The 59,824-nt window shown below is 46.5% G+C and overlaps 3 protein-coding genes and 2 pseudogenes across 7 annotated transcripts; 2 read left to right on the top strand and 3 right to left on the bottom strand.

Annotated features, from left to right (window-relative positions):
- The first annotated feature begins 6,030 nt into the window (after positions 1 to 6,030).
- LOC143002170 (leucine zipper putative tumor suppressor 2 homolog) lies at positions 6,031 to 27,246 on the top strand. 5 transcript variants are annotated; one of them, XM_076152143.1, is made up of 7 exons: positions 6,031 to 6,249; positions 15,621 to 15,743; positions 22,983 to 23,523; positions 23,704 to 24,297; positions 24,674 to 24,796; positions 24,942 to 25,088; positions 25,582 to 27,246. In XM_076152143.1, the coding sequence occupies exons 3-7, from the start codon at positions 23,011 to 23,013 to the stop codon at positions 26,287 to 26,289; spliced, it is 2,085 nt and encodes a 694-aa protein (XP_076008258.1). In that variant the 5' UTR covers positions 6,031 to 6,249; positions 15,621 to 15,743; positions 22,983 to 23,010; the 3' UTR covers positions 26,290 to 27,246. The 5 variants fall into 5 exon arrangements, with proteins under 5 accessions (XP_076008258.1, XP_076008254.1, XP_076008255.1 ...); XM_076152139.1 differs by having other exon boundaries at positions 24,674 to 24,826; XM_076152140.1 differs by lacking the exon at positions 15,621 to 15,743 and having other exon boundaries at positions 24,674 to 24,826.
- Positions 27,247 to 28,837: 1,591 nt separating this feature from the next.
- LOC143002287 (PDZ domain-containing protein 7-like) lies at positions 28,838 to 35,289 on the bottom strand. The gene is made up of 18 exons (XM_076152322.1): positions 35,188 to 35,289; positions 34,469 to 34,570; positions 34,076 to 34,301; positions 33,615 to 33,752; positions 33,324 to 33,498; positions 33,052 to 33,228; positions 32,778 to 32,925; positions 31,812 to 31,872; positions 31,487 to 31,658; positions 31,173 to 31,396; positions 30,924 to 31,088; positions 30,716 to 30,828; positions 30,521 to 30,612; positions 30,286 to 30,377; positions 30,129 to 30,200; positions 29,419 to 30,015; positions 29,143 to 29,243; positions 28,838 to 29,056 (listed from the first exon to the last, which is right to left on the bottom strand). The coding sequence occupies exons 3-18, from the start codon at positions 34,236 to 34,238 to the stop codon at positions 28,913 to 28,915; spliced, it is 2,634 nt and encodes an 877-aa protein (XP_076008437.1). The 5' UTR covers positions 34,239 to 34,301; positions 34,469 to 34,570; positions 35,188 to 35,289; the 3' UTR covers positions 28,838 to 28,912.
- A 405-nt stretch (positions 35,290 to 35,694) lies between these two features.
- Positions 35,695 to 37,853, bottom strand: LOC143002288 (peroxiredoxin-like 2A; annotated as a pseudogene).
- A 231-nt stretch (positions 37,854 to 38,084) lies between these two features.
- On the bottom strand, positions 38,085 to 40,140 carry LOC143002063 (peroxiredoxin-like 2A; annotated as a pseudogene).
- An 8,329-nt stretch (positions 40,141 to 48,469) lies between these two features.
- scn4aa (sodium channel, voltage-gated, type IV, alpha, a) lies at positions 48,470 to 59,425 on the top strand. Its single transcript, XM_076151770.1, has 25 exons — positions 48,470 to 48,724; positions 48,820 to 48,938; positions 49,057 to 49,146; positions 49,233 to 49,361; positions 49,479 to 49,570; positions 49,711 to 50,001; positions 50,103 to 50,166; positions 50,259 to 50,400; positions 50,521 to 50,718; positions 50,807 to 50,971; positions 51,129 to 51,282; positions 51,884 to 52,122; positions 52,201 to 52,374; positions 52,506 to 52,862; positions 54,507 to 55,016; positions 55,052 to 55,181; positions 55,280 to 55,434; positions 55,518 to 55,691; positions 55,801 to 55,923; positions 56,365 to 56,646; positions 56,754 to 56,807; positions 56,956 to 57,095; positions 57,190 to 57,292; positions 57,610 to 57,880; positions 58,021 to 59,425. The coding sequence occupies exons 1-25, from the start codon at positions 48,470 to 48,472 to the stop codon at positions 59,322 to 59,324; spliced, it is 5,715 nt and encodes a 1,904-aa protein (XP_076007885.1). The 3' UTR covers positions 59,325 to 59,425.
- Positions 59,426 to 59,824: the final 399 nt, after the last annotated feature.

Genomic DNA, 59,824 nt, shown 5'->3' with positions numbered 1-59,824 from the left:
TAGCTTTGTTCCGTTCTGGAGGAGTGATTGCTCTCCTTTGTTTTTGAATGATCAGAGCTTCACATGCCTATTCAAATAGCTGCCATCTGGAGAGGGGAGGAGATGAAACGAGTTGAGTTTCGCGGCTCGTAATCATGTACGAAACAAATCGGGCAGGGACCAAAAGGAATTCCACTTCATCCGAATACCACAGGATCTGAGGGAAATGAGGTCTAGAAAGGAGGATTCATTGATTTCAGCTGCTGATAAAGCCTCAATTAAAATGAATTTCAGCATCCACAAGCTTTTTCCATCTAAAATTTACAAAACATACCACTCGTGTAAGGGGATGTATTGGTCTCTGCTGATCGTGTAATGAGGAATAAACATAACAAGGTCACTATTACCTCACAGCAAGAAGGTCCAAGGTTCAAATCCCTGTGCAGGCCCCAGGTCCATGTCTGTTGAGTTTGCATATTGATTGTAATGCTTGTCGTCTGAGTACTCTGGTGTGTTAGATTAATACTAATTAATACTTGATAATACTAATAAGGCACTAGGCTGTAGACCAGGAACTTGTCCCTGTGTGACACAATAAACTAAATCTTAACTTAACCTTGATGAATACTGATACTGACAATCAACTCATACACCAGTTTTAATTTAGCCATCAGGTAAAGTCTAGAGCTTTGTTACTTTTTTTTCTGCCAAGTAAAAAGGCTTGATTTCCTCCTCCACTACAACTTACAGATAAATAAAAAGTAAAACTCCTGGCGTCTGAACTTGCGGCCCCTGCTGATGGGATGCATGGATACATGACATGCATGCACAGCTCTCTGCCCCATTAGTGACCCTTCATTAAGGCAACAATTTCACCAAATCTGGAGGTAATTTCAGAGCCTTCAATCAGAGCTAAACAGCCCAGCGGCTTTGGCACTGCAGAGGAACTCATATTTGCTGTTTTATTCTCAGCTGACCATGATTTGTAACGGTGGGTTTTGTACATAGGCTGATTGATAAGTTGCGAGCCAAGTGTGGAACGCACTCATTTAAATACAGTATGTATCTTTCAACATAACCCTCAGCTGTTGTTCCTTGTTTCATTTCTATTTCCTGAGCTTTTCCGACGCTGACATCATCATATGAACACCCATGATGTATTGTCCCATTTCCCGTGTCCCTGAGTGCATTTCTAATTAGCACGTGTGTTTAAATGTGCCACGCAGAGGACAGCGTCTGCTCACAGCTCCAAGGCCGGGCTGTCATGTGGCATTAGCAACGGGCCTTTAGCTGACCGTCCACCCCCACCGACAGAGCTGAACTGTAAACACCTGTTCTCTCTCTGTGTGCTCGGCCGGCCACGTCCTGCCTGTTGAACACCCCGGGGGCAGCCTTTGAAAAACATTCTTCACTGTGAATACTCATAGTTGACATTTGCTCAAATAAAATTGCTGCCGTGGAGCCTTGTCCATTTTGAGTTTGCTACTTTGACTTAACTAAAGGATTTAACTACTTTTTGCAGCATTGAGGAAGCAGCAGGTGGGTTGACACCGAGAGCGTTATTACACGAGTAGAGAGATGAGAGTGGTGGGGAATGGGGAGGTTGAGGGAATAGATGAGGAAACTGTTAAGTGGGGCTGTGAAAAGCTGAGTGGAGGGCCTCATACCTCTTCAGTGAGTGGTCAGAATTAGCGTCCTGCACACAGGATAAGTGAGGCTCTTGGCGGGACTCCAGCACCTCACACCAGGCTTTTCTTTTCTTTTTTTAAATTCTGATTGAGAGCGAGCAAGAGAAAGGCTTAGGGAGAAAAGCTTTGCTCAGCCAACCAAGCATATTCCACAGGCAGTCCAAAGAAAATGTCCATTCACTCTCAAAATAGCTGTCTGCACGGCCGGCATCAAACGAGGCCCCTTTGTCCCTAATCTTCTCCGAGTGTGTGCACACACTGACCGTCTGCTTCATAAAAGCCTGTGCGCCGCAATCCAGAGCCAATGGAAAGCCAGTGCATCAGTTAATTGAAGTATTATCTGCGTAAAATAGATCAGATAAGCTGATTATCAAACAGCAGAGTATCTCAAAATCAAAATACATATAAAATATACCCCAGATCATTTCCAGGCAATCAGCTTTGATATTATGCAACAAATACATGAAATGAATGCGTACTTTAAATCTGCTCTTCATTTACAAAATGAAAAGATAGAGATCAAAGTGAGTGCATAGTTCGCATCAATGTTGACACTTTAATTAGATAGCACAGGGAGTCTTTGGCTCCGGTCAACAACAGTAAAATAATTTTGGTTTGCAGGAAATAAACAGAGCCAACATGGAGCCGTGCCAGAACAAGAGTGTTTATATAAAGTGATATGTTCGGACTTGTTCCCTGCAGAACATGTGAAGCTGTTCCTGGATGGCAGTCAGAAAAAGAGAACTTGATGACAGAACAGAGCCACTTTGTCATCAAGTACAAAATGTAATAAGGCTGAATGATTTACTGAACGACTCTGCACTTAATTTAACTTTAAAACAGCTTGAACAGGCAGAAATAATGTGGTAAACAAACAAATAGCACGCAAACACATCTGAGTCTGACAGCTTGATGGCATTAACACGAAAGGCCACATGTGTACAACGTTACCCCTTGTAGATGGCAGATGGAAGTATGAGTCATAATCAACTTGTCCCCCATCAGGATAAACATAAAAACACATGCTGCAGCCTTTTGAAGGACAAACTCGTAAATGTGTGCAACTCAAAAACAACAATACTCCAGGAGATGACGCTGCAACTTCTATGCTAATACTGTTTATAGCTTCACGCCAGCTGCCGTCCTTCAAAATCCCAATTTAGGGAGAAACGCCACGATGTGCGCTCCCCTTGTGCTCCGTAATTTTTCCCGAAAGAGCTTTCGCACTTTCAAACATCGAAATGAAATAATTTAAAAGACAGTAAATTATGTTGGATAAGTGCCAAACCCCTCTGAGCGGGAGTAGCGAGCCGTCTTCATTAAACTGAGCCATCTGATCCTAATGTTCATTGTACCTTTGTGAGTTTGCGGTTTTTTTTCAGGAAGCACAGTAATTGGAAAGGCAGATCCCATAATTCCTTGTGCACCATGTGTTCCTGATCGCTTTCACAGACAAGACAAGGCAAGCGAGATCAGAGGAAAGCAACAAAATGTTTGATTCATACACACACATAATACTCCTTTATAAGCCAGACTCACGAATCCATCAATCAATAGCCTATGTTACATTTGATTTTGAAAACTTTAAATGCATGCAAGATTATTTATATCCCAGATTGTTCCATTTCCTGCAAAGATCAAATGTTTTTTCCGAAAAACAAGTAGGAAAATGGCCGACTTGGCACGAGTCAACATGATCACCAACTGCTATTAATCATCCTGTCTAGTCAAATATTTCCTAGTGTAGCTTTTGAGAAGGAAAATAAGAACCAAATTCAAAGAAAAGTAAAAATTTCAAAATGACTTGACACTCTGGAGGGTTAAACCACTTCCCCTTCTTTTTCTATCATCAGTTCCCATTCAGATTCTTTTATGCTCAGGATGTTTATGCTCTCCACTTTGTTTAAAGCGTGTTTCCTCCTAAGTCTAAGGTTTTTAAAGGCCTTTTTTTAATTATCTCCCTGGCGATCTTTCCCCTGTTTTATCTTTATCTGCAAATGTATAAAAATGCAGACAAGAAGAGAGCAGTTGCACAACTAATGGACAAGGTCGAGGGACGAAGCACGTACCGTTCACACGGCTACTTCATATGTAAGCAGAAGGAACTTGCTAGAACAAACACTAATGTAAATCAAATGCAAAATACACAAAGGGGAACATTAAGGAAGTGTAAGAATAGCGTTAATGTACACCTGGCAAAACTTCAATAAAGCTGTTTCCTTACTTCCTCTGCACATGCCTGATGTATCTGCAGTTTCACGACCAGGAAACGGACTCTCAAATTACAGAGATGTTAGAGGCCATTCCTTTGTGAAATGAGCTGCAACCTCATAGACCAATTACTTTTCACCAATGATCTCCATCTCCCATGTTTATGAAAAAAAATGAACTCATGGTGGACACAGAGGAGGTCATTATCAGTCAACACAACATAATTGCAGATGGTTTTGGGTAACGATAAACATCTCGGGCATGCACACACACGCACACACACACACACACACACACACATGCACACACACAACAGCTGAGAGCGGCCGGAGCACGATGTCTCCATGCTCAAGTGACATGGAGCAGATACTACGGTTTGATTGAGGGAGTCATTATCTAACAGACACACTGCATTCAACCCACACACAATTATCAATTACTGTAACAACCCTTCCGGAATTCTCTAGTGGCCACATAAGTATGGGACAATTTTCCCCCCATTCTCATCAGGCCCTGATTTGCTCGCCAGATTTGCAGAGCATCTCAATGGTAAATCCAATTTTCTCACAAATCGGCTTCAGCTCTTTGAAAATAAAGGAAGGTTAGGAAAAGGTACGCATGAAGTGATCAAGCAAAGTGAAGCAGGTGTGTGTGTCTGTGTCTATTGGGACTATTTTAGCTTGTTTACTCATTCAGTCACGTGTTCGGTAAGTTTTCAGTTCATGCTGCATATGAAAGCACCTTCTTTTGTAACACGCTTCAAATGCATATAGGGTTAAATCTAAAAATGACTATGAAATTCAAGAGAGAGACAAGAGGAGGAGGGACTGTAGCCATCATTATGCTTCTTAATCTAATTTTCTTGCCTATGTGAGATGACATTGACAGCAGAGAATGAACTTGACTCGCGTTGGGACTATGTATAGCCTTGCTTTACTCCACTGGTGCAGAAAGGCTTGTCTGAGAGGGTTGGGGTTAGTCAGGTATGACCTGGTTTTACATATTTAGAATACAGAGCAGAGAACCGGTTGTACTGGAACAGGCTTGGAATCTAGGATACTTTATCACCATCACAAACAATTGCAGGACTCTGTAATCCCTTTACAACTCAACCGTTTCTTTTTATGCAACCTCACTGCACAGGGGGGGGGGGGGTAATGTTCCTGGAGGGAGTTTAATGTCTACTCTGCCCATTTCAGCAGTGACTTTATAGTGAACTTTGGAAGGCCAATGGCACAGTAACTCCTCCATATTCCTGCAGGGTGTTTCTCTCTTTCTTGGATCATATTTGTAGTGTTTTGTAGTTTTTTAGTTGAAGTTATCACACCATCTTTTTTCTATTTACTGATATGATAATGCGATACATTGTCTATGTTGAGAGAAAAGGTGGACCAGGAGGATTTTGATCTTAATCTGAACATAATCTTTAAAAAAATCTGCAAGAATTTATACAAGGTACTTTAGAAGTACTGTACAAAGGTTTATATTTTCTCTATGAAAACAATACAACACACACGCACGCACACATACAGTGAGTGAGTGAATGAGAGAGAGAGAGAGAGAGAGAGAGAGAGAGAGAGAGAGAGAGAGAGAGAGAGAGAGAGAGAGAGAGAGAGAGAGAGAGAGAGAGAGAGAGACTGTATTTTTGAGTCAAGTTGAGGGTGGAACAAAACCGGAAACGCAGCAACTGGACATTCACAATAACAGCATTTTGCAAAACAATAATATGCGCAATAGATAATGAATACTCTAGTAGCCTTTACTTCCTTGGGTGACGAGTTTTATGAGTGAGTCTTTCTTTGTGGATTTAGTTTGAAGCTCCCTGATCTATTATGATGACTATTCAAAGTAATCATAATGAATGCAGATGTTGAGTCATGTGCGTGGAGTGCACTGGGTTCCAACGAGCCAGATTAAGAACAACTGTCTGCCATATATACATATAAACAAACATACAGTCCATATCAGTGGCCTATACATGTGAAATCTGTAAAACTGCAAAATTAAGGAAAATTGGGCGATTTAAATCTAAATGAATTCATCTTCATTCAGTTTTTCAAAAATGAATAATACTCCATTAATGAGAAAAAGCTGGAATAGCAAAGCGGAAGTAGTCACTATAAATATGGCTAGCTTGACTCTGGTCTGTAAAACTAGCAACGTCTGTCCGGTTCCGCGCACTGCAAACTCCTTTCTCTGACAGGAAGAGAGGAAAGAGAGAGAGAAGAAGAGAGAAAGAGGGAGAAATTAAACCCGTTTTGTCGCTGGAGACTTTGTAAAAGTTGTGGATAAGAAGGTTTGAAGAGGACAGAGGAACCGTCCCGTCCAGGTTTTACCTTCTGTGCATGACTTCTTTCCACTCTACTACATGGTAAGCTTTTACACTAACTATGACATGTCACGTCAAAGCGTGTACTGCAGTACTTCTATCGACGTTCCTGCTGTAAAAGTACTCTGTTGTCTTTGTGCTAGTATATATAAAAGTATATTTGACTCCCTCCGTCTTCGTGCTCAGGTGTGGGAAGGTTTGAATCACTGTTCAGGTTGATTGATAAGTCCTGAGCCTGGAATAGAATAGGTGAGGGCAGATTGTAATATTTCTGTGCAAGTAATATCATTCTGAGTTTGTCTTTGTTTACTACTACCAATGTGTTCTGTCTGGTTGCTAAAAAGAAATGTGTTCGGTGTGAAAACACAATCAAACATAAGAAGTTGCCCGAATCTGTTTGAGTGGAGCGCTGATTGATAAATTGTGAGCCTGACACATAGTCCAGTGAACAAAGAAATACTTTTTTGTGTAAGTAATGAAGTACATGAAGTGTTTTGGCGCATCGTCAGCATTAATTATCATTGTCATTATAAACACGTTATGTACGCATGAGTTATGAGTACTGGATCTTGAAAGGAGACTGACCATGAAACACAAAGTGAACATTTCTATGCTGGGCTCTCAACTTATCATTCAACCATCACACAGTGCTATGTCCAAGGGGAAACCTACCATCAGCTGAGATGAACACTGTGACCACCATCCCATCTTGATCAGTCCCTTCACTGTCACTGTTTCTATGCCAGGCTCAGAACATATCAATCAACATGTTAATTCTGCATGTAAATAAAGTAGGAAATTGGCTTCGGTACATCGTGAAATGACTCCACATGAACCCCTGTAGGTCCCTCTGTGAAACCACAGCTCCCTTTATCGTGGTCTGCATCAGACATGACAGGTTGAGTGGGTTTAGACATAACAAAGAACTTTCTGCCTCCTGTGGTACATGCAGACTCATTTCCTGCTTCAGTCCTGATCATGAAATAACTATTTTCCTTATCAGGGGCCCTTCATCTTCAATGTTACTCCATCACCTCAAAGCAAATCTTCCTGCTTATAGTAATAATACAGGCGTGTGTTTGTTGATGTCGTCTTTGTTGACACTACTGAAGGTACTGTGTGTGTGTGTGTGTGTGTGTGTGTCTGCGTATGATTGGGTTAGAAAACTAGAATACTTACGCTGTCTAATTTTCAGAGTATACATGGTGTTGTTTATTCTGCTTCAGGGTAGGTTGGGAACATATAGTGCTATAGTTCCAGTGCAAAATTAGAATTGACCATCTTTGGGGTGCAGGAGCTCCTAAATTGTCCAATTCGTCTTCTCTATACAGGCCAGTGCTATATTTTAAATCCCATGACCTCACAAATTCACAGAATCCTTCTCCGGCTTGTGGTTTTTAAGAAGGACGGAGGGTTGAAGTGCCCTGGGGCGAAGCAATAACATATGTGAATTTGTAGAATGAGTGGCGTTCCCCCTCCTTTTTTTGCAGTTGCTTTTGGCTCCGTTTGTCAGAGTTTGAGACCGAGACGGCATAAGTCTTCTTTTTACCAGAGGTAGAAGTGCGTGACTGGTGTTTAGCACACAAAAAGGTTTCTTGTTGGTGAATTGGATTCCCAGTAAGTGAGATTTATGGTCCATACGTGTGTGTGTGTGAGTCTGTTGCCCTAAGCAGCATTACAGCGTGCACCTATATTCCCAGGAGTGCTAATTTAAATAATGAGGTTAAAATAAAAGCGTCTATTTTTGCACTGAGGCTGCCGAGGCTTGTAAACAAAGGCACAAAACTCGGGAGGGGAAAGGAGAGTCGTGTTGTCTTTCCCAGTGATGATTTAGTCGACCAGCATCCAAACTCTCCCAGATGTTGCCGCTCGGTCAGGCTGAAGACGCTCACCTCAGCAGGCTTGAGACGGACAAACTGTGGGGAGTCTGGCCAATGGGAGGCCGCCGTTCATTTGCATTGATAATTCATTTTGCCTGATGTGAATGTTTTCAGTCTCTCTGCTCCGATATTCTCTAATATATTCCCTCTTGGCTTTCTTCGGCGTGGCTTGCGGCAAGTCTTGTTCTTTTGAGATGATTCATCGTTCACTGTTTCCATGTTTGTACACTGAAAAACCTACTGACTGCTATTTGGTTGCTATTTTTATGACCGCCGCCAAGGCAATAAAGGACAGGCAAAATCAGGGAAACTGTTCATTCCTGTTGTCATTTCAGACGTAAAAACAAAAGGGGAATGCCGAGGTCGTGTGTGTGATTAAAACTTCATTCTCCTCTAACACAAATACCTGTTGGGGGGTGGGGGAGGCTCAAGAACAGGAAGTAACACTTGTGATGTCAACGGCTTCCCTGACTTTGCCAAGCTTCCTCAGTTGCCCAATAGTGCTCCCCCGCGACCGATAAAGTGAATTTGATGTGGCAAATTGTATGAATGGCCCTTTAACAACTCTGAGGCCAGGTACTGTGGCAGCATTTTTCGGATGCTTGTTACAGTTTTAATAAGTATTGAATTTCAGCTGATTAAGCGGCGTGGAGTTGTGTGTGTGTGTGTGTGTGTGTGTGTGTGTGTGTGTGTGTGTGTGTGTGTGTGTGTGTGTTTGTTTGTCTGACCTTGAGGCTCTAATGCAGCCGTATGCACACACACGCCTCTCTGAAGTAGCACCTGCCACACCTTTTCCCGTGATAGCCGCAGGTTTTTTTGAATAAGTTCCACTTTACCGAAAAAAGCAGCTCTGCGAGAAAAAGGGACAGAAGAGGAGCGCCGTCGCGATCGCAGAGTATACGCCAGTGTGTGCACATGTGCCCTTCTGGGTGTGTGACACGCGGTCACGCCTTTGTTGTGTATTTGCAGAAACACGTCTGGTCCTCCGTTGAACATACGGTGAGGCGAGGCTTGAGTTGTATTTCTTAGTCTGCCACGCGGTATTTCATTCTGGATCATTTGCTTTTCTGTAAGTGATCCGTCTCTGTCGTGCTGCTCTGAACGTTCCCCCCGGAGAGGTATACCCTGAGGTCAAGTCGCTCCATTCTTTACGTCGGCGGCGGAACAAGCTCCCTCCTCGACGAGCGAACAACGAGAGAGAAACTGTAGAAGCCAAGGCAACAATGGGAGCGTAGTGGGAGTCGTCCCGCTTAACGGCCGACACGAAGACTGTATTGTGTTTTGGGTTTTCCTGGGGGCTGAACAGAAACGCTCGTACTGTATTCTTTGTTTTTGGATCACCCCATTGTGTCGGATGCAATCTGCCGGTTGCTCACTGTGATTAGTGATGCCATGCAGTTTCCCGGTGTTTGGCCTCGGCGTGACAGAAGTAGGAAAACAAACAAGTTAGAGGCCCACATTTTTTTTTTGGTTCATGGGCTGAAAAAAAGGGAGATCTGGCCAAATAAATCTAAGGGTTTCTGCTGAATTCCACACGCCGAGCACAGTCCTGTCATGCATTGCTCCAATACTTCATATCATTTCTATTGTCTCTTTAAGCCAGTCGGGCTTGAGGTGAAAGTTGAGGTTACGGCTACGGGCCAATTCAGATCAGATCAGGCTTGATAAGTCGCAAATCATCCAAAACAAGCCTTTCCGATTGGACTTGCTAATACTTCTCGCGGAGCATTATGGGACATTCCCGGCCGAGTCAAATGCGCACAACACGATTGTTCGCGAACGCTCTACACACTCATTTGTGTCTCTTTATTTCTTGTCAACGCAAGAAACCCTCCCTCCCTCCCTCCCTCCCTCCCGTTTGTTTGTGTGTGTGTGTGTGTGTGTGTGTGTGTGTGTGTGTGTGTGTGTGTGTGTGTGTGTGTGTGTGTGTGTGTGTGTGTGTGTGTGTGTGTGTGTGTGTGTGTGTGTGTGTGTGTGTGTGTGTGTGTGTGTGTGTGTGTGTGTGTGTGTGTGTGTGTGTGTGTGTGTGTGCGTGCGTGCGTGCGTGCGTGCGTGCGTGTGTGTCTCATTTGCTTTTTATTCACAGTTACCTCCAGGCTCGTTCATTATTCACTGGGTGGCTGAAGCAGCTGGTTGCTTAGGCCACATTCATCAGTGACCAATAGGGGCTCAATGTTATTGCTTATTACAAAAGCCATATATGGTCATAGAGGGATTAAATCAATCATGATGGTCAAGCAAAGGGAAAAGACGACAAGGGGATGAACAGTATTGATTGATTGAATTCAGATCCCAGATGATGCGTCGTCTCATCAGTATCATCTGTGATCCCCCGCTCGGATCTAATCCTTATTTGTCCTGCAGCACACTCTATCCGCTTTTTGACCTCCTTTGGAGACGGAATAAGCGAGGCTGCCTCTTCCTCCTCCTCCTCCTCGTCCTCGAGATGGGTTCGGTATTCATAGCCTGGTAGCCAGCTCGGAGTCCTGCGAACAGCTGGACCGCACAGCTGTCCCGAGGGCTCCGGGTTTGACGCGGCCCAGATCCCCGAGCCTGGGAGACGGGGTCTGGACTCTGCTGCCCGCCTGTCTGTCTGTCCTTACCTGTGCAGGTAACAGCCCCCTGATCACCAACAGGCGCTGTCAGTCACGCAATATAGAGCATTGCGTGTGTTTAGAGGATTTATTAACACACACACACACACACCCTAGCATTCACTCTGGTCTCAGTAGTGGAACCTTGTGTGATTTTTGCTTTGTCCCAGTTTTTGAGGTGAAGCACAGGGGCCATTAATCTGTAGACGCCGACAGTTCCTACCTCCCAAATTGCCATATTTTGTCACCTCCTTTCCAGGCGGTTTGACTAATGGCACCATTTCGATGCAAATGGACCGTGGTACCGGTGACACACACACTCGATCCATATTTTGAGACCTTAAAGAGCCTCTTAATGCCAGTCCACAGTCGCGTGCCTCCTCCCAAAACTGTAGCCAATAATCTCTGGCTTTAGTCACTGGAAACTTACAGCTCCACCTCTGGAAATAAACACATTTTTACTTTTGGGTTTGTATCAAAATCCACCAGAAACGTTGCTTTCCTTCCTGTCAGCCATCCCTCCATCTGAGTGAAGAAGTGAGCTTAGTACACAGAGACCTGCTATCCGTAGATTCATGTTCCAGCTCCCTCTTCCCCTAAGTGATCAGCTGTATGAATCATTTCTATGACAAATGTACTAGCATCACCTCTTGCTCAGTGATAACCAAATGTCCCCTCCAGCCTGTTGGATTGAAAGAGAAGCGGAGTGCGTCAGGGTTGGATTACGCTGGGGGTTAGTCAGTGTGTGTGTGTGTATGTGGGTGGTCACGTTCCAGTCCGAGCTCCTGTCCTGCGTTCCTGCATCAGAAGGTCACTTTGCGACAGCGCGCACGTCATGTGTTGCATCACGGCGCCATCAGCTGCTGATGATGAAGTGCTCCGGAATTAAAAGCAGCATGATCCTCCCCCCCACACACACATACACACACACACACACACTCCCACTAGCAGCTGTGATTAGCTGTAGTAGTTAGCGCGCTCATTACGACTTCCACAGCTGTTGCAGGAAGCGCCCATATGCGCCAACGTACAGCACAGGCCTCACACTCCCGCCTCCCTCCATCACTCCCTCATTCCTCTCATGTTGTTTTCCTCTCCCTTCCTCTCGCTCTCTTTCTCTCTCTCTCTTACTCATTTTCCCACTCGTTCGCTCTTTAGCCGCCCGGTATCCTGCCACGAGCCGTCCAACACCATCTGACTGCGGCGGAGCCCACAGACGGAAAACAAGACAGACATAAAGGTCACCAGAGCAGCCCACCGGAATAGAATTCTGCCAAAATAAAACAAACGCATCCGTTCATCCTGTCCTGCTGCTTCGCCTCGATTAATTAACTCCAAATCTTCATCTGGGCTCCTTCCTGCTCCTTCCTGCTCCCCACCCATGTCCCCCTCATGCCACCTCAAGTTCTCTCAATGCTCAAATACTCCTCATTATGAGGCTCCTGACCCGTGGGTCATATTTCAACCTCTGCCCGCACTCCAACCTAGCTGCAGGTAATTTGACCGCTCTGTCTGACACACGCCTCGTCCAGGAAAAGAGGCAAAACCTCATTTGCTTCGAGGTAGTTAGCTGGATCTAAGTGGGACAAGGTTAAGGTTGGTTTGTTTGGATATTTCCAAGTTGGTTTCTTGACTTCCCACCTCTTTGGCGAGGTGGAGGACAGTAGGACACACACGTGTAAGACCCGCTGGCCTGCAGGGTGACGAAAGGTGACACGGGGATGAGAAGCAGGTGCCAGCAGCTCGGCGGGAGGCGGGGGGACGCAGCGAGGGGAGGCAGCGGTCGCGTCGCAGCGTTACATAAGCGCTTACTAACGCAGAGGGGGAGTGGATGTAATTAGTGTGGAGTGCTGCCTGCGTGATGTCAAGTCCCCTCCACACAGAGATGGGCTGTTGACTTTATCTGCTTTGTTTGTTAATTTATGCATTTTTTGTTATTTTAGCGAGCGAGCGTTCATTGTTAGTCTCTGTCAGATAAACATTGAAGCACTCAGCCAGTGCAGGCAAAAGAATCCAGGTCACCTCACCACTTCTTCTTCTTCTTCTTCTTCTTCTTCTTCTTCTTCTTCTTCTTCTTCTTCTTCTTCTCTGTATTTTCTGCCGTACATAAGTTGTGTGTGATGCAGGCGGAGTAGCTTCTAGAGTGAAACTTGGCCGCTGTTTGGCTGAGAAATGAGAAAGTTTTGTTTTTTGTTGTCGTTGTCCAGCTCCAGCATGTAAATGATGTCGCCGCATTTCATTTGACTGTATTATAAAGTTACGTAAAAGGCTTTTGAAAGCACGAGGACCCGGGACATGTGTTCCCTCTCCTCCTCCCCTGCCGAAGCATAAGAGAATCCGTCACGATTACCAATTATAATGACTTAAAAAAGCAGGAACGCAGGTATAATTCATGTAATCCAATTGTAATGCATGACCTCCATGTGTCAAATCCTTAAGAGTTCCTCACCAAATTGAGTCTTTTGAGGTAAATATCAGGTTATCGGTGTAACTGAACACCAGATCTTCACTGAATAATACAAGCTGTGACGTTATACTTGGAACAATAGAGGTTAAGCATCGTTCAGCGGTGGACGACTTGGTCTGGAACGCCGCTCTCTAAAGCATCACCTCACAAAAACATCCCACATGTATTTATGATGAAGAGAGGAAACAGGTTCATTCAACTCTATAGTCCCCGGGCCGTCCCAAACACGGGAAGACCGGGAAGACCTGCAGGGTTTTCCCCGCTCATCTCTTCATCTCAACGGCCGCGATCAGCCCTTCTTCGTACAAACAAACCCGTGGAGATGAATGACATGTTGTGTGTCGTCTCAGGTATCCACCAGTACAGCAGCAGCAGGCCTGTTTGCATTGTAAACATTACGTTTTCCTCCTTAAAGGGCCTCAGTTCAGTGTGTGTGTGTGTGTGTTTGGACCTGTTCCCTCGCCTGGAACCCTTAACACTAGGCTGTACATTAGAATAATAAACTTGAGTGCTGTGTGGTGGCAATGTTTGGATACGGAAGAACTGGGCCACCGCCCTGTTCCTTAATAGCCCATTGTGTGTGTGTGTGTGTGTGTGTGTGTGTTTGTGTGAGTGTAGCCTGGCAAACTTAGAACCTTGTTGATCCTTATTCAGCTCCCTTCTTTGACGATTTGACGATGAGTGTAACCGTTTGTGATTCCCAATCCACATCGCAGGTTCACCGTTTGTGTTTCCCTCTTTTTCAATTCCCCCCCCCCCCAGACTCCCAGGCCGCTTGGTCGCCCCTTCCCGCCTACAGATTAAGGTTTAATCTGCCTTCTCTCTTCTTTCATCGGACTCATCACCAGTTTGTCACATTTAGACAATATTAACCGCTTTTGGTTCGGTTATTAGAGACCGTGCGTGCTCCGAATAACCTCAAGGTCAAACGCACACGAAAACAAACACACACACACGGCACCTGTCTTGTGATTCAGCAACATACTCAGTAAAGGTGTCACAGTGAAGTTGTTGAAGGTGCCGCCGATTCAGCAGATGAATAAAGGGGTGAAATGGTCTGCATCAGTCTTTTCGTTCTGTTTACATTCTCCTCTTCCCTCCCCTTTCTGGTGTTTTGGACCCATTGCAGTAACCCCGAGCCGGCCTTAAGACAATCAAACATGGGCGCACCGTATGACTTTACTCGGCTTACGTCTTATCCTCGAACAACTTCCACAGCAGAGAAACCGCGCAAGAGTACAAAACGGTTTGGCACGGGCCGGTGCCGCACTTAAGCAGCCATCTTATAGAAGCCATCTGGATCGGAGCGGCGTTACAAGTGGTGAGCCGCACGCTCAACACTTCCATCTGCTTGTGTGTGTGTGTTTGTAAGATCCTCTGGCGGGCGTGGCTCCAGGGGAAAAGCTGGTACTAGATGACAAACCGTCGCAGTTAAACCCCCCGAAGGCAGGCGGCGGGGAAACGTAACGTCAGATTTAGCAAACATCCCTGATCCTGCTCATTCAACAGGATGCGCGTGAGACGGCGAGCGGCTTCCTCCTCTCCTCTCCTCCACCACAGCCCCGACCATTCAAACCATAGCTCTCCATTTAAACGTAACTTTATTACATTCTTTTCCGGCGGATCCACATAGTTTTTGTCATTCCCAATCGTTCATTTTTAAATCCAAACATATGCGTACATAAGCTGGGAGTCTTGCAGAAGGAGCAGTCATATATGGGCGAGATGTCCCCGCTATGTAATTCACTTAGAGTTTAGTTTTATGAGGAGAGACGGATCGTGTCACCAAATCGAGGCTGGGAAAGCTCAAGCGAGGCCGGGAGATTGCGGCCGTTCCCGCTTCCTCCTCGCCGGCATCATTATTTCACTTGGGCCCTGACTTCATATTTGTTTGCTCTTAACCCTTGCCAAGTGTCATTTAAAGCAATAGTTTAGAGCGTTCTCACCGGAACGGGGCTATAAATAGTCGGAATTGAGTAACGGCCGTCTCTGGCGTGTTCACCTCTGGCATCTCTCCGTTTTTTCTCTACGTCCCTGTTGATGTTTCATTCCAAACTTGTAGTCTTTTGCTTGTCCTCGTTTTACCGTCGGTGAATCATCCCAGGGTTCATTTCCCAGACGTGTTCCTCACCTGTTTGGACATCAAAAGCGCAAGATGATCCACAAAACATTCTCATCTTCCAGTAACATGAATTTCCGTCTTTGTCACGTCAGTTCGTTCTTCTCTGAGCTCAATGTTTTACTTGTTTTGTGAACTTGGGCTTAAGGATCAACACTCACTCATGTTTACATGGAAAACCCCTCGGCCTCAGCCTTCCTCCTCCTGCAGGCTTCTGCCACCATGACTCAGTTTTTCCCTCGCTTCCCTGGCGTCTGTAAACGCACTTGTCACATTTCAGCTTTTCCAGTTCCTCCTGCTGATTCGTGCAATTTTCATTATTCTCTTTTCTTGGCCTTCTCTTCCCCCCGCAGTCTTGGCTGAGCGGAGACTGAGCGAGACAGAGGGCCCTCTCAACCGACGCGACGCGGCTCCCTGGGATGCCCCGACCGGACCGCGCCGCACGCTTTCCCGAGGCCCCCCAGTAGCTGAGACAGGTAAGCGGAGACCACGCGGCCAAATCTGGTTTCAGTTAGAGAATCTGCGGGGATCTCTGCACCTCCGGGGCCGCTCCCCCCCACCGCCTCTCCGGGCAGCAAAAAGGTTTCTAGGAAAGACGGAGGGCGTCCGTCAGAAATGATCCCAGTTTCCAAATTCCACAAAGTTTCAGGCGAAAACCGAGCACGTTTCTACACTTTTTCCAAAGTCTCTTTTGCGTGAGAGTTCGGGATGAGCCACAGCGTTACCACACACACACACACACACACACACACACACACACAGCCATGGCGCCCTGCTAAGTGTGGATGTGACGGCATTCCTGCTGTGTGGGATTTAACTCTGGAGCTTAATCACGGGGCCAGAGAGAGGCCAGAGTCGGAGGCGTAACCTTAATCTCTCTGGCACATTATTCAGGAAATCAGAGTGTGTGGCTAAGTCGGGTCCCTGCCAACTCCATATTACAGCCAGTCCGTGTGTGTGTGTGGATTTATGACTGGACTTACTATACGCACAAAAGTCTCCCTCCCTCCTTTTTGATCCCTGTCTGAGACTGATGAAGCACCGCCCTCCCGCTGAGCGTGGAGAAAAAAGCCATTGTGCTAGTTTTTTATTTTTGAGGTGTCGTATTTTGGAAGTCAGCCGTCCAAAGGGCCAGCTGGTCCGGGCTCGGTTTTAGCCGGAGAGCTAAGAGCGAGCGACGACCCCCCCGCGGCACGTGCGACGAGGCAGCGGACACTGATGGATGGCTTTAGCTTTCCTCTCCCCGTCGTGCCGGTCCCAGGACGCGAGCCGCTGTTATGAAAGTATGGAAGGAGGCAGGAACGGCAGCTGGGCCCGTGATGGATGACCACTAACCGGGCCGCCGCCGTAGATGCACGCAAACTAGGCTGGTGTTCAGCAGAGGCCCGCCCCCCCCCCATGTTTAGCGTTCCGTGTTCCACCCGAGGGTAATAAACCCGATATGACTGAGGAGGATCAACCACAAACCACCAGAACCAGAAACCAATCCACCCAACATTACTGGGAAAGCCGCAGAGAAATGATTTGTTTTAACTGGAATTTGACTTTGATTCCCTCTGTGGTTCCCCTCCGCCCCTCTGACCGGCCAGCAGACAGGGAGAAGAAGCCGCAGAGTCAGAATCATATTTTGCTCCGCTGCTTCGCCCTCATAAATCAACAAGGCGCTTTGAGCAGGGGGCTGAGTCATGTTAGGCCCCCCCCCTCCTTCATCCTCCCCCTCCTCCTCCTCATCTCCCCCCTGGCCCATAAAGAGGTTGTGTTAATGGTGGCATTCACAGGGTGATTTGCAGCCCTCCTCTTTATCCCCTCAGTGGTGGCTTGTGGCGGCTGATTGATGGTGTTTGACGTCCAGCCCCCTCACTCCTCGCTGTAGCTGGGACGGGAAGTTACCTCTCGTACGCCGCGCTTTCCCCCGGACCCACCGCCACGGCGTTGCCCGAGGGTGACCTTGAACGCCCCGAGTCTGGTTGCCTCGGAAGGTCAGACTTAAACGCCGCGCCCACCGGTGTGACCCAGTTATAGGACCGGAGAGAGGGGAGTGAGAGGGTGAGACGGAGGGAAAGAGGGACAGATCTGTGTTTGTACGGCAGCAGCAGGCCATAGCCTACTTCTCATATCCTACTTTACCCTCTCGGCTCATTAGGGAGCGGCGCAGCCGAGCCCCGACTGCAGCATCTATCCTGTTGTTGTGTGTGCGTCTTCTCCCGTTTATTCCGGCCAAACTTACAGGTTAGGGCTGAACGCGGCCGCCGTCGCAGGAGAATACTCGGTCTCGGTCGCTGACTGCCGGGAAAGAGCCAGTGATTAGCCAGGATGTGTGACTCCTCGCTGCATTGTGTGTGTGTGTGTGTGTGTGTGTGTGTGTGTGTGTGTGTGTGTGTGTGTGTGTGTGTGTGTGTGTGTGTGTGTGTGTGTGTGTGTGTGTGTGTGTGTGTGTGTGTGTGTGTGTGTGTGTCGATTCACATCAGTGAAACGAAGATGAGAAGGAAAATTGAACGGACAAACGGGTCATGAATCGGCGAGAAATGTGAGCGAAAACCTCCAGTTCACCTTGTTAAAACTGAACACACACTCGCCCGCGATAAAGGCCTTTTTCCTCACCGAGCTCCAATGTCAATCTCCCACTTTTTCCAGGCCGTTCCGCCCTCCCTCCTCTGCCAGTTTCACCCCTCTCTTCAGCTCCACACAGCTGCTGAAATGAAAAGGAAACTGGCACGAGCTGAATCCAGCTTATTCCTTTCACTCGCATCTTTGAATGAACTCAGACGACGACTCAAGTTTTTTGAGAGGAAAGTGCCGTGGCAAAAGACTTCCAGACACATCGATGAAGTGAGATGATGGTGTCTGCAGGAAACGGGCAAAGAGAGTGAGAGCGGCCTCTAAAGTGCCTGCTTGCCTTTCTGTTTTCCCTCTTTTCTCCTCTTTTTTTTTTTTTTTTTTTTACCCGGCTGACAAAGGCAGCGAAAGGACTTTGCGGGGTGTAGTTTCTCTGCTGAAAAGGAAATGCAGAGGAGGGAGTGAGAGCGGAGCCGGGAGAGAGGAGGTGTATCTGTCAGAGGGAGAGAGAGAGAGGGAGAGAGAGAGGTGGGACTGTGCCGATTGTGGGCTCAGAGGAGAGGAGGTGGAGGGGCACAAGAAAGGAAAAGGAGAGGAGAGGAAGGGGAGGGGATTGTGCTCCCATTCACGTTGGCGGCATTTGGCTGGAGAAGGAGCTTTTGGGTTTGGGTGAGGGTGGAGCTGGGGTGGGGGGAAGGAGGGAGTGAGAGTAGAGACGTTTTTCCCCCCTTCAGGAAGGCTGCTCACAAACGCAGCCAGACGCCCAGGAGAGCAGGAGCAACAAGTGAGATCCTGTGCCGACCCGAAGCAAAGAGACGCAGGAGGGGAAGGGGGTCGGGTTGGCGGGGAGGGGGGGAAACCCAGGGCCGAGGCTGGAACCAGAAGGAGGAGCTGCTCGGGGGGGGCCGCCGGCGTAGCAATGCAGGGTAAGGAACTCTCAGATAAAGTCTGGAGCGGGGAGACGAGGAGCGCCGGAGAAAAAAGGGGGAAGTTTACTTTTTTCTGTATTGCTTTTGGAGACGGAGGTGACGATCATGTGCCTGCTCCCGCTTCATCCGTTACAAACTCACCAGGCTGTAAGTTTCTCGCACGGCAACAGGTTTGATTGCGCGTCCATGAGCAAGGCATCTAAATCTGACATCTGAAGTGGAAGAAGCTGAATTCTGTGTAAGATAATGGAGCTATTAGCTGGGAAAAGTAGGAGTTAGAGCAATTGAAATGAAGTGAAGTGTAGTATTATTGGATGCCGGCGGGGTCACATCTGTGATGGAGACGTGTCAGCTGAGCGTATTGGGCCCTCAGTCACCCTCGCTCATGTTTACGCTAAAACACCCCGACGGCTCTCACTCAGCTGTTTGTTTGTTGTGATGCGTGGACGTTTGGCACAGTGACCGCAGTGTGTCTGGCTGGTGTCCGGCCACGGTTTTTCGGGTAGGTTTGTCCGCCTCACTCGTCCAAAATAGCTTTGTCACACTTTCTCTCATCTCCCCCCCTCGCCCGCCGCTTCTGTTCCAGTTTCACGTGTCGGTGGAAAAGGGGAGAGAGGAAAGAAGAAAGGAAGAAACAGAGGAGAGGGGGGGGGGCAGACATTCAGAAGTTTAGGGGCAGGGAGACGTGGAGGAGGGGGAGCGCCAGAGTCATTTGTTTGTTCCCATTTGCTCATGCAGATGCTTCCCACTGCAAACTCTCCTTCGCTTCATTCTCTCTCTCTCTCTCTCTCTCTCTCTCTCTCTCTCTCTCTCTCTCTCTCTCTCTCTCTCTCTCTCTCTCTGAGGTTCCGGGCACAACAGAGCTTTCCTTTCTCGCCTGTCACCTGCGTCGCGGAATATTTTTAGGCCAGCCGTGGCGGTGTGTGTGTGTGTTCATGGCGTTGGCACCGACAAAGACGGATTTAGTCGGCGCGAGTTCTCAGTTTGTCTCAAAGCGCACTTGTGTGGCGTTCGCACTCTCACAGGCCCAGAGGCGGCACACTGTGTGTACACTGTGCTGTGTCATTCGCAACACACTTAAACACTGCGTCTAAGTGCTCTGTACAGAGGAAGGACCCGGACATACTGGGATGATCCAGTCCAGTGAAACCTGCACGAAATCTAATATTCACAGCATTGATCTCAGCTCGTATAGATTTCTTGTCTCTTATTTGGCTCCGATTTCACCACAGAACAAAGTCTGAAAGCTCCCTGATGTGATAACGACACTGTAAAGGGATTAGCTGTCTCAACTCCCGAATTAAATGAAACAAAGAAGAAGGATGAGTCGATTAATCAAATAGGTGATGATCAAGTCTGTTGACAGTTTGCTCTGCTTCACTTTAGGGGCCAAACTAGTCCTCTGATTCATGGATAGTGTCAGGAATCCCTTGTGGAAATGTTCTCGCTTGTGTGACGTCGACGTAACAAGAGTCACACAAGAGCGTCACGGTTTCATAGCTGCGGCAATCTTACGATGTCCTTCTCCGGGTGTTTGATCTGCTGGAGCGATTACGTAAACTGGCCCGAGGTGACGCCGCGTCCCCGAGCAGGTGATGTTTGCCGCCGCGGCCGCTAGAAAAAGAAAATGTCAGGGCGCAGGTGAAACGCCTTTGAACTCGCCATGCAAACGATGGAGACGTCACAGGGCCCATAGCTGTGCTGCTCTCTCTTTCTCTTCCCATCCAGTGAGCCGTGTTTGGGCTTAACTCTCATTAGCTGCTATGCCCGCACATTCCTCTTGCTGGAGGAGTGACCGACCGGCCTCGTCTGTCTGCTGAGGGGCATTAAGGCCATCCAGACCAAAACAGACCGCTCACAGCTCCGGCCAGCTGTGAGCGCCACAATCCACTTTTATTTGCATGTATTCTTTCTCTTTATTTCCCTCTCACTTCATCTTATAGGGAATATTATCTTCGTCACTCGCTCTGCACCCGGACACCCTCGCAGTCGTCGATCGTGTCCCGGGGGGGGGGGGGAATTCAAAGCGCACGGATGATTGTCACGGCTATAGAGCGTTTGAAGGCTTTAATATGCTAAGGAGGGGGGTCCCGGCCTCCCTGTCAGCCCTCTGACCCGCCACCCCCCCCTCCCCTCCACACACTTCTAATGGTTGAGGCCCGTCTCCAAGACAACCGAAGGCCCAAACCGGGACCGCACATACATGAAGGGGAGGGCTTTAAAGAAAGAGAAAGAAAGTTTGAGACCCCTCTTCTGTCCTTAGTTAAGTCCCCTGCATAGTTTCAGTCATCTTGAGTCCAGAGGGATTAGAGCTTATTCACATATCTGGGAAGAGTTGGAGGGCAACAAATGGACTCCCACCGACCTTCTATAATGACCTGGGGAAGGTATCAGTCAGGGACGGGCTTCAAAAGGGCCAAGGTACAACTTTTCAGGGTTTTTTGAAGTTGTAGTTTGAAACAGACGGATTAATGTGGAAATCGTTAGCACTCACAAAAATCACTTCAAACTAATCCTGCAGGCTTTTTGTTCGCCCGCCGCTCCGCTGAGCCGAGTCGGATTCATACCAGCAATTACGCACCGATTGAATTGTACGGCAAGAACGCACGTTTACGAGGCTTACAGCTGCGTCGGATTTTAGTTTCCGTCCAGTCGTTTCCCCCAAGACGCGCTGAGAGTGGAGCTCTGCGCCGTGTCTTTGATTACAATCGGGAAAAACAAGGAAACAATCCTCGTCCCCAGTCGCTTTTCTTATTCTACCCGGACATGATTGACAGCGGAAACCAAACATCAGGAACCAGAGTGCAGACCCTCCATTCTAGATTCTTCTATACTGGTCTTATTGGATGTGTGTGGAAATAGTTGTGTATCAAAGACGTCATTGGAACGTCCAGGCAGGTAGTTTGATTCTTCTAGACTAGTTTTGAAAACACAACATACTTCTTGTGTAACTGAACATTTGGCAGTGTCAGATTAGTTTTTTATCCCTAATTGCAGGTCTCTAAGTAGGGCTCAGGCCAGGTTCCACTGCTAATTAAAGTGTGGTAATCACTGTTTAATCTCACTCTTCGCCCAGCAGCCGCCGGTACATTTGGCACGTTGGCAAATGGATTTGGCTCGGCCTTTTATCCTCATGGTGCCAGGGGAAGCGGCTGGCCAGCAGTCCTGCCCGGCCGGCTCTTACCTGCAGACACTTTTCCCCACTTGTCCTCCATCTTCGTCATCCTCAGCAGGCCCTTCGATAGGATTTGTTTCTTATTTCCTCAGATTTATAGTCATACATACTTTCTCTCCACGCTTCTTCTCACCGACATGCTAGAGAACGGGAAACTCTGAGCAACACCACACGTCCGCCAGTCAATATCCACGCATTCTCACCGTCTCACCGCGATGATTCATTGAGAGCACGAGCTCATGTCTAATGTCTTGTGGTGTTGTCAGGGACGATGACCTCATCATCCTCTTGTTTTTGTCTTTGTTTGCTGCAACCGCACCAGACAATGGACCATTGACTGGGGCCAAATTGGTGACATCACACTCCGTCTGTGGCCCAAAATGTCGAAAAGCGAGTGTGAACAAGCAAGAAGACTTCGCGAGAAATGAGGCACATATCCGTACCGTTGCCTTTAATCAGCAACTTTTCTAAACTTTACTGCATTTCAGCGAGCTCAGCCTCTCTCTCTTGAGCTGTTAGCCACCGTCACAAACCTTTAGTTACTCCCCAAGGCTGATGTGAGGAGACAGCACCCTTTGTTCCTGTCAGGAGAATGCCAGCATGTTAGGAACCATTTCACATCTCCAGTGGTGAAGAAAAAAAAGATCCTCTGCTTTTCGCTGCCTCGTGCCTCGCGAGCCCCGAGCCCCATTTGTGCTGCTTGAATGGAGCCAATGAATGGCCTGTCCTGATTCTCTCTGTGTGTGTGTGTGTGTGTGTGTGTGTGTGTGTGTGTGTGTGTGTGTGTGTGTGTGTGTGTGTGTGTGTGTGTGTGTGTGTGTGTGTGTGTGTGTGTGTGTGTGTGTGTGTGTGTGTGTGTGTGTGTGTGTGTGTGTGAGAGAGATTTCGAGCTACAGTGTATCATCTGTGTGGCCTCTGTAATGAGTCCTGCAAAGCGCCCTCTGCTGGACACTTGAAACTCCACAGCGAGTCTGTGATGTCACCATTTGCAGCAGGATTTAGTCTCCTAAAAAGGATGAGCTGACTGAGGATGATTGTTTTCTCTTCTCTCTCAGAGCGAGTGACCGCCGCTGAGCTGCCATCATGGCCCTGGTTCAGGCTCTGCCCATATCTGCCGAGCACCACGGCTCAGGCCTGAGCGGAGGAGGCGGAGGAGGAGGAGCCCGCAGGCGACACCGCTCCGGCCCTTCGTCCCCCACCAACGCCCCGTCCTCCTCCCAGGAACCCATGGGCTCCGTCAGCAGCCTCATCGCCACACGGCCCGGACACTACCAGGACCACCGCTCGGGTGTGGAGCTGGGAGCCAGGCTGAGGCGGCCCACGCAGGGCACCGCCGGCCTGGGGCCCAATTCACCCCAGGACCCTCTGCTGCACTCGCCGGTGAAGAAACAGACCATCACCACATCCAGCAGAGGCCTGGAGAAGGACAGTGGGATTATAAACTATACTTATCTGAATGAAGACTATGTAGGCGACTGGAATGACAACCACATAACTCCCATCAGCCCGGGGAGTGATGCAGACAGCCTTGGGCCAAATGGTAACATGGGGGGACCGCCTCCGAAACTGGTCCCTGTGTCAGGGAAACTTGAGAAGGTGAGTCTGGGTGAATGTTTGTTTGATTCTCTCCTCTAAAAGTGAGGTTGTAAAGGTGGAAACACTGAAGGGCCCAGCAGAGAATAAGAGGTTTTAAAGATGGGAGCTGATATTTGTAGCTATGAGACAACAGTTGTGAATCCTGACATAGTTGATGATTTATCCCTGCTTTCCCTCTAGAACATGGAGAAAACGGTGCTGCGGCCCACTGCCTTCAAACCTGTCATTCCCAAGAGCCGCAACCCTATGCAGTACCTCTCTCCCCGCCACTGTGCCAACGTTACGGAAAGCCAAAACAACCTGAACCTGCTCAGCCCCGCGCACAGAGACGGGTCGCCCTCCTGCTCGGAGAAACGCAGCTCCTACAGCGGAGGGCGCAGCGGCGGCGCCGGCAGCCAGTCCTGCTCCCTGTCCGACTCCGGGCGCAACTCCCTCTCCAGCCTGCCGCCCTACAACAGCGCCGGCTACAACCCGGCGTCGGGAGAAGCCTCCGGCGGCCACCCTGAGCCCAACAAGAGCTCCCAGCCGGTCGGCGGACTCGGACACTGCACCTCGGACAGCGGGCGCTCGTCTTCCAGCAAGAGCACGGGCTCGGGGTCGGTAGGCGGGCGGGGGCAGCCCCTGTCAGACAGCGGGTCCAGCGGGCGCTCCCCTGCTCCTGTGGACGGCTACGAGGGCGTGGTCAGAGACTTGGAGGACAAGCTGAGGGAGAGGGAGCTGGAGCTGCAGCAACTCAGAGACAACCTGGACGAAAACGAAGCCGCAATATGTCAAGTAGGTAGACGAACGGTACTAACTGCTAGTGATGTTGTGATGTGTTCTAGCGGAGACTCTGCACTTTTTTAAACTGCAGTTTGAGACAAAAGTTTGAAGTTTTCACGCCTTGGTTCAACAAGGAAAGTTGAACCAAGAAAATATCTCCAGGCTTATGTTTGAGTCCTGTAGAATGCAGCGTCTTTGTGAACCTTATGTTTGCTCCAGGCAAGGCTATAGGCACAGAATAAAGCCTCAGAGTTGGTTCAACATGAGGTATTGACACAATATGAGCAAAAAACACACACAACCTTTCATAAAGTTAGGATTTAATGCCGGGCTCTGTGCAGTTTGTGTATCTTTAACCCTTCCCCTGTGTCACTTCTTGGGTTTGCAGGTTTACGAGGAGAAGCAGAAGCGCTTTGAGCTGGAGCTGGAAGAGCTGAGGCAGAGCTGCGCCACCCGGATGCAGACCACGTCCCAGAAGGCTCAGCGTGCCCAGCAGGTGCTTCAGCTGCAGGTCAGAGCCCCCGGCGAGCGCCTCAGTCAGGTCACAAAGCACATTACGGTTATTACAACCCAAACATCAGAGCTAGGCACATCGGTGGTTTGACTACGTGGGTTCTCTCTGACGTTACTTTTGAATGTCCCCGACACGGCTGCAGGTTTATCAGCTCCAGCAGGAGAAGAAGAAACTGCAGGAGGACTTTTCCCAGCTGCTGAAGGAGAGGGAGCAGCTGGAGGAGCGCTGCACCTCCTTTGAGCACGAGAAGATCCAGCTAGGGCCCCGTCTGGAGGAGACCAAGTGGGAGGTAGGCAGGACACCAGAGGGGGGGCGGGGCTTCTGTTAAACTGGCCCACACATTGAACAGAGGCATATTAAGCACAACTTTTTAATCAGCATATGTAGTGATGGGCACCGTAAAAACAGGGACAACATAAAACTCTACTCCTGTAGATTGCTGGAAGTGGTTTTGTCATTTCCCCACCCTTCCTTCCTTACACTTTGCATATAATTAGCTTTTATTATAGGGCATCGATCTGGCCATGACAGTGTCTGCATGTCAGTCAAGATGTCGAAGGGTCTTAAGGAATGGCCGTCTTTTTTCAGTCTGACAGGCGTTTTAACACCAAGTGTGTTTGTATGACGTCATGCACGCAGTTAAAATAAAGATACCGCCACAGGAAGGGTGGAGCGTTTGCAGGAAGGAATCGTCTCCTCAATCACGCAGACGGGCTCAGACAGTGTTTATGAGGAAGCACTTTAGCGCTCCATATGCATCCTGAATGTATCTCTCCCTTCAGGTGTGTCAGAAGTCAGGGGAGATCTCCCTCCTGAAGCAGCAGCTGAAGGATGTGCAGGGGGAGTTGGCCCAGCGCGTGGGAGAGATAGTTTCTCTGCGGGGCCAACTTAGAGAGACTCGCGGCGAGCTCACAAACACCCAGGTCCTGCTGCAGGAGGCCGACGTTACCAACCGCACACGCAACCTGGAGCTGGAGGTGTGCGAGAACGAACTCCAGCGGCGCAAAAGCGAAGCGGAGCTGCTGCGGGAGAAGGTGGGGCGCCTGGAGGAAGAGCTGGCCCACCTCCGAGACGCCCTGGCCAATCAGGGCCCGGGGAACAGGCAGTGTCAGGTGTTCCAGGAGGCGGAGGAGCACCTGCTGGCCTACGAGAGCGACGAGGCAAAGGCCCAGCGGCAGAGCGTCGGCGAGGCCATGCAGAATACAAAGGTGCAGATGGACAGGATGAGGGTGGAGCTGACCTTTGAGCGGCAGCGGGCCGAGGACCAAGCGGGGAGCTTCGAGGAGGAGCGCAGGGTGTGGCAGGAGGAGAAGGACAAGGTGATCCGCTACCAGAAGCAGCTGCAGCAGAACTATGTGCAGATGTACCGCAGGAACAGAGAGCTGGAGCAGCTCCTGCAGGAGCTCAGTCAGGAACTGGAGAGCAGAGAGGAGGACGAGGGCAGCGGCAACGAGATCAACTTTGACGAGATCGCCGCCACTGAAATATAACCCTTCAATCTCCGCCCCCTCTTCCCCCATCTCTGGATTTGCACTACTGTCAGCTTAATTCACCTTGTTTTTCAACCTGCATGACACCGATCAGATCTCTGAAGTGCTGTCTGAATGGAAACACCCGAGTGAGGATTGGAGACGGGTAAACAAGGTGTCAGAAATGAAACATAAATGGATCTGCAGTGTAAAATCAGCCTCACTTTGGTCTTTGAGTCTCCAAGGAGTTGCGCTTGAGAGCCAATGACCTCCATTACTCATTAGTAGGCCATATCAGTCTTCTCCCCCTTCATTAAGGTCCGTTAGTGTTTACACCAACAAGGCATCCTGTCCCCGTCTGTGTTCTGTCAGTCTTCTGTGGGAGAAAGTGTCACCTTTGAGGAGCTTCACCCACTTTCCTCTCTCCTTTTTGTTCCCTGTGTTCTGGCTCCACCTCCCCAGCTGGGTTAGGCCTGTACTCCCACTCTGCATTAGCACTCAGCTCTCATTAGTTCAGTTAATTTTAGACGGAGCCGACGCTGTTATTTGACAGCAGATGTGGGATACACACGTTCAGTGAGTGGGTGCAGAGCACTAATGAGGGTGGCAGCACTGTGGGTCCTTTGCTGCTTTCCCTCAGAACTACGCCAGCATTTGTGTAGACAGTTTCACGAGCGAGTAAATAGTGGAGGACCAAAGCATGGGTACTTCTCCGCTGGTATATTGTATAAAAAAAGTATGGATTCGACTGCAAATCTAAGCACAGAGAAAACAAAATTTCCATCAATACATGGCACAGATTTGATTTTGTTTTGGTGACTGATCAGGACCTTTTTGTGTTTGAACAGTGAAACAAATGACATTTAGTAATTATCTCATTTCATTCACACACACACACACACACACACACACACACACACACACACACACACACACACACACACACACACACACACACACACACACACACACACAGAAGCTTTACCCTTAATAAACGCAATGGTTGAACAAAATATCGTAGGAACGGTATCAAATACAGCCGGACTGTAACAAACCCGACACATCACATCAGCTTCCTACTTCCATTCGATCCTTCAAAATAAAAGCTCTCGCTGCTCCCACACTGGCTCTGTAACAATTAGAGGATTGAATGCTGCGTGTTACCAAGATTTGTGCATTACGTCATCACATGAAGTGCTTTTTGTACAGCTTTGGCAAGAGCGAGTTCCACTAATTTGACCTTGAAATGACTGTTGTTCATCACATAGGACCTGTTTAGTTTGTATTTACTTCGCTGTACAGTACAACAGCACACACACGTACAACAAAAGACACCTTGTTTCCTCTTTTGCTAGTAATTAACTATTAATCCTCCACTGTAAATAATCTAATACTGAAAAATCATCCAAGGTAAATAATGGTTTTCTTCCAGAGATGCTCTTCATCTCAAACATGCCACTGTGAATAGACCAAAGCAATGTCGCACTATATTTTGCTCCTACAGTATAATGCCTGTATATTAATGTGTGTGTGTGTGTGTGTGTGGATGCTTGTTGTGGTTTCCTCAGTATAATTTTATAATCCGCAATATTTGTATGAAGACATTAAATGTATATTTTCATGCTGTAAATTTCTTGAAACCAACTTATGTTTGTAATAAAGGGACAAAATAGAACTAAATAGTTTTGTGTGATAAGTTGACGTCTTAGCAGAGTGTAGTTGTAAATGTAAAAGTATGGATTTTCTATGTTTATAAAAATTATTGCACCAAATTATACAAATTCCAAGGATTTATTGTCTTTTGCAAGAAATAAGAATGAATTGGACTTTATTTTGATCAAGTACACAATGTTAAGTGACAGCAACAGTTTAATCAAGGTTGGCTTGTCATTTCTCCATGACAACACAGATCGTTTATTTTTACATTACTCCTCTCCTTGACAGTGATACTTTGAGATTTGTGGTGCTCTGTCTGTCTAACCCAGCTGATGTCTGCCCTCTTCAGGTCAAAAGCTTCCATCATTTTTATCGCCCGCTTACCAGATGGTGTCAGACTAGTTTATATGTTCAGTCCCCAGGCGCTCGGGTTACAGTTTGCATATTTAAAAATTCAGGAGCAGAGGGAAGCGCAGTTGATCCACAACCGATATCTAATGAATGTAGTTTAGTTTCTACTGTTGAGTTTTAAACAGTATGCATGTTAATACATAAAATATAAGAAAAATGTTCTTGACAAGCGTTGGCTCGTGGGTTGTGATGAGATTCTGGACTTTTGGACACAGAACTGTCACTAATTTCCAATAAGAGAACCTGATTTGCGGCATCTGTGATGACTTTGTCTCCCTGTTTATTATTCCGCTCAAATAATTCAGTCTTGGTGAGATTAATCCTGCTGGAGCGCAACGTCTCGCTTCCGTTGCCTCTTTTTGTTTTTCAGCCCGATGGCCGTCTCCGGTTTCCATGTCTGCTGTCCATCTCCATTCCTAATGAAATGGCAAAACTACAGTACATACCTGACCCCGGGGGCGATCGGTGTCTTTGTGACGTCCGGCTCTGCTCCGGTGATTCAGTGTTTTCCTGTCACCGTCTCTTTATCATCCCACAGGCTGTCGCACGTTCATCCAAATCCAAAGTGTGTCTCCCCTCAAAGATTTTTAGGGACTTTGACCACAAACACCATGGGGTCTTTGGCCTTATTGCTGAAGGCTTTTCGAATAATGTCAACAGCGTGCTGATGGGTGACTCCCTGGAGTGACGCTCCGTCCACAGACACCAACTCAAATCCAGCCTGGGGGGGGAGAGAGGGAAAGGTAAGTGTGTGTGTGTGTGTGTGTATGTGTGAGTATGTGTGTGTATTAATGATTCGACTGTTACCTTGAGAACTTCACATGTGGAGGCGGCTCCTCCAGGGAAGATCTTCTCTATCTTCACCACCGGTTGAACCTTGGACTCCATCCCACCAGAGATACTAATACCTGGAACACATTAAACAAGGAATGGACTGGTAATCGTATAAACTTCTATATAAGTATAGTTAGAATATTGCAGTAGGTCACAGGTGAAGATAGACAGTTACATCTTTACTTCAAATGTTTTCCAAATATGACTGATTGCCCTGAAGTCAAATCAGATCCACTCAAAGACATTTACCCAGTGACTGTTTGGTCTTGGAGATGCTGACAGTTTTGAGCTCGTACTCCTTCTCCGGGTCAGTGCGGCTGAATCCGTTCTCTGAGGCCTGATGACCGTTCATCTGTTGGTGCGAGCCGGAAGCAAACACCTGCGACAACGCGGGCCGACTCCTGTGAGCGGCGCTCTGCAGCGTGAACACAGTTTCTTTACTCCTTTCTCCACTTCTCTCCCTTTTGCCTTTGGAGTGGCCGTTTCTTAACGGAGACCTCCCCCTTTCTGAGGTCGCGTCCCCCCTGTCCGCAGAAGGGTGCAGTGAAACCTCGTCAAAGTGGACCGAGCGGATGGTGTGTGATCTGAGAGGGGGGCGAGAGTCTTCGTGACGGGCCAGCAGCCAGTTGGGGAGCATGGGGCTGGCAGAGGCCGATCTGAGGTCTCTAGGCTCCATGGGATATCCGTCCACGGGTATGTCCAGCAGCGGGGTGAAGGCTCTGGACATGTGGGACCTCTCTTTGGACAGCCGGGGTTCAGACAGACGGAGTTTTTCCAACTCTTCCTGTAGGTGGCTCTCCTTCTCCACCACCTCAGCACTGTGGAGCTCAAAGCCGCCCCTGTAGTCTGGATGGACAGCAACATTTATAAAAAAAAAAACGTTTAGCTCATATCGACCCTGATTTCCCTGAACACAACCCCAAGATCCAAAACAATGAAACTGCATGGGTGTTACAGACCTGGGATCGGAGTGATGAGGCGCCGTTTTGGTGCTCGGCCACATGTGGGAGAGCGAAGAGGAGCGGTTCGGACTAAACAACAGAGACAATTCTGTTCAAATGTCTGCCAATATCTACATTAACTGTTACTCAGTTACTCAGCATTTCTCATACGCACATGAACGATACTTGAGGATGTCATACGCCTCGACTTCAAAGGGGGTCACCATGTTATTGAAGATATTCAAGTGAGAAGGCGGTAGCAGCATTCTGAGAGAAAACGTGGAGAAACCATTTGCCTGCTGACTTCTTTTTTTTTAATCTGGAACATTTGGATTTGATTGAATTATCCTGAAACACCCTTAAGCCCCTCCTGGCAGAATGTCTACTAGCTTCCTGACTCTTTGGTTTACCTGACTTCCCTCAGCAGCAGCAGCTTCTCCGGACTGTCCAGCACAGCCAGCAGGTGGCGTACAAAGTTCTCCACCGACTGCTCCGCTATGTACTGTGGGCACAAGCACCAAATCAACCGTTTAGTATACACACCCTGTCAGCCGCGGAGCATCTAAAGCTGTCTTTCTCCCCTCGTGGATCAAGCTGTGTCTTACCCTGCGGCACATCTTCACCACAGCAGCCACCTCCTCCTCAGACAGCAGCCTGCGCGCCATGTCCGCCACCACGCCCAGCATCTCTGCGTCTGGGCGGCCATGCTTTCTCGCCTCTGGCAATAAGACAGAGGAGAGGTCACGTGATTAATTACCAAGAATAGTTGCTCGCTTGTCCCTACAACCAGAATTCTGCTACCTGCTTACATACCTCTGTTAGCCTCTGCTGAGGACAGGGACTTGGAGCGGCCCCTGGACGCGTCTTTCTTGCGTCCGCTCTTGAACAGCGAGTTGACAAAGGTCTTTGAGCGTTGCAGGGTGCTCATCTCTTCTTTCTCCTTCCCTTTGTGCTTCTTCTCTTTCTTCTGATTGATCTCTGGAGCAGATCGAGAACAATCGCGTCAACTCCTAAATTCAGATTAACCCATTGTTTTTTTTTCTGTCTGTCCATCCGTCTCACCTGCGACAGTGACTTGGCTTTGGGACCTGGTGATTGGTCGGCTGGGCCTGCTGAGAGCCAGCAGCACGGCGGTCTTGGTCGACTCTTTCCTCTGTCCCTCTTCCCCGCCGATCACCGTGTCTTTGAGCAGAGTTGTGGGTCCCAGGCTGCGAGTGGTGTCTTCTCCCGTCCTCTGAGAGGGAAGGTCCGTCTGGATGGCCATCTCCGTCCGCTCCGACTCCGACCTGAAAAACGACAAATGACTGGCATCTATCCTGACGTCTGGCCCCAAATTTTCCAGCGGATTTTTCCAACAAAACGAGCCGACCCCTGACCTCTGGTCCTCGGTGGAGATGCAGACGTCCACCATGTCGAACGGCATGCAGGGGGGGAACATGACCTGGGACAGACCGCTCAGCGAACTGACCGGAGTCCCCGACGACAGAGACGAGGCCGAGGAGGTGGATTCCGAACCCTGGGATGAAGATTTCTGAGTTCCGTTGGCCACTGAGGAAAAACACATCCAGGTATTATAAAGACAGAAATACCTGCATGTACGTGTTCAAAGTTTACCCTTACAGACACACACACTCGCCTATCTAAACAGACTTTCTCCCTAATGAAACCTTGTTGACATTTGAGAAAAAAGCAGATACATACACTTGTTCAGCCACCTGTATTCCGCCACCATCTCCTTATAAGCAGGGTATCGTCCTGCTTCCTGCAAAGATATGGGCACAGATATGCAAATAGGATACAGTGCAGATCTTGAAACTTTTATGGGATGGCTATATTTGATAAAGTGTAACCCTAGAAGCCCAGAGAGACCCAGAACCGCACACGTCCTCCTCCTCAAAGAGAAATAAAACTCTCCCTGCTAGACTTAGGTTTCTTATTTAACCGCACATTTCAGTTTCTGTGTTTCATTTCCCTTAAGACGATCCAAAAACAATAGGATCTAAAAACAAAAAACGTGTACAAAACAGGGCTGTATGCTTTGATCAGCACCTGATCCCGGCTGCCTGGTGAATAATGCACACGGCCTGGCTATTTTTCACGGCGCGAAACCCAAGCTGTGACGAGCAAAGTGAGCAAGGAATATTACGAGTGCGTGCCAGCTGTCAGCCCTGCCACACAAACCGTCGCTATATCCAGTGTGCAGCAATGCGTCGCATGTAGACCGTGCGCCAGTTCGCCGTTGGGTCTTTGTGCGTAGGGCAGAAATGAAAAGGTGATGGATGGAAAGCAGGTCGGGAAGTTAATGCGTGCGACGGCGTTTGGCCGCGGCAGTAATGAAAGCGGCCGACATGCTTTCTAGTAAGAGCGCTCCGAACACAATGAGTCATTATGGAAGGTGATACACCCTCTTCGGCTCGTCCTTAACACACAATTCAACACCAAAGATCCCCACAATCAACTCTGACACTTTGCCATAGCCTAAGAATGCTACATCGAATGAAGAATCCCCTTTAAAAATTCACAATGTCTTCAATCAATTTATACTTACATCATCAAATCAACTTAGATGTGTTTTGATGGTTTGATCCAGTCCCATTTCTTACCCGTTAACAGTTCTTACATGTAAATACAGAGAAGAGAATGTGGCTGTACATCCCTGGTCCTCACCTTGATGGTCAGCATAACGTGTGTGTGGCTCTTCAGCACCTCCACAGCGTTGCTATGGCTGATGTCCTCAAAGCTCACCCCGTTGGCAGCCAGGATCTGGTCCCCCATCTTGATTCCATTCTGTTCAGCCAGACCACCGGGATCCAGTCTGACAATTGCAGAGACGAGAGAGAGCAGAAACTGATCAATGAACATAGTCATCAGATCATTAACAGTCAAACTATTGAAAATAAGACCTTTGGTTACTGAGACTTTCTATTGAAGTGGTTCCTACTTGGAGACATAGATGCCCAGACCGAACTCTTTGCCCCCACGGATGTTGAACCCCAGGCAGTAGTCGTCTGAGGTGGTGTAGAGGTGGACGATCCTTTGTAGGGCGCTGCCTGAGCTGGCGTCCGACGGCGTCCGTCCACTCTCCTCCACCACCATGCGTCTGTGTATCAGGTCCACCCTGAACAAAATGCACAGAGCACAATACTGATTATCATGTTGACAACCCCAAGCAGAGATGTGGGAAGTAAGTGGACGAGATGTGCAGTTTCTCACCAAGTGGTCTTCTCTTTGGAGTAGCGGATGCCTGGGACCTTGCCCACGCGTCTCACCACCATCCTCAGCCTGTTGTTCCCTGTCAGGACCTTAACAGCGCTGCTCATGGTGATGCTTTCCAGGCTGATGCCGTTTACTTCCACCAGTTTATCACCCACACGCAGGCCTGCTTCCTCTGCCAAGATGCAGACATTCACACAGAAACACCTCGTGAGAACACGCACGAAATGGATAAACGAACGTACCGTCATTTCCACGGATGCATCTCATTATTGCCGTCGTTTGTTTTACCTGCTGTGCTGTCATCCTCCACCTTACTGACAAAGATGCTGAGGCCGTGTTCTGAGCCTCCGCGCACGCTGAAGCCCAGCTTGCCATCCACACTCTTATCCACTGTGATGGTATGGATGTCCTCGCTGTCATCTCCACCTTTAAGTATAACAAGGTTGGTGTGTCACTCATAGAGTCTCTTGGCAGACATTTCTGCATAATTATGTGAGTAATGTCAATCTCTGATCTGTTGATGTTATCAAAAACCTCCTGGAATGACGATACAGAACAGTTTCTAATGTTTACTAAACTCCTGAAAGGCAAAGATGCTCTAATTTGCTTTACCCTCTTAATCAAATCTGTTTCTACAATGCTCAAAGAAATGCAAACAGTGTTATATTTGGAGGTATTTAACCACTATTAAGGCTACATTTGTGTGTAATGTGCTCTGTATACAAGCAAGCAGCTCATCTGCTCCTTACCATCCACAGGAGAGTTGATGAGGATGACCCTGCCCATGGGTGAGGAGGATCGGATTCCTCGCTGCCGCTGCTCCTTCTTCCGTAAGAGGTTACGTGTAGCTGTGTGTGACCCGTGGGTCCCGGGGGTCTTTTCCCTGCGGGACGGGTCTGACGAGTGAGCCATGGAGGCTGGCAGGGTCCCCTTTCACACACACTCCACCGGGGGCTCAGCGCCGGATGGAGCATCCTGCCGTTGCATATGGCGAGAAAAGAGGAGATCCTCAGGTAATATAATGCTATAATATTGATTTATATAAACACGTACGTGCTTTTTGAATATCTGACAAAATCTGGAATTCTGTGGCTGCTTGTTCTCTCGTGCTTTTTAAAGTGGAATGTCCGGATGTGACTCACCGGGGCAGATTGCTTTGTGACATGATCGCTGACTCTTTGCCTCCCTGGAGTCAAACTTTGGCCCATTCCTGCCCATGTTGCATCTCTCTCAAGAGTCTCAATCTTGGAGCCAATAGATCACATCAAAGAGTCATATTTTCGAAAATATATAAGCAATTATTTATGAAAACCTACACTTCAAAGAAATATGACTTAACATTTCTATTTCACTTAACAAGGAGGTGATCCACTTAGTTAGTTTGTCACATGGTTTCAACGCCATGGATACTAAAGTCACCACACTTATCCCGACATAACCGTGCCCTCGTGTTGTCCCCCCACACGCCTCAAAGCTTTTCAGCACCGCGGACAGAGACGCTAACACGCTACAAACACGCTACAAACATGAGATAACATCTAACAGGCGATTTCATCTTAAATGTGAAATTATTAAAGTCAAATACGGACGTAATTAGGCTTATTAAAGACGAAATTATTGGAAAATGTAACCAGATTATTCTCTAATTCAAGATGATCATTACTAAGAGAGAGTAGTGTTTTTCCATACAGTTTTAACACGGTATACAATACTAGAAAGCTCTTTGCAGTATCCCCAGACAACATCCTACAAACAATAAGGTAAATTTAATCCCAGTAGGTCTACATGCGGCTTCTGAAAGTAACTCGTATCTCCTAATATTCTCTACAAATGGCAAAGTGAAGTGGAGTAGTTGGCCTACCTGAGTCCATGTTGTGCAAAATGACCCTACTCACCGGGACATTTCACCTGGTGACACAAGCCCCGCCCCTGCGCCGCGCTGATTGGCTGGATGCTCGGCAATTGAGACTCTCTGATTGGATAGGAATTATGTCAACAACTTCCACAAGCCTTTCTGAATTTTCGGTTACAAACTGAAATCGAATTGCAAAGTATGACAAAAACAACAACACAGCGCAGTTTAATCATTAAATTCCACTTTATTTTTTATTACACTTTTTTCTTTTATAGGATCGTTCTTTATTTATTGTTATTTATTGTTTTGCGTTGCTTTCAAGCATCAAGTCTGCCTCCTCCATAGTTTAGACACAGACTGTCATGAACAAACCAACACAACACTAAAATGACAGAAATAAAAAACGAAACGAAACAATATTTTGATCGTAAATTAACTGAAATGGTCCTACTGAACACAAGAGGGGGACATTGTCTTGAAAAAAGGGGTTAGTGTAAAGCGTTAAACCAATTCAAATGTCCTGTTACACCCGCTGATTTAAATGCTTTCCTGACTTATTGACCTTTAATATTTTTCTTCACTGTCTCCAAGATAGTAGATGGATCAACTTTGTCTCCAAACTCCTTCTCCCGGTGTTCCAGTAATATTCCCTGGGCAAGAAAGGAGAAAATATCAGTGCTTTTTCCTCAAAATAGAGAGAATTTTTCAGCAATGATATCAGAAATTATTAGTTAGACTTTCATATAACACAAAATGAAAAATGCAGAGACGTTGGATACATTTTATTTACCTGTTTTCCTGCTCCAATCACAAACAAGCCACCAAGAACGAAACCCTCTCCATTTCTATTACCCTTATAACCCTTCTTCTGAGCGCGGACTAAGTTTCGCAGCACACCCAGACGAACCAGACCAAGGCCCAGACCCATTCTCCTGTGCTTAGGGCCATAGAACATTTGCTGCAGATGAGAAGAGAAGTTGAGAAGACAAACTCATCAACATTACCACTCAATGGGTTTAATAAATCCTGCATAAAATACCATTTGATCCACAAAGATCTCCCCCTTGAAGTAGGTTTTGAAGTTCTGGATCTCGGTGCCCATGTCCTCTTTCACTACAGCATACAAAGGGACCCCAAGCTCATCCAGCTGGGGTTTGAGAGAGGACAGCACTGCAGCCTCCTGGAGGGGAGAGCGAACGAGTAGCATGATTGCTAACAACTCTCTATGCTGTGGTTACTGTAAACAATTCCATTTTTGAGAAGCAAGTACCTCTCTGCACAAGGCTCATCCAGGGCGCCTCACCACCAGAATCACAGCTCCGTTGCTCTCCCACAGCATTTGGCCTTTCACCCACTTCCCATCCACTGAAACATATAAAGCCACATAAACTGGATATGATTTCAGGTGTTAGTCAGTGGTCTATGGTCAGATTTGTAGACTTTAGTTTGGATTTCTGACATTGGTCACAGTCGAGGGTAAGAAGCCAGCATCAACAGGAAAAGTGAGATTGCATGAAGTTCAGCCCAACACAGCAAAATTCATTCTTAAAGTGAATAATGCTGCTGTTTACAACACATATTCAAAATACTGCGCATGAAAACTTTAAAGCGATAAAGACACACACTTATCACACCTTATCAACTATAAGCACAGCACACACATCTCAGTAAAATGCCTTTTCGTCACCTCCTGTTGAATGGAGATCTGTGTTATCAAGCTGGTCCAGAGAGGCCACGGCTGACTTGGTCAGGAATAAGTTGGTATTGGCGAGTGCTAGGGCAACAGTGACTGCAGCCAGGATCATCAGAGCCACATTCCACATGTTAAACAGCTTCCCCTCCAGGATAGAGGAAAGCACTGCAGAGGCAAAGGCTCAGTCAGACAACACAAGAGAGAACAGATCTGAATAATAGATAACTTATTCACATTTCAGCTTTACTCAGTTATTTTTAAGTGCTTATACAGCTTTTTGTGATTATGTTCCCTCCCTTTATCCGTTTCCACAAAGGCAACATTGTGCTTTACTATTGGGACTGTCATGTCACTCTGCAAAGGAAGATAACAGTGGTGCTTCTTTGTCGGAATGAGTCAAAGTGACACGTCTAAACAATTCCCTTGATAGTCAAAAAAAGGTTTCCAAATCCTCTTGTGCCAGTTTATCGAGGCCATCACTGGAATGTTGTGATAAAGTTGTGATAAAGCCTGCCCATTATCAGGCAGTTTGGATGGGAATCTGATATCTAGTAAAGCTTCATATTTAAGTACCGTAATTGTAAGGGAGGCAACAAAACGTTCTTAGAATGGGAGATAGGCTTGTCAGATGAAGTTGCTGTTCTCCAGGATACTGTCTAGTCTTTCCTCATAAAAAACTTGACTTGATTAGTTTACATGAATGTTCTGACTATAAGCACATATTGTGACACAAGGCTAACATAGATTTAAAGTGCAGAGTAAGTACTTGCTGACATAAACATCCAACCTAAACCCCAGAATGAACCTCTTATTAATTCTATGAAGCAGAAACAAATACAAACCTGTTTCCATCCTCAAAAGTATGAACAAATATCCAGTGAAAGCTGTAGTTTTCGTTCTGCTGGACAGAGACCTCCTCAATGCCGCCCATACTGTACTTCTGGCCAATGTGAGCAGCCAGAAAGTGACTTGGATGTTTGTGTTAGTTGGGTAGGAAAGGCGGGGAAAGTAGAAGTGGCCACTCCTCAAGCTCACACAGCATTAAAATGTGAAAGGAGCTATTTTTGCAGGAAACCAGGCTGTACCTCCTCAGACTATGTTTGCTTTGTGAAGGTTTCAGATTGCTTTCTTCCTCAAGGATTTCAGGAGACTTTTTCTTTGGAAGTCAACTTTTCTCCCCACAGGAAACAGAATAACAAAGTGTAGATGCATGGACATGTTTTATTGTTTAAAGGTCACAGTCTCTTGGGTCCCAGCATATCAACAACAACATAGCAATAAGAGGAACTAAGCGTTAGACATCCGGCCTGCTCCCTCTATGGAGTTTAGAGACAGACCATCATTAACACACTAAGACGTCCTCTTTTAGCACAGTCATAAACACAACAGCATTCCATTTATGAGACAACAACCACAAACTCATGTCCACTGTATTCTTTTCAAACATTTCTTGGCTTATCCCATTCTCACGCCATAAGCTTCAAAAGTGAAACTGTCACACTTGCATGGATCTGTGCTATTAATGATTTGGAACATGAGGCTTTATCGCTGTTCCAAAGGCAAAAGTTCCTTTGGTAGTCTCCTGGCAGCTCGGATGACCTCTTCAATGTTGACTTTATCTCCAAACTCAATCTCTCTGTGTTCCAGCAGTATTCCCTGGAAGAGAAGAAATCAATGAGAAACATATCCGCAGGACTGGGAGGAAGATGGAGCAAAAGTCTTTACTGCTGATTTATGTTTTTAAATGCCAGTTTTCTTACCTGCTGTCTTGGTCCAATGACAAAGACTCCACCAAGGACAAAACCATCTCCAAAAACATTTCCCATGAAGCCTTTCTGAAAAGCCCTCAAGCCATTCATCCACACTCCAATACGAAGAAACGCCAGAAGACCCATCTTCCTCTCACGGGGTCCATAAAAACGCCTCTAAAAGCAGAGGAAATAAATTGATTTCCTACAGATCATGAATGACTTCAGTGTCGACATGCTCAATTTCAAATCAGTGTCACAAGCCCGATCAGTGGTTCCACAGATTAAGCTTGGAAATAAGGCACCTTTTCATCCAAGAAGATCTCTCCCTTGAAGTAGGGACGGAAGCTCTGGACCTCGGTGCCGACATCCTCCTTCACCACAGCGTACAGGGGGATCCCAAGCTCATCCAGCTGGGGTTTCAGAGAGGACAGCTCTGCAGCCTCCTGCAGGCAGTGAACGATGAAAACATTTAGAGGACAAATTATGATAACAGGATGAATATCGCAAATGTTCCAAACTTATTTTCTTTCTACTACCTTTGTGCAATTATGATTTCCCAGTCTACTCTCTTGCAACCTCCAGCTCAACACCAGACTAATAACCATAAATACAGTGATTAAATCATCGTTGTTAGATGATAGATAAACTATCTTAATCTTAATCGGGGGAATTCACCATTTTATGACATTACCTCTCTGCACAAAAATCATCCAGGCCTCCGTACTGCCATGATGACAGCTCCAGTCTTCTCCCACAGACATTTGGCTTTGAAGGTCTTTCTTTCTATAGATGAGATGAGGCAAACAATGAGCCGCTACAGCGCCGGGAACGTCACGGTGAAAATCACGGACAACACGTTTTTGCTTTTAGATTATTTCCGGCCACCGGAACCACTGTCCAGTGTAACCAGTGGGTCTGGCGCCCCCTGTAACTCCAGGGGGGACGGTATTTAACCCGGCACCGGTTTTGCGCGAGCTGGCGCCGGGAACGTTGATTTAAAGCGATTAAATACATACAAGACGCACCCCCTTCAAAATAAAAGCTCAAGAAGACGCTTCATCGCGTTCATACAGTTAGATAGCATGAGAGTGCTCACCTCCTTTTAATGTTTGTAGCTCAGTTTGCTCTAAATGCCCCAGAGTGGCTTTCAGAGGTGCTGTCAGAAACACGTCGGTGAAGAGGTTCGTAAAAGCCATAATGAAGCTGCTGAGTCTGGCCACGATGTTCGCCGCGACTCCCATCGTCTTCTGCCTTCCAGGTAAACGAATGATTAAATGTCTAAGTGTTTGTTCTGCGGTCCTCCATTCCATCTCCAACGCACGTTGAAACACTCCCAAGAGTCCAATGCGTTTTAAAGTCAACCCTAATATTGATCAACCCCAACACTGATTGTTGTTATGGAGCCAGATATGCTGTTAAGAGGGCCTGATCAAACGCAGCTGTGATCGATCAGAGAGCCGTCAACTAGTCTGCAGCTGGAGTCAACTGCAGATTGGCAAAAGTGATTTGAAAAGAAGTTATTATGCCTCACTAATGGCCCCTCCCCCTTGTGGATCAAAGTTCATTTATAAGCCACTGCAGTCATTGGAATGTCACATGCTAATAAAAGGACACTTGTAGTTTAAACAGGCTAAAAATGAGTAAAAAGAAATGCTGCACTAAATTGAATCTGATCAGAAAACACATTGAAGATGAAACAATCATTTATTAATTTTTTCAAAATCAACTTTTGTTCATGCAGAGGTCCCTGATAACTGAACTGAAGGAGTTTAAACATCTAAACCTACACTAGTGAGATGGATCATGTATGTTTAACTTCTTTTTTCGTCTTCCTGAAAAGCTTACTTACAAATTATTCACCAATGAAAGCTGAATATCTAAATGAATTCACCAGTTAACCTACAGAATCTGGCTGATATATATGTATTGTTCTTGTTCATCCTCCTGAGCATCTTCTTCACCTCCTGACTTCTCAGCTTCCCCGTATGACGTCGTTCACTCTCCGTCACTCTCGTTTGGAGCCACATTATCATCAATCTCACTCGTGTATTGCCTGTCTGCCCCCTAAAATAGTTGATCAGAAAGATAATGGTGAAACATTAAGTCAATATATCTTATTTTCATCATGTTGTATTTACATTTCTCAGTGTTTGTCTACTGCTTTACTTCTCAAAAGTCCCTTCTCAAATATTCAGCATATTCACAATACACTCCCTGAATACACATGCTAAATAGAGTCAGTAAAATGTATTAGATTGGCCACCTTTTGCTGGTCCTTAAGAGGAGGAGAATCTGGTTTGTACGTCTCCTGTGTCTCCACCTTGGCCGGGAGTTGAGCATAATGTGTCAGTCAGCTCAGACTCAGCTGGATCATCCAACCGCTGAGCAGTTTAGAAAGAGAAACATGGTTTAGTTGACTAGTGTTCAACCACTGCAGATTACAACAGGAGTCATTTGACATTATTATCCCAATGCTACAAGGCATTACATGACTTAGACAGCTACTAATATTACTTTGTGATTGCAAAATACAAAAAAAACAAGATTTATTCGGGTGGACTATACAAATGTCAGTGGTGACTTTGGAAATGCTGACTTGTTGTGTTGCATCTGTTATAAGTCTTGAGCAATACTGCCATCTATAGACAGAAAATGGAATTACACCCCACCTTTGCATTGTATCTGTAAAGCCAGTGAGCTAAATAGGTGATGGGGTCAGCAGGGCGCCGCTCGAACACGCTGACCAGTCCTTCAGGTAAACATTTCTTAAAATGTCTTTCTAGGTAGTCCGAGTCCATGTTTTGTGGCGGGATATCGCAGCAAAATGTAGCTTCACTTCACTGGCAAAAGAATGACAGCAGAAAGGTGGAATGATTATGTGTACGCCTCGAATGGTTACGTTGTTGACTTCACCGTTTGTGGTGTTGTTTCAAATAGAAGTAAAATATAAACGTAGTGACGATCTTTGTCAGGTTAGCTCCCTAAACTAGACTTAAGACGTCACGACATTCCCTCAAATTAACCAGAGGGGTAGAACGGAGCTTAAAAAGCCGAGGCTGACTTTGTGTTAGCTAGTTTGACAGTAGTTTAATTACCACAATCACGACGCTGGTTATGAACTCTATGACGTCATAGAGCTATTCGATCCGACGCCAGACACGAGCGCTCTCGTTTTAAAAAATATCTATTAATTATGTGTTCACCTAGAATGATAACACGACAGGAAGTCGACTCTACTGCGTATGGTGCTGCTTCAAATACCTCAAAAAGTTTTGCGACGAAATTAGTCAAATTAGCAACCTAAACAAGTCCAAAGACGATTTATCCAAGCAGAACCTGCACTACCTTCACTATCCGGATGTGTATTGCATCTCTATGGTAACGGTGTCAGCTCATTAATGCTCCCCTCATCACGTATACTATAGTTCCTACTACAACAAGCGGATGGAGGGCCTCACGCTGCCCTCTGGTGGTGGCAAAGAGCAATTAATTATAGACGCTCAATTGTAAAGACATCTATCTCTCTTATAGTTAATGTAATTTGTGCCATTATACAGTCAAAAACGTCTATTAACAAATATTCATGGAAACTCTTTGTTATAGAAGATATGTAGAAACTTAATAATACTTATATACATATTGTATCAATGGAAAAATAGTGTTTAATGCTTCATTTTGTCTATTTATTGATTCATTTAATACATACACTGTGCAAAATTTACATCAAATATTCAAATTGCAAGTTCCAAAACGGAATGGATTCAATATCATACAGCATTAAAAACTATTTTGTGAATGAGAAACGCTGTAGTATGAGTAGAACATATCAACATACATTAACAAATACAGGATTCAGCCTTCATTTATGTTCGAATGACGAGAAGACACATCATGAATAGCTGAGGTCCCACGCTAACCAACATAATTAATAGACGCATTAACACGCTTGATCAAATGAATCCGGCCTGACCAACACTGAAGACTCAAGACACCTGACGCGCAACTTTCCAAGTAGTTGCAGCTACTACGAACGCCGGACTCTTGATCTGTGCGCCACTGCTTTAACTTCTCATGTGTTGCGGCAGGCAGGAGTTGGCAAATCCAAAACAATGGCGTCTCTTTATTACAAATAAATTGCGAATCGATCACCCCTCGTCAGGAGCGACCAGCTGTGTGGGAACGGAGAGCTTGTCTCCACGCACAACGTGTCAAAGGTCTGGTCTGATCCCTACCTGTGGCGACTCTCCGGTTTCACTGCAGGACACTCTGCGTCAGCAAACAGCTGTCCTGCAGCCGGGCACTGGCTGCCACAAGCGGAGAATTACGTCCTCAAGTGGAAGGCTCCACGGAAGACTTAGTGTCCCCCCCACGAGTTTCTTAGATTCCGTGGAAATATTTACATTGCCGTCCAAGGTAATCCACCACCTTGCCTTCTGTCTCTGCATGGCTTCTTGGGCGTAAACATGACTCCTGTATGTCTTTGAGAAAATGGAGGGGTTCCTGTAAGGTTGCAGGCTGAACTTCAGAACATTTTTTGATGACTGTTTACCTTTTGGCGGTGCTTTTGTTTGTCTTCATCGAGATATGTAATCGTATTTGGCTTACTTGGACTAATTTAGCTTTTTCACTATTTCCCTAAAGCTTCACATAGTGTTTTTAGGGAGCTTGTTTCCACCCTGATTGCACTGTACTTTAAATCACTTTAGTTATTAAAGTTTCCAGCTGAGTAATATAGAATAATGAAGTCAATTTTCATTTATACAGGGGAATATTGTGTTTCTACAACGCTTAAACAAGTTGTTTTTCTGAACCGGACATTGGCGGACAACATAATTAGTTAACCACCTGCAATGCCAAAGACAACTTTAATATAACATTTGTTCTAATAATAAACACGGACCTGTAATTGAGCTTTAGTCAAATTTGGAATTGGTAGATTTATAGCTTCTAGGTTGTGTTTTCAAACGTGTGTGTGTGTGTGTGCGGTTGTGAAGCTGTGTGCATGTACTGTATGGAACTGTATAACAAGTAAAAGTTCACATGAGCATCACAACAAGCTTCTTGTCTCCACCTTTGCGAGGTGAAGATCTCCCCAGAGGCACACGTCAGGTGCAAAAGTCCAGTGTGGACACTTTCAACCTTCTCAATCCCCACTATGACACCTCCCAAGGGGATAAGTTTTATTTTTAGTTCATGTCTTCATGGCAGATGGACAAGATACTGTGATGCTGTGGATGCTCCTGCCCCGCCATTTCTCTGTTACTAATCCACGTTAGCCCCTAGTCAGGTGTGGGACTATAGAGAGACACGTTGGGAGAGATGTGGAGAATGCTGGCAGCCTCTAGGTTCATGTCCGATCCTGAGGCAACTTCTTATCTAACGGGATGTGCCCCAACGAACGTATACACACCGTCCACATCTCAGCTTCAATGTACATTTGTGTTGTAAAGCTCTTCTATCATTTCTCTCCTGTGGCAAGTCTTCAAATGCGATCGTTATAAGATACAGGTACAATTGCATGAATGTGTTAAGACGTGGCGTCGTGCTCTTCCTCTTTCTCAGTGTGTGTATGTGTGTGTGTCTTTCTCGCATCACATGTTCTTGGACGCAGAAGGTGTCGGTTTTGAGTTTCTTTCATCAAGTGAGCCCATGTGACTGCTTGGCTCGGCCTGTGTATATTCCATAGAAGTCAAAAGGTAAAATAAGGTTGAAGGTAACACTTTAAACAGAAACGTTCTCTTTTGTCTCGTCCCCTCACGTCGTGTCTTTGTCCTCTGCCTACAGCTTTGACCGTCCTTATGGAATTATGTCACATACCTCGGGACTATTTAATTCATAACAATGGCTGATTAAACTGAGATAATGTATTATTCCCGGGGCTTTCACAGGCCGTGTAGTTGTGTTATGCATAAGATAATCGCTCCCCTCAGTCTGTCAGAAGCTGATCTTAATATTCCCCTGTATCACTTCTGCATGGCGTCCTCTCAGATTGCTGCGTGGAAAGAGAGCAAAGGCCAAATGGGTCAGTTTGAGACCGCAGAGATCTGTGTGGACAGTAGAGTTGGACTGTGTGGACTATGGACAGCGCTGTATTAGAGTTGTGTCATTCAGCCTCGTTGCCCCTTCTTCATATTTTCATATTTCCATTCTTTGCCATATTGTGCCCCAGAGATAAACACTCAGGCGGTGACATAATTATATTTACGATCTCTTCATTATCTCTTCCAGCTCCACTAGATCCTTCATTGCCAAACACATTATTTGATTTGTTTATCCAATTAAAGTCTTGTATTAATAAATCAGTAGGACTATATGTGTTTGGCAGTCATCACATGTCTAACACAGAGATTACAGCAGGGGCTTCAGCAGCTCCGTGCTATGCGGCAACAGAAGCAGACTGAGGATGACAGCAGCTGTCCTCTTAACAGTAATATAATGCATGGGGGAATGGCTACTTGTTATTCCTGCGGAGCGTGTTGGGTACGATGCTGACTCGTGTTCAAATGTGTCACCGAGCACACGGACGGAGTTTCCAGTGTGGTTTGATGTAGCAGGGTGACGGTTTTTGCCTCCGACGGTGAAACAACGACACAGGAGGAAGAGGTGACAGGTGCAGAGGTCTTTCTTAACCTGACCCCATCCACCCATCCATCTCCCATAGGGTTTGAAATACAGGGTTAATGGGCGGGTGACAAGGTGTTGAAGAGAGTTCGGGAGAGAGCAAAGCTATACTGTTGCGATTTGACCCCCGTGAGAAAACAGGGGAACAGGGAGCATGGAGCAATGGGGGATAAAAGCCCTTGTTTGTTTGTTTGCCCTGTAGATCTTCCGTTTACAACTTAACCACATTCCAAGCGTGGCGAGTGCCTCCTAACGAGACGTCCGTCAGTCCACAGGCCTCTTCAGGGCACCGGAATCAAGTCATTCAAACTTTAAGGGGTATAAATCATCTCAGTTGTCAGTTGAAAGCACAGCTAAGTTGGACCATGATGTGCTTCGGTTATTGAGGTAATAATTTTCATACTTGTGCGTTTAAGATTTCCAAATGAAGCGCGAGGAGCTTTCTGCTATTCTCGTGTTTCACCGAAGACATCTGACGGCGTAAACCCCCCAACCACCCACTCAACATACACACACACACACCAAAGACCCTGCAACCAGACTTAGGTTTCTTGCGTGGCGACGAGAAAACAGCTCCGCATCTTCTCGCTGCAAGAACTCACGCCCGCCACTTGCATGTGACGAAAGCCAAAAAGCCGCTTCAGTCGGTTTCCGGAGGGGGGGGTATTGGCATTCGCATTCCACGCCCGGCTAGTGTAACGAAGGGGGCGTCTACATTACCCCGTCGATATCCTCAACCGGGAATGTCACAGGTCACACGGCCTTCGCTGACATGCGAGGTGACGTATATATTACCGCTCTGAAATCTGGCTTTCCCTCTCTCTTCCTCAGCCCCGAATAATCACCTTAAGACCAAACCAGCTCGGTTGTGTTACGAGCCGACGATCCTATTATTTGTGTTGTTAATGTACGCGTTTTAAATACATGTGTTAAACATATTTAATGACAGGTTTGAGCCTGAAGTAGAGAATCTATTTTGACTGATACTGAATATCCTTCTTCCCTATCCTTTACCTTTGGCTCTGATGTGTGGAGAAATATGCAGAGATAAATGTAGTTACTAATCTTGACAGGGGTGTCAAAAGGCAGCGACAAACTGAAACCCGCCACCTGGCCGCTGTGGATGTGACGTCATGCCAACAGGAAATGTTTCCCCCCTCAAACAAACGCATTCTCTGGGTTGTGTCTTTTAAGGTCAGTCCACCGTCCAGGGCAGCGAAGGGTTCATGACACCAAGGATGGGGGGGTTTGAAACGGGATGATGAGGGGGGGAAACGAGGGCTTGAGAAGACAAGGAGGGAGGGAGGGAGGGAGGGAGAGAGAGAGAGAGAGAGAGGGAGGGAGGGAGTAGGATTGCCCAGGTTGCCTTGTGATCCAAATGGTGGCGAGCAACTTAGTCATTGTAGGTCGTGTGTCTGGATGTGGGTTTATTTGTCAAGATAAAGGAAGTGGAGATCAAGCTATTGCAAGGAAATGGAGAACAGAAAGAGACAGTGGTTACCTGTGGTGTGGTGTGTGTGTGTGTGTGTGTGTGTATGAGAGAGAGAGAGAGAGAGAGAGATGTTGAGTAATGGCGGGTTGTTGTTGAGTAATTGGGTTTAATGCAATGATGAAAGTTTGAGTAGTATGAACAGGGGATTTAGAGCCTCAGGTGTCAAGTAGGGGGGGTTTGGGTGGGTGGGTGGGAGGGGGGGGTTTGCTGAGGCGGAAGCATACTGTGTTTGGGGCCTGCCGGGGTAAAGTAGTAAGCGAGTGGAGCTGGGTGAATTCAGTTGGCATGTCGTCCTGTTTATCGGAGTGGAAGTGAGGCGCAGGGCGGGCGAAAGGCTCAGCCGGGCAGGAATGAGCCGAGTCATCGGGCTTCTGAAACATGATGCTTTGTCTTTGATTGCCTGTAGCAGCTGGGCAGCCACCGTATCTGTGTGAGCGTGCGCGTCTCCTTCGTATGTGTGCGAATGCGTAATTTTCTGTTTCTGTCAACGCGTGGAAAAGGTGTGTCGCCTTCTGCGTGTGAGATCAGTGTGTGATAGATAAGCCCCTCAGCCCACCCTCTGTATCTGACACTGCATGTGGGAAGTCAGGTACTAGTTTGTCTGTTTTGTGTCTATTGTAATGGCTTTATGATGTGTGTGTGTTTGGTCTCATATGCTTCTGTATATTTCAGACAGGGTGTATATTCAATTTTCAAAACCCCCATGTGACAGAAAGTCTCCTCTGGCGCACACACAAGTTGTCACCCACCACAGAAGAGAACCTGTGGATGTCACGTGGAAGGAATGATGTCATGGCTTAGTCACATTTCACTATTCAAAAGCATAGATGAAGGGAATTTCGTTTTTATCATATCCATGCTTTAAGTCATAACCTTAGCTGCTCCCACGGCAAACCAGGTCATCTCCACTGGTTCCTAAAGGCATCAAAGGGTGTAAGCAAAGCCACTTGGCCACGATATGGAGCGTCTGTTAAGTTAATGAGTATCTGATGTTCGTAAGTAATGTCAGGGTCTCTTTAGTACTGTGGGAAAGTATCGGACCAGAGCCTGGGGTGTTTGGACTGAGCGCGTCTTGTCATTTTCTTACTTCCTTGATACTAAATTGGTATCCTTCAATCTTGCTGGAGTGGTGGTTTTGGCGGTGTGTGTGTGTGTGTGTGTGTGTGTGTGTGTGTGTGTGTGTGTGTGTGTGTGTGTGTGTGTGTGTGTGTGTGTGTGTGTGTGTGTGTGTGTGTGTGTGTGTGTGTGTGTGTGTGTGTGTGTGTGTGTGTGTGTGTGTGTGTGTGTGTGTAGGGGGGTGGTGCATAAGCACACATAAATTCTAGCATGGAACAAACCTGTGCAAAATTATAAGTAAGTCTGTAAGCAGTCAGTAGAAAAGTAGTTCATGCTATTTTGATAAGTCTGCCATTTATGAATTAATTTGTTTATTATTGAATCAAGATCTCATACTTTGCTGCTATTCCACCACCTTAACGTTGTGTTACTTTTGCACGCAGTTTGTTCACTGACCTGTCTCATGTCACTCTTTAGTCACCATAAGTGCACTTCATTATGAACATAAACAAACGGGTCCCATTGGCTGGCTGTGCTGGAAGGTAGGACACCGTGTGCTCTCTGGTTGCAGGCCACAGTCGCAATCATATTAATCCATATCCTGTACTCATCTTCCTCTCCTCCAGCTCCTCCTAGGGAAACCCCGGTGTGGCGGTATCCCTTCGCGATGCGAAGATGGCGACCCAGCCCCTTCCCACAAGCATCACTGCTATCCACCCCTTCACCCGGGAATCACTGGTGGAGATCGAGAGGCTCCAGGAGGAAAGGGAGAAGGCCGCAGAAGTAGAGGGCCAGAAGGAGGTAGAGCCACAAGGCCCAAATGCTGATCTGGAGGCGGGCAAGAATCTGCCCATGATCTATGGAGACCCTCCACAAGAGCTACTCAACACACCTCTGGAGGACCTGGACCCCTTCTACAAAGCACAGAAAGTCAGTCAGCTTGTGTTAACTACCTTCCTTACATACCCCTAAACATTTCTTTTAATGTTTTCAAGTACACAAACTTAAGTTTCTGTGTTTTTCAGACATTCATTGTAATCAGCAAAGGAAACACGATCTACAGGTTCAATGCTGAGTCGGCTTGCTACCTTCTGAGCCCCTTTAGTCGTGTTAGGAGAGGAGCCATCAAAATTCTCATACATTCATATCCTTTCAGCCATTGTTGTTCAAGTGCTGTAGCTGTTTAGTGGCAAATAAAGAAGAAAAGTACCTGTTTATATATACGTAAGATGTCATTGTCAGTTTCCTTAACCCTGATTTAAATTATTTAGCATGTTCATCATGCTTACAATTCTAGCAAATTGTGTATTCATGACGATGAGCAACCCACCAGCATGGAGTAAAACTGTTGAGTGAGTACAGGACTGTGATGAATTTAATCCTGCATGCACTTTATGTTTCCTTCTACACAAACTCATAATGAAGCATTTCCTTCCAGGTATGTTTTTACTGGTATTTACACCTTTGAGGCAACAATCAAAGTGTTGGCGAGGGGTTTCAGTGTTGGACCTTTTACATTCCTTCGAGATCCATGGAACTGGCTGGATTTCATGGTGATCAGCATGGCGTAAGTGAGGCCACGTCTCATTTTTAAACCCTGCAGGGGATAAGAGGGGTATAAGAATGTTGGATCTCCTCCTTCTTATATTGTTGACTCAATTTTTGTGTGTACGTCTTTCCTCAGATATGTCACTGAGTTTGTTGACCTTGGCAATGTGTCAGCCCTCAGGACGTTTCGTGTACTTCGAGCCCTTAAAACAATTACTGTGATTCCTGGTAATCTTTCTATTTTTAATATAATTCACAAGTACAATAACCTGATTTCAGAAACGATTCAGTATATGACCTCAGCTCTTGTTTAACATTTACCGACAAGGCCTTTTTGTACTTTCACCAATGTCCGCTTGTGTTTTCAGGTTTGAAAACCATTGTGGGCGCCTTGATCCAGTCAGTGAAGAAGATGGTGGACGTCATGATCCTGACCGTCTTCGCTCTTGCAGTTTTCGCTCTTGTCGGCCTTCAGCTTTTTATGGGCAATCTACGTCACAAATGTGTGCGATGGCCCATCCTTACAAATGGAAGCGACTTTGTTAACTCCACATCCCTATTCGACAACACAATGTTGACACACAATGACACAATCGGTGTCAACGGTACAGCGTATTCCAACAGTACTTTTGACTTCACGGAATATATTGAAAACAGTGGTACGTTGGCAAATATCACATCTGCTGCTGTATTTTGAGCTCATCTTCTCAATTGTGAGTGATTTTGATTCGGTTTCTTTCTTTCTATGTTTTGTTTGTAGATAATCAGTATTTTTTGGAGGGCAGCCTGGACGCTCTTCTTTGTGGAAACAGCACTGACGCTGGGTTCGTAACTTTACATGATCCACACTGCCACTGCCACACTAATGCACTCAGGTGTGTTACATTGCAAGCTGGTTGTTCTTCTGTTTTGATAGAAGGTGCCCAGAAGGATTCACATGCATGAAGGCTGGGAAGAACCCCAATTACGGCTATACCAGCTTTGACTCCTTTGGCTGGGCCTTCCTGGCCCTCTTCAGACTCATGACCCAGGACTACTGGGAGAACCTTTTCCAGCTGGTTAGCACTTCTTTCATTTGCTGGAAATTTACTTATGTGGTCCCATTAGGAAGTATTAGGAAGGAAGTATAGAAATATTTGTCCTTAGTTCTAGTAGCTTCTGTCTTGTTTTAAACCCAGGTTCTACGGGCAGCGGGTAAGACATACATGCTGTTCTTTGTGGTGGTTATCTTTCTGGGCTCCTTTTACCTCATCAACCTCATCCTGGCTGTGGTTGCCATGGCGTATGATGAACAAAATGAGGCAGCTCAGAGAGAGGCCAGAGAGAAAGAGGAGGAGTTCCAGCGGCTACTGGAACAACTCAAGAATCAAGAGCAGGTGAATATCACACGTGGCAAAGCGATAACAATTATATTTCATTGTTTTAGCAGCCACGTTCAGAAGTGCATTGTCTTTTACCACTCAGATCTACCTGCAGGCGAGCCGTGCAACCAGTAAGAACTCGCTGAGTCATCACGCAGCGTCTGAGATAGAAGATGACGAATGGAGCCTTGAACAAGATGACACTGTCAAGGGCGGTAATGGGAGGATTGTTCCACGTATGATCATCACTGTGCCCCCCGAGGATGAGGTCAGCTGGTCTCACCCCTGTCATAGCTTATTTGGCAACAATATCACAATGTGATTTGTGACTGTTGGGTTTCTTGGGGTTAAAAGGAGGAAGGAGATAATGCAGCTGCAATGGGTAAGTATAGATTTTTCTGAACATCTATTAACATGTTTTACAGTCTGCAGATGATGATGATGATGATGATGAGTGCAGAGAGAGAGAGAGAGAGAGGTCACTGGGCTCTCTGCACAGCATGCTGTATGTGGAGGAAACAGGCTTGTCAAAGAGAACAGCAAGTGCTTTGACAGTTCTCACCACAGCGGCTATGGAAGGTACAGAAGCTCCTGTTCCACACAGAAGCTCATAACCCTATATAGTTGAATATCATTTGCCATTTCTCCATTAGGACTTACATTTATGGTTCCATTGTAGCTTTGATCACACAAAAAGTAGATTGTGATACCATAATGTGGATTTCAGGGTTTCAGTTTTGTGGATCAGGTTGTACACAAATCCCTTTGAATTGCAATGCATAAGGCTTCCTTGCATGTTCATGGAGGCGATTTGTGATTGCTTAGGGTTGTTGACATTGTGCACTCATTGTCATCTGAGGCCAATACAGTAGCTTTGCAGCCTGCCACCGTTGGGTTAAACTCATTGTGTATGAGGAGAGATCTTGTGTCAGCATTCAGTGGCATGCTGTTATGGTGTTAAGCTAAGGCTATTTTAGCCTAACTAGGACTTGGCTCAGAGGATGAATTTTAATGTTACTCACCACTCTTTCCTAAATGTGTCCTATATCCTATATTGCACTAAAAGGATTCAATCACTGGAGCGCATCGAGGAATTCTAGTAAAATCAAATGTCTTATTGCTTAATGTACTGTAAATCCGCACTTCCCTCACTGATGCCTGCTTTGTCTGATCCGTCTAGAGCTGGAGGAGGCTCAGAGGCCGTGTCCGCCCGGCTGGTACAAGTTTGCCGACACGTACCTGAAGTGGGACTGCTGCGGGCCGTGGGTGGTCTTTAAAACGCAGGTGCATTGTGTCGTGATGGACCCTTTAGTTGACCTGACCATTACCATCTGCATCGTGCTCAACACCCTCTTCATGGCCATGGAGCACTATCCCATGACCCCAGAGTTTGACCACATGCTCTCAGTGGGGAATCTGGTGAATATGCACCACAGGATGACGTATCAAACCATTTCATTTCATCTATTCACTTCAAATAACATCATACTCCTTTAGGTTTTCACTGGGATCTTCACGGCAGAAATGGTCTTTAAGCTCATCGCCATGGACCCATACTACTACTTTCAAGTTGGCTGGAACATATTTGACAGCATCATAGTCTCTCTTAGTCTGGTGGAGTTAGGCCTGGCTAATGTCCAGGGCCTGTCCGTCCTCCGCTCCTTTCGTCTGGTAAGACACAGCGATTTCATTTCTGTTGTATCATTTGAACGCAATGCGGGTATTGTCTCTGTGAATATACACACACACGTCTTTTTTGTCATTTTCTTTGACTGCTTGTGTCTGTCCTGTGTTGGAGATAGCTTCGTGTCTTTAAACTAGCCAAATCCTGGCCCACACTCAACATGCTGATCAAGATCATCGGGAACTCTGTCGGAGCTTTAGGAAACCTGACTGTGGTGCTGGCCATCATCGTCTTCATCTTTGCAGTGGTGGGCATGCAATTGTTTGGCAAGAGCTACAAGGACTGTGTGTGTAAGATCTCCTTAGACTGTGAGCTGCCACGCTGGCACATGAACGACTTCTTCCATTCTTTCCTCATCGTGTTTCGAATTCTGTGCGGCGAGTGGATCGAGACCATGTGGGACTGCATGGAGGTGGCCGGAACTGCCATGTGTTTAATTGTCTTCATGATGGTCATGGTCATTGGAAATCTAGTGGTGAGTACAACACAACACAAGCACCTGAGATACTCCGGTTTCACCAAAGACCCTTCAGTCACTCATGATACTCATCCCTGAAACCTGACAGACATGGCCGAGGGTCAACTGTGCTCAATACCCAAAGCTTCAGCAACTGTCACTACTGTGAAGTTGTTAAGCTGGCAAAGGTTCCATAAAGCCTCTCTAAATCTAACTGTTGCCAGGAAATGCTGTGGTCTGCATGTTGCAGCTGTCTATCATTAACCTCTCAATGGAGGGATGCCAAGGACAGCTGGGGGATGAAATTGTTTCCACCAGGGGGCATTACAAGATATTAGCAGTATATCATGAGCACAAATTATGTCAGAATCTAAAAATACAAAGAAATTACAGCATTTTTGCTTTTTTGACAGATACCGTAGCATTTAGAGTTTGAAAAATGGCCTCAGATATGAAGTTTAATGAGGCACAGGACAGGATGTTACACATGAACAATGGTGGCCCTCATTGTCTCGTGTCAGGCACTGATTCAGTCGCATTGAAGTTCATTCGACGGGAGCCAAAACACTGCCCATGACATTTTACATTGGCCTCACAGATGAAGGACATACAGATGATCACACACATAATTTAAGCATCATATTAAACCGCAGCAGCCAAAACCATATCCTGTTGGGTTATTCATAGAAATGGAAAAGGAAATGGATCATCATCAAGAGCTAACAAAAGTATCGTACTGCACTGTGCCAACACACACCCCCCCCCCCCTCCCCCCCACCAGAGCCCCAACCCCCTTCCACCCATAATCATGAAGGCACACAATTTATGCTGACGTAACGACAAATAGTATACTTATGTCACTTAATGGGAGGGAGTTTCTATTTGAATCAAATGAGGTGAGCCAGCAGACAGTGGTTCTGACCTTGAGTACGTACTCAGATCCGGCCCAAGTTGAGTTAGCACGCTGCCACCGAGGGAACAAACACAGACAGCTGAGCGAGTAGAGCTCAGGTGGCAGCACACTGGGTGTTAAAGGGAAGTCATCTGATCATTGTTAAAGACGTAATCACATTGACTCATCAGTGCAGCGGCGTATGAAGCAGTGGATTTACTCGGGAAAACATAAATATAGGAAAATACTCTTTCCTCTTAAGGCCATTCTTCTTCCCAAACTCATTATCAATACTTTTACATATGTTAGAGATCCTGTTCTACATTCTCAAACCTATACGCCTAGTGAGAAATCAACAACAGAGATGCCTTCCCTTCTGCTCCCGTACCACTGGACATGTTTATCGGACATTGGACGCTGCTGTGCTTTCACTCATCCCCGTCATTGATTGATCGGTCCGTGTAACAGTGATATCCCGCTAAACCTGGGAAATCAGTACCAAGCCAGTGACTGACAGGTTTTGGAAACTAAAGATGGCTTCACTGCTCTGCAAGAGGAGGCAAACACCATTATATTTATCCACGAGACCAATTTAATATGTGATGAGTATTTGAGCCATGGAGTTATGTGTCAAGATTGTCCACCATAAAAATAAATTCCACTCAGTCGTTTATTAAAAGCAATCGATTATTCATTTTTCAAATTCAAGTTATCCTGCCCATTGCTGTTGTGTTGTAACATCAAACCCTCCATCACGTGTTCTCCATCAGGTGCTGAACCTCTTCCTGGCCCTGTTGCTCAGCTCTTTCAGTGGGGACAACCTCTCAGTAGGGGACGACGACGGAGAGATGAACAACCTCCAGATTGCCATCATCAGGCTCACACAAGGCGTTGATTGGGTCAAAGCGTACATCATTAGAACTGTCCTGCAAACGCTCGGCAGGAAGCCTGAGGAGGGTCGAGCGGACGACGCCGATCCTGAAGCGGAGGCCATTGAAATGAACCACTTGGACGCCGGTCAGACTTGTAAAATAAGAGATGGAATATCTAATTGTTTAGTTGAGGTCAGGCCATCTGGATTAAAAGGGGATGGAGAAGATGTGCCAATTGCCCAGGGAGAGTCAGACTTTGAAAACATATGTGAGGAGGATGAAGATGATGACGAAGATGTGGATGATGCAAATGATGACATCGACTTGGAGATTCCAGGGGAGAAAAATAATCACGTGGTAGGAAAATTGTCTAATCTAAACCAAGTCTCTCGTCAGCATTTCTCTGCGGTTCACAGTTCCTTCTCGTGTGTGTCTTGTGGCAGACTCATACTTTGGATGATGGGGACTCGTCAGTGTGCAGCACAGTGGACTATCAGCCACCTGCGCCTCATGCTGAAGAGGCGGAAGAAGAAGAGCCTGAGCCAGTAGAACCAGAGGCCTTCTTCACAGACGGTACGATCTCCTACTGGACTTGAGACAACATAACTGTTCTTGCTTGTTAACTCACTTTCTTCCTTCCCCTCCTCCCCCTCCTCCTCCTCCTCTCACAGACTGTGTGAAGCGCTGGCCATTTCTGACTGTGGACATCACGCAAGGTAAAGGCAAGACTTGGTGGAACATCCGCAGGACCTGCTTCACTATTGTGGAGCATGACTGGTTTGAAACCTTCATAATCTTTATGATCCTCCTGAGTAGTGGAGCCCTGGTGAGTGACGTCATCAGTGTGACAAATGTTGAAACCTTGTTATTGTGAAGATAAAGTAAGTATCTAATATCTTCTTTTGGCAGGCTTTTGAAGACATATACATAGAGAAACGCAGAAACATCAAGATTATCCTCGAGTACGCTGACAAAATTTTCACCTACGTCTTCATCGTTGAGATGCTCCTAAAATGGGTTGCCTATGGTTACAAGACCTACTTCACCAACGCCTGGTGTTGGTTAGACTTTTTCATTGTAGATGTAAGTTTTGACATCTTGTTTGGGATAGGTTAGTTTGGCGTGGAAGAAGTTTAGTTTCAGATAATCACTTGGTAGCACTTGAATAGGAAATGTTTTGATTCTGCCACAGATTTCCCTGATTAGTTTAGCTGCCAACTGGATGGGCTACGCTGATATTGGACCAATCAAATCCCTCAGAACACTCAGGGCACTGAGGCCTCTTCGAGCTCTGTCAAGATTTGAGGGGATGAGGGTGAGAGATTTTAAATCAATAACTGTAAAACAAAGTGTTAATATGTGCATGACTATTATTGATATACAACCTTTAATGTTTAATGTTAATATTAACTTGACTGGCTTTCCCCTAATGCATGCTTACAACACGGGTGCTGTAACAGAGTTTACTGAGGTAAGAGTCCAAGATTCAAATTTGCTTTCGATAGTTCAAAAGTTGTTCCAAGCCGCACCTAATGGTATTTGTCAGCCAGTTACATGAAATGTATGTAAGGCATTATATGAACAGCCACATGATGGCGCTATATGCTCCAGAAATGTTGCCCCGTGACATTTTTGCACAGGTTTTTGAGTTATCCAACCAAACAAATGTTATAAATGGATGTGTGATTTTTGTACATTTGACTAACGTTTTAATAGAGTTAATTTGTTCTAAATCAATGTTATATCTGTGGCACAGGTGGTGGTGAACGCTCTTGTCGGGGCCATTCCCTCCATCTTCAACGTGCTGCTGGTGTGCCTGATCTTCTGGCTCATCTTCAGCATCATGGGAGTCAACCTGTTTGCGGGAAAGTTCTACCGCTGCATCAACACCACCACAGAGGAGCTTTTCCCCATGACCGTGGTCAACAACAAGAGCGACTGCCTGGCTCTGAAAGAAGCCACACAGGAGGCCCGGTGGGTCAACGTCAAAGTCAACTATGACAATGTTGGAAAAGGTTACCTGTCCCTCCTTCAAGTGGTGAGGAAGACTGCGTGTCGGCAGTGTGCACGTGTCATTGGAATACATTCAAATTGAGAACGTTTATTGTTGTGCGGTGCTGAAAGAAGTGTTTTCTGTAATTGCAGTCGACTTTTAAAGGCTGGATGGACATCATGTACGCTGCAGTTGACTCAAGAGAGGTATTCGTCATTTACTTATTGCTCACTGCTTACCAGTCTAACCTTTGACCCCTATGACGGCCTCACACTCACCTCTCCTACCTAATAATAAAAAAGCCTAACGAAGATGAAGTGACACCGCAATCAATTCTGTTTTGTTCATTTTTAGGTGGAGGATCAACCTTCTTACGAGATCAACCTCTATATGTATATTTATTTTGTCATCTTCATCATCTTTGGCTCGTTCTTTACTCTCAATCTATTCATTGGTGTCATTATTGACAATTTTAACCAACAAAAGAAAAAGATAAGTACCGCACTTTTTAAAAGACGAAGATCCGTGCATGTGATATGAACGAATGCCAGATAATGACCTTCCTCTTCCTCTTGTGTCCTGTCTGCACGGAGATAAAGATATCTTCATGACGGATGAGCAAAAGAAATACTACGAGGCAATGAAGAAACTCGGTTCGAAGAAGCCGCAAAAGCCAATTCCACGGCCAACGGTATGGACCTACATGTTTATTTATTATATTACTGCGTGTGTATTTGAGCGAGTCGTAGTCATATTAGCAATACTCTCAACTCATTTAACACCACCAGATGTTTAAAACTGTGAACAGCGAGAAGCCAAAGTAATGACATGTCCACTGGGCATGTGTGGAATGAAGGCGTCATCGGTGACCTCGCCTATTGACCTTTCCTGCACACCTCTGCTGTCAACAGGCCAAGTGACCCAAGTTAGATTTGCGTCCCTCTCCTTTGCCTTTCTAACCTTTCACCTCTCTCTGACCCCCGCCCCCCCCCCCCCCCCCCCCCCAAGAACCCCATCCAGGGCTTGGTGTTTGACTTCATCAGTCAACAGGCCTTTGACATCTTCATCATGGTGCTGATCTGCCTCAATATGGTGACCATGATGGTGGAGACAGACGACCAAAGTCCAGAGAAGGAGGACTTCCTCTTTCAAATCAACCTCGCTTTCATCGTCGTCTTCACCGGCGAGTGTGTGTCAAAGCTCATCGCCCTTCGACAATACTTCTTCACCAATGGATGGAATGTTTTTGATTTTGTTGTGGTCATCTTATCTATAGCAGGTGGGGACCTTCTACACTATAAGCACATTTGTGAGTTATATTGAGTAGAAATTGCACTGAATAAATAGAGGACATGTATTTTCTCTTAATAATGCGTAAAAGAACCAATGTGAAGCTCTTCCCTTCTCCTTTTGTTTCAGGCTTAATGCTTTCAGACTTGATTGAGAAGTACTTTGTGTCGCCCACTCTGTTCAGAGTGATCCGACTGGCCAGAATTGGGAGGATTCTGCGTCTTATTAAAGGAGCTAAAGGCATCCGGACGCTGCTGTTTGCTCTGATGATGTCACTTCCTGCCCTGTTCAATATCGGCCTCCTCCTCTTCCTCATTATGTTCATCTTCTCCATTTTCGCCATGTCAAATTTTGCCTACATCAAGAAGCAGGCTGGAATCGATGACATGTTCAATTTTGAGACGTTTGGCGGCAGCATAGTCTGCTTGTTCGAGATCACGACATCAGCTGGCTGGGACGGACTTCTACTTCCAATACTGAATCAGGAGTATCCGGACTGCGAGCCGGACTTCGAGCACCCAGGAACGGATGTACGGGGGAACTGCGGCAACCCGGGATTGGGCATCTTGTTCTTCTGCAGCTACATTATCATCTCGTTCTTGGTGGTGGTCAACATGTACATTGCCATCATCTTGGAGAACTTCAATGTGGCCCAGGAGGAGAGTGGTAATGCACTGTGTGAGGATGACTTCGACATGTTCAATGAGACTTGGGAGAAGTTTGACGCCGATGGCACTCAGTTCATTACGTACAGCCAGCTGTCCGATTTTTGCGACGCCTTGCAGGAGCCGCTGAGGGTTCCCAAGCCCAATCGGCTTCGCCTGATTGAAATGGACCTGCCCCTGGTCATCGGGGACAGGATTCACTGCCTGGACGTCTTGTTGGCTGTCACTCAGATGGTCTTGGGAGATACGGTGGAGATGGCAGCAATGAGGGAAAGCATCGAGGCTAAGTTCCTTATGAGCAACCCCACCTCAGACTCATTTGCACCCATTACCACAACGATACGACACAAAGAAGAGGAGATGGCTGCTGTAGTCCTTCAGAGGGCTTACCGCACCCACCTGCTGAAACGCTGCGTACGCCACGCCGCTTTTATGCATCGCTTCAAGGAGATGAAGAGCCACGACGACGACGGTGCGGATCCACCGGAGGAGAAGGGGCTGCTCGCACGAAAGATGGGAGTGCTCTACGGGAGCAACGCGGACCTTGCAGAGGCGATGGAACAAGCCTCTTTGCAAGTTTTACAGAGCCAACAGCTTCTCAAGGCGGAGACGCCGTCTGACGAATCAGGGGCCCGCTGTGATCAGGAACACATTGAGCCAAATGTTATGGTTGTACCTGTGGAAATCACAAATGAGGTCCTTCTACATTCTGCCCCCATCCAAAAGCTCTTTGCTATTCACGGAAACTTGAGGGAGTCAATTGTATAACGGGAAGCCAAAGAGAAAATGATTGATGTCTTCCTAATGTTAATGTCAGCGATCAATGCAAGGTAGTGTCGTTCACTTTAGATGAGGAGATCCTGCCCATGTCTGACTCTTATACATATTCAAATACCTTTTTATTTTAAGCACATTTAACACATCTTCCTCTTTTATCATGTGATATTGAAGTGGCTTTTCAGATTAACGGTGAAACTGGAGTGCATGGTTTCCTCTGAGAATATCCAAAGGGACGTTCATTCTAACGGGGCGGGTGCAGAAACTAATGCAAAATCACTCTGTTGAATGTTGAAGGAGAATTTTAAAACAAATGACAGATATACAAAGTCAGTGTGTGAATCAAACAGTTTCGATTGTGAAAACAGACAAAAGTGTGTGTTTGCCAGTTGTGTTGCCTGTGACGCTCGCTTCTTTGCATATCGACAGAGGCAAACAGTGCAGTGACTGACATCTTGTTTCCAAATGAAGGGCACAATTAGACTTTATTT

This window comes from Genypterus blacodes, unplaced genomic scaffold, assembly GCF_046128005.1.
Source record: "Genypterus blacodes isolate CSIRO-AG114 ecotype Tasmania unplaced genomic scaffold, CSIRO-AGI_Gbla_v1 ptg000055l_1, whole genome shotgun sequence".
In the NCBI taxonomy this organism is placed as follows: Eukaryota; Metazoa; Chordata; class Actinopteri; order Ophidiiformes; family Ophidiidae; genus Genypterus; species Genypterus blacodes.
Note: the sequence above shows the minus strand (reverse complement) of the source record. Positions and strands in the feature narration are given on the sequence as shown.

Excerpts from the sequence above, each read along its gene's own strand:
- LOC143002170 (XM_076152140.1), top strand. The coding sequence starts at position 23,011 with ATGGCCCTGGTTCAGGCTCTGCCCATATCTGCCGAGCACCACGGCTCA. Across the intron at positions 23,524-23,703 it reads TGTCAGGGAAACTTGAGAAG|AACATGGAGAAAACGGTGCT; the intron begins GTGAGTCTGGGT and ends CTTTCCCTCTAG. Across the intron at positions 24,827-24,941 it reads CCGGCGAGCGCCTCAGTCAG|GTTTATCAGCTCCAGCAGGA; the intron begins GTCACAAAGCAC and ends ACACGGCTGCAG.
- scn4aa (XM_076151770.1), top strand. The coding sequence starts at position 48,470 with ATGGCGACCCAGCCCCTTCCCACAAGCATCACTGCTATCCACCCCTTC. Across the intron at positions 48,939-49,056 it reads ATCAAAATTCTCATACATTC|ATTATTTAGCATGTTCATCA; the intron begins ATATCCTTTCAG and ends ACCCTGATTTAA. Across the intron at positions 49,571-49,710 it reads AACAATTACTGTGATTCCTG|GTTTGAAAACCATTGTGGGC; the intron begins GTAATCTTTCTA and ends TTGTGTTTTCAG.
- LOC143002287 (XM_076152322.1), bottom strand. The coding sequence starts at position 34,238 with ATGGCTCACTCGTCAGACCCGTCCCGCAGGGAAAAGACCCCCGGGACC. Across the intron at positions 33,753-34,075 it reads CATCAACTCTCCTGTGGATG|GTGGAGATGACAGCGAGGAC; the intron begins GTAAGGAGCAGA and ends TTATACTTAAAG. Across the intron at positions 30,016-30,128 it reads CCTCATCACTCCGATCCCAG|ACTACAGGGGCGGCTTTGAG; the intron begins GTCTGTAACACC and ends CTGTCCATCCAG.